Below are 72,089 nucleotides of genomic sequence, written 5' to 3' on the forward strand. Positions count from 1 at the left end.
AAAATAAGTAAAATAGCTAAGAGACCAGAAGCCAAAGAGGGTGGGGAGCCTGTAAGTTATTCTAAGAAATGTTCACTTTTTTAAAATTTTAAAATCTAATTTAACTAAGAATTAAAACTAACACATAGGAAATTTTAGAAGAAATAATAGAAATGAAAAAAGTACTAAAATAGGAATACTAAATTATTATATTAATCATAAACAAATGATTTTTTAAAACACTGTGAAGAATAGAAAACTAAAAAATAAAAAATAAAAAAACAATATATTTACCACAGTAAAAAGAAAGTCAAAAACAATATAGGTAAATAATTTAGCTATCTCAAAAGTTGCTCAAATATTGAAAGAATTTAAAAAACAATCAAATGCAAGTGATAGACTTGGACATGTAAAAATTTGTAATCTCCACATTACTGACACCTCATAAAATTTATAAAAAACTAAGTTTCAACATTTGTAAAATGAGCTGGAGAAGAAAGTGACAAACTGTTCTAGTATCTCTACCAAGAAAACCTCAGAAGGGGTTACAAAGAATTAGATATGACCCAAAACTTCTGAACAACAACAACAACAAATCTTAATATGATATAAGAACTTATTTGAGAAAACATTTCAGAGTTATTCCCCAAAAATGACCATATTCAAACAGAAAGATTCTATAGCATTCTAACATGGAAATTTAAATAATAAATTTCCTAGATATATTATAGTTGAACTGCCACACCTTAATGACAAAGATAAAGCCACATGAGCTTTAAGAAGACAGACATGAAAGATCAGTAGATCAAAAATGGAATTACAGCTGATTTCCTAAGGAAGCACAAGAATTATTAAAGAAATTCAAAAATAGCATTTGTAAAATTAACAATAATATTTCATAAAATTTCATAATTTTTGATTAGCTTTTGCCTTTTTGTTTCCTTATCTCTTAGCCAATGCTTGGCACATAGTTGCTTAATAAATGTTTATTAATTGATTAATAATAATAAGCATCTAACAATTACATAGTTTTAATGTTTTCAAAGCACTTTGTTATTCATTTATTTTATACTTCTAATAATTCTAAGTGATAAATGCTATTACTATACTCATTTTACAGATGAAGAAATTAAAGCTAGAGGCACTTAGATGACTCTTTCAGAGTAAAACAATTAGAAATTATTTGAGTCTGGATTTGAACTCAGGTATTTCCTAACTTTAAGTCTAGGAGCCTATTCATTGTACCACCAAGTATGATTCTGCAAAGCATGTGTACACAAAACTTCAAAAGGATACATATTCAAATATTTTTTAAATAATCAAGTTAAAAATAATCTAAATACTTTCCAGCTCTCCAATCAAAATATGTTAGCTGCTAATTACATGTGAAAACTTTCATCTATTATAAAGGCTAACTACTTTCAGATAAATGACAAAAAAACAAGATTATTGGGGAAGTATAAATGCAAAAGCAAAGCATCTATGTTTAATTAAAGGGGAAAATCCAAATCTAATGTCTTTTGTATGACTCTTCTTGTCCCTATGAACCACATAGCATGTCAGATGCTTCTTTACTCTGTTACCTTTCAAAAACTCTCTGGGTTCATGTTCATTTTTTTTCCCATGACTCAATCCATCAATCATCTCATCCTCTGTCCTTTTCTCTTTTTCTTCAGCATTCCCAATATCAGGGTCTTTCCCCAATGAGTCTCCTTTTCTCATTATGTGGCCAAAATATCCTTTTGCTTCACTATTTGATTTTCAAGGGAATCAATTCAAAGAAAGCCTGATGAATTTCTTTAAGAATTGACTGTTTTGATCTCCTTGCTATCCTAAGAATTCTCAAAAGTCTTCTCCAGCACCATAGTTCAAAAATATCAATTCCAAGACAAATAGCTTTCCTTATAGCTGAGGGAACCTTAAAGAAATCTATCTAGTTAATAGTCTAAGAAAGAGGAATTCTGTTGGGTGATCTAGCTAAATCTGAGGAAAACCACACATTATTGCAATAAAAATGAAAAAATTATTGTTAATAATTTTAATAATCCATTATCAGAATATAAAATAACAGAAAGATAGGGAAGAAATTGCATAGCTAAATACAATTAAACAAATGAAATCTAATAACAATATGGCAACAACACAATGGGAAAAACAAATCATACATTTTTCAAGCATATAATAATTTGTAAATGAATATACATTAGGTTAACTAGAGTATAAAAGAAAATATAGGGAGAAAGCTTTTATATATTACATTTATAAATAAATTAAATTAATCATTAGTAAAAATGATGCTATGAATAAAAGTTTCATGTCACTGCAGAAACTAAAAAGCCAATTGTATTAATTTAACCTGGGTGAAAAAGAAAATAATGATATGTAAAAAACTTTTTAATCATATGAAATCAATGATAATAACAACTCAGATAGCAAAATGTATGGAATGCAGAGAAAAACCAGAACTCAGAAGCAAGGCTGTAGAAATAACAGACTATATCAGTACAACAATAAAATTAAAAATCCCAATTAGTGATGATTGTCCACAAAAACAAAATATCCTTTTAAGTACAGAAGTAGATGGATATATTTGATACAAAAGTTCAGCAATCAAAACGTGGTCACAAAGTTCAGGAATCAATTCAGAACCTATGTTCAGAAATATTGTCAATAATAAACACTTTTGGGAGACAACTAGAAAGCACAGTGAATAGAGTGCTGAATTTGGAATCAAGAAGACATGAGGTCTCATACTGCCTTAAGACACTTCTTATACATTGCACACAGTAACAAGATTATGTGATGATAAATTCTGATGGACCTCTTTTCAACAATGAGGTGATTCAGGCAATTCCAATAAACTTGTGATAGAGCCATCTGCATCCAGAGGGAGGACTGTGAGGACTGAGTGTGGATCACAACATAGTATTTTTACCTTTTTATTGTTTGCTTGCTTTTTTTTCTTTCTATTTTTTTCTTTTTGATCTTTTTTTCCCCTTCTTGTACAGCATGATAAATTTGAACTATGTATAGAAAATTACATGTTTAACATATATTAGATTACTTGCCATCTGGGGAAGGTATGGGAATAAAGGAAGGAGAAAAATTTGCAACACAAGATTTTTCGAGAGTAAATGTTGAAAATTGTCTTTGCAAATATTTTGAAAATAAAAAGCTATTATTTTTAAAAGACACTTCTTATATGATCTTCACCAAATCTCTTAACCTTTGTCTCAGTTTCATCATATGTAAAATGAGGATTGAAAATGGGACCTACTCCTCAGGGTAGTTGTAAGCATGAAATGAAATAATATTTTTAAATACTTTGTAAAATTTTAAGTGTTATATAAATATTAGACATTAGTAGCAGCAGCAATAATACTGAGTTATATGAAAAACAGGAGTTATTTCTCAGAAACTCATCACCATTTGTGTTTTCATTAATCCACTTACCAGATTATTAAATGATTACTACATGCTATGGGCCCTATAAAGAAAGCAAAGATGAATAATATGCACCCCTACTTATAAATTCCTTACAGTCAGGTTAAGAAGAAGATAGATTCATAAAGGGTTATAATGAAACAAAATGACTGGATTTTAAGATATAGCAAATAAAGTGCTTTTGGAGTTCAATAAAAAAGATTGCATTATGGGAAGGAGAATCATAGAAGACTTTATGGATGAGTTGGAGTAGAAAGGATGTGTAATAGATAAATATCTTAGGGCTGTATTCTAGACATATGGAAATTCATAAGCAAAAACACAAATATGAGGATAAGATATAAGTAATAAGTTTCCTTTAGTTTTTATATAGGTATGTGAAGGATCATGGGATCTCAACAGACCCAGTGAAAGAGGATCTGGAAAGAACATATCTAATTCAATTTAACAAACATGAACTAATTGCTTACTACATATTGAAAAAAATATAAGATCTGGAATAGATATAAAGATAATAACTGTTGCCCATATATATGTTAGGGTCTAGTGGACAAATACAAAAAAATACACAAATTATCTATGTTAGGAAATAATTTATGAAATAGACATTGGAGAGATAGAAAGTAGTATAAGAATAAGCTACTTACCAATACGGACCATCCAGAGAGCAAGGAGAAAAAGCCCAGCTCCCAGAATAAAGAAAACCACTTTCATGGCCTGCTTGACCACTTCTTACTGCACCTTCAGAATCAAGTTGGCTTTCCTTGAAGTAATGAGTATAAATAACATTCTATGCAACAAATATATAGATATAGATAATAATGACAGCATCAATTTTGGGGCCAATGGAAACCTTAATTCCCTTTTCAGAAATTATCAGAAGCTTTATCTGCCATTGGTGCAGCCAAACAATCAGTAGGGTTGATAACCCTAAAGAGCACCATAAATGAGCAAGGAGGCTCTGTTATTGTGGGTTTCCTCCAGACACTGATACCCATTGCCTAGAATCTAAAGAGGTACATTCTCTCTAAGTATGTTTTTCTACAAACATGCCTTTCTATGAACATTATCAGCAATGTATAATATCAAAAATTCCCCAAGAAAATAAAAATTTACAATTCCACAGAGCAGGTACTATGGTCGTAATTTCTAGCTACTAGTCATGACAGAAATAAACGACTCGTCAGTTCCTCTTTCTTGATTCTTTTTTAAAAGATTTCACAAGATTGCTTCCTTAATTCCCCTATCCCTTGCTAATAAAGTCATAGAATCATTGATTATTAGTGAGAAGGACCTAGAAAATTATATTCTGGCTCTGATATTTACTGTCTCCCTGTATATATGTTTACCTTTTTGTATATGTGTTTCTTCATTTTTAATGAATAGGTTTCATTCAATGATCTCTATGGTTCATTCTCATACTATGTTCTGTGATCCCTTAGAGTACAAATGATCACCTATCCTAATACCTCAACAAAATAGGAATCCCATCTGCAATACCATATGTAGGTTAAAAAAGTGGGAGATGTTGGAATCCTTATAAAGTGTTGTCATTAGAATTGATAAAGACAATAATTATCTAATTTAGCATGGTTCAGTATGATTGATCTGATCCTACAAGGAGATGCTATGGGCCAGAACTTGAAACAAAGTACTAAGTGGAATTGAGGAGACAATGTTTAAGTCTAGTTTAGAATTGATTTAATCCTACAACAAATAATGGTTTCCCAGTGATACAATGATTGGTGTGTACTCAGTGTACAGCATATAAGGAAGAAGCTCTCAGGGCCAGGGACAGAAGCCCACTCTTGGAAGTGGAGACAGAGTCATTCCATATTCCACCTTTGTGCTGACTGGAGACATTCGGAGGGAACTAGGGGCTGAAGCTCAAGACTTTGAAGGACACAATAAAGGACTGGATTTTAACTCCTGGCTGTGTTTGGAGTGATTATTACTTGGAGCTGAAACTAAGGCTACTTCCAGAAAACCTCCCCTAAGAAACCTGCTCCCAGAGAGAACCATTATGTTTTAGAAAAAGAGAACATCACAACCGTAAATGACACGTTTACTTGATTTAGGGACCATTTTTCCTATTGACCATCCCATACAATTTTCTTGTTCATATCTCAACAGAACATATTAAATACAATCAATAACAAGCATGTAAGTTGTAATTTGTTTTCAAAATATATGCAGGGGAAAAAACAGTTTAGCACCAAAATGTTTTAACTTCAGAACACTGAATAATTGGAAGCATCTAAAAGAACAGCATAATAATTCATAAGTGAAAATCATAAGTAGCTCAATAGAAGCAAAAAAGTCAATAAAAGATTGAAAGAAACAAAAAAAAATCTACTTAAAATGGATTTGTCCAAAAATCAAATGGACTGTCCTTAAGAGGTAGCGAACACCATATCACTATAGTCTTCAAATAGATGATGACCACTTCTCAGAAAATTTTAAAGTGGATTCATTATTTTCTTATGTACTGGCTAAATGATTTCTCAGTTCCTTTCTGTCTCTGAGATTCTATAATTAATGGTTTCATATTTCCATCTGGATACTTGGTACCATGTAAACATTGAACCAGGTACAGTTGCATACATCTGTGACTTAGTGACTAGGAAGGTTGAGGCTGATGGATTTTTTAAGCTGGGGAGTTTTGAAATGCAGCAGGCTAAATAAACTAGTTGGATGTCTGCACTATGTTTAGATTAAAATAATGGATATGGATCTATCAAAATGCTTATGAAGGAGTGAGTCAACACAAGTCAAAAACAGCAAATGTGCCAGGCTGATCAGGAGATGAACCCACAAGTGACCATTGTATATGATACTTCCAAACAGAGTAAGAAAAAGACATACCACCTTTAAAAAAAAGATAGATAAAATACCAATAAGACAATAGCCCCTTGAGATTTTCATCAATTCACCCATAATTATCACTGCCTGACTAATATATTGTTGGTGGGTCTATAGATTAATCCAAATATTCTAGAAAGCAATTTGGAGTTATTGTATTTTTTAAAGTGATGATAATGTCCATATTTTTGACACAGAAGTACCACTGCTCAACTCATATCCTAAGGAACATGAGACAAAAAAAGAAAGGCCTCATCAATGCCAAAATATCCATCTCAGTGATTTTTGTGATATAAAAGAATTGTAAACAGTGTAGATTGAACATTACCTGGAAGATTAGCTAAACAAATTATAAGACAGTAGTTGAATGTAATATAATGTAGTTCAGTCCTTTCAATCATGTCTGACTATTCATGACCTCATAGATCACTACCCATGGGGTTTTTCTTGGCAAAGATACTAAAGTGGTTTGCCATTTCTTTCTCCAGTCACAAATAGTGGTTAAGTGACTTGCCCAAGATCACACAGCTAGAAAGTTTCTGAGATTGGATTTCTTGATTCTAAGCTCAGCACTTTATCAACTGTACTACTCAGCTCTCCCAATGCAACATTACTGAATGATAGAAAATGATCAATTTGAAGAATTCAGAGAACATGGGAAAAGTGTCATGGGGAAAATACATATGAACTAGTAAAGAGTAAATAAATCATATCTCTTCTCAGCAATGCAATGATCCAAGACAAGCACAAAGGACTCATGAAGAAAAATACTATTCACATCCAAAGAACAGATGGACTCTGACTATAGAATGAAGCATATTTTCCTCACTTAGTTTTTTGGGTGTTTTTTTTTCCTTTTGATCTTTTTCTTCTAAACAACTGTGACTAATATAGAAATATCTTTCACATGATAGAACATGAATAATCTATAGCAAATTGCCTACCATTTTTATAACAAGGGAAGAGAGAGAAGGGAGAAAAATTTGGAACTCAAAATCTTGTAAAAATGAATGCTAAATATGAAAGAGTGTTCCAAATCATTATTGATCAGAGAAATGCAAATTAAGACAACTCTGAGATACCACTACACACCTGTCAGATTGGCTAAGATGACAGGAAAAAATAATGATGAATGTTGGAGGGGATGCGGGAAAACTGGGATACTGATGCATTGTTGGTGGAGTTGTGAACGAATCCAACCATTCTGGAGAGCAATCTGGAATTATGCCCAAAAAATTATCAAATTGTGCATACCCTTTGATCCAGCAGTGTTTCTATTGGGCTTATATCTCAAAGAAATACTAAAGAAGGGAAAGGGACCTGTATGTGTCAAAATGTTTGTAGCAGCCCTGTTTGTAGTGGCTAGAAACTGGAAAATGAATGGATGCCCATCAATTGGAGAATGGCTGGGTAAATTGTGGTATATGAATGTTATGGAATATTATTGTTCTGTAAGAAATGACCAGCAGGATGAATACAGAAAGGACTGGCGAGACTTACATGAACTGATGCTAAGTTCTGAAATGAGCAGAACCAGGAGATCATTATACACTTCGACAACGATATTGTATGAGAACATATTTTGATGAAGTGGATTTCTTTGACAAAGAGACCTAACTGAGTTTCAATTGATAAATGACGGACAAAAGCAGCTACACCCAAAGAAAGAACACTGGGAGAGTGTGAACTATCTGCATTTTTGTTTTTCTTCCCGGGTTATTTATACCTTCTGAATCCAATTCTCCCTATGCAACAAGAGAACTGTTTGGTTCTGCAAACATATATTGTATCTAGGATATACTGCAACATATCCAACATATAAAGGACTGCTTGCCATCTAGGGGAGGGGGTGGAGGGAGGGAGGGGAAAAAAATTGGAACAGAAACGAGTGCAAAGGATAATGTTGTAAAAAAAAAAAATTACCCTGGCATGGATTCTGTCAATATAAAGTAATTATTAAATAAAATTTTTTAAAAAATTAAAAAAAAATAAATGCTACAATTGTCTTGAAATGTAATTGAGAAAAATAAAAAGCTATTTTTAAAAAGTAAATCAAATCAGGAAAACAACATATACCATGACTATAACAGAAGACCGAAATTTTTAAATGCCACGAATGACCAAAAACTGGCCTCAAAATAGGGTTGGGAAAATAAAGTTCCTTTTCCTTCTTTACAAAATTGAGAGTATATGGTTACAAAAAACTGCCTCAAGTGTTATGAATGAATCTATTGAGTAGTTTTTTTTTCTTCTCTTTAAATTTAATTTTTGCTATAATAGATGGCTTCTTCGGTAAGGAAGCACAGATATACTCAGAAATAAAAGAAATAATATCAGATATTATTAAAATGAATTTTAAAGTATCTTTGCTCAGAATATGTGAGTACTCAAATTAACAGTAAATTTCAGGAAATTTCTGAGCTTTCAATGTCCATAGTATGTAATAGTGCATAGTAAATGATCCTAGAACATGAGAGAAAAAATAATAATATGTACCTTCAACTTTATTAAGTTCTTTCACAGTATCTCACTTGATCTTTGCAAGAGCCATATAAGTAGAATGAATCAAGTATATTATATTTTATTTCTTAATATTATCTAATCTTTTATTTTTATACCACCAACTTTTACAGTGAATTCTCCTCTAACATCCTTTCAAAAAAAATTTTGAGTAATAAAAGAGAAAAAAAAGTAGTCAACAATACTATCCAACCAAATGCAAAATTATATGTAGTATCGCATCTAATTCCCCTCATCTTTGCAAAGAGGTGTCTATAGCATCCTAAGAAAAGGTTATTCATTTCTATTGGAACATCTACTTTTTACAGTATCATGGGGAAAAGTGAGTATGCTTCTTTGTCAGCTTCTCAGTACTTTTGGTTTTTTGTTTCCCTTTTTAAACTCTCTGAAAGTCATATATATTAAAAGCTAACCTGCAACAGTGCTTGTTGACTAATTATTTGGCTTTCTAAGATAGCAACATTTTTTTCTTTATTCCATTAATATTGAAACTATTCTGCCTGTATTTGAGAGGTAATGCTTCTTCTTTCAGTTAATGGGTTATTCAATTATGATGTAATTCAGCCCAATAAAATACCAAGATGAGAAGTAGTTAACTGTATAATCTCAGAAACACGTCCCATAATATGTTTAGAAGAATTGCATATGTTTACCCTATATGGGATTGCTTGCTATCCTGTGGAAGGGAACAGGAAGAGAGGGGAAAGGGAGCAAAATTTGAATCACAAGGTTTTGCAAAGGGGAATGTTGAAAACTATCTTCATATGTATTTGGAAAAATAAAATACTATTAAGTAAACAAAAGAAAAGAAACATCTTCCATTAACCTCCTAGAATATCTTTAAAATAGGCATGTGAATGAGATTTTGTTTCTATAAGGGTTTTAGATGTTCTCATTTGTCCCATTATCTTTTTCATTGAAATCAAGCTTTCTTCTTTTCATGTTTACATCCCATTAAAGATAAGAGCAAGCCATCATTTCAGTTGCTATTTATTAAAAAGCTGCTACATGCAAGATACTGTGCAAGAGTATGGAGATGCAAAGGCAAAAATATTCTCTGTCCTAAAGAATCTTTACATTCTACTGGCTACTCAGGGCATTGGATGGCATATTTACCGTACTTTTAAAAATATTATTCATCTCAGTCATTATCCAGAAACACGGGAGGGTGAATGGAACACAAGACTGGAAGTCAGGAATACCTGGGTTCAAACCCCATCCCAGACAATCACTAGTAGTATGACTATTAACATGTTATTTAATTTCTCTGAGTTTCAACAATAAATTGAAAGAATTGGACCTGTTGTGTGTGGAACACTATTTTAGGAGTTAAAATGTCTTCAAGAGAAGTCAGGACAATTGCCAATCCTTTCTAATCCCCATTATAGCAATAATCACTTAGATAATTCAGGCATCGTTTGATAACAAAACCAAGGACAAGTCATAAAAGAAAAGAAAAAATTAGAGCTGGTAAAGACACTTTAGTGAAATTAAAAACGTAAACAATGTTGATGTTTCCCAAGTACCAGATTCAAGAATGGATGAGAATATATTTCTAGTTTCATAAGATATTTTATTTAAAATTCTTTTGGTATAACACCATCCCTAAGATATCCAATTCAGCATCATCATATCCAGGAGGTAAAGATGGGTCACTTTCTTCCACAAGAAGCTCATTGATGTCCATAAGATGAGGTGCCAATCCTGAAATTTTAGGAGGAAATTGATTATGATATTTTTCATAATGAGAATAGCTAAGAAGATAAAACTGCCTCTATTCCTCTAGGAAGTCAATAATTTCCCTTAGTTCCAATTAAATACTGGTACGACAATAGTGAAAACAAAAACTATTTTCAAATAAGAACAGGAAAAGCTTTTCAGAAGTTACCGTACAAGAAAAAGACTAGATTTGCAGCAGAAAATTCACCTGCATGTTAATATCCCACTTTTTGGTCATCTCCAAGTTCCAGACCAAATATCTTAAAAATATTTCTAAGCTAAAAAAAAAAAAAAACTTTTGATCACAATGGTGTTTTGCAAATATATGCATATGTGTCTATGTATATGCAGTAAAGGCTTATGCATATTGTACATATTTCCTTTTTTCTCCCACTCAATCTCTCTGCTCTGTGTTGTTTATTATTTGTCTCTTCAGTGGTGGAGCCAGAAGAAACACTTCTTGATGAGGCTACTCCACCATTTGGGAACATGCCTCCTGAATTCCAGGACAGCTTGCTGACCTTTCTAAACTTCTTTCTGCTGATGCTCAAATTCTTACTTCTCACCAGTCTGGTCCTTACTCAATGTTTATTTCATTACATTTGTCAAGGATTGTCTCTTTGCCTTCATCATTAGTTTTGCCCTGAAATTTCTCATTCTATATATATTGTAACCTTCAAGTAGAAAGTACAAGAATCAAGTAAATTCTGGGAAATCACAACAGCCTGAATGGTACCATGGACAACTATTCCAACGGGATTTACACTATTGTTGAGCTCCTTGTTATGAAAGAAATTTTGTAGAAGTTTCTAGATATTGGGGATGAATGGAACCAGTGAGGCAATGTTATAAAAACTATGATTTATCAAGTCTGGCATCTTTTAAGACCTTTTCCGCTGCTTCCAATGTACCATGGAAAAGGTCATTCAGGTCTTCAATGAAGGCATGGATGATAAAGGGAAAATTCTGTCCCTTCCTAATAGATGTAAGTATCAATATAGTCCTGGGTACTAGAAAACAGGGTGTGAATTTACATGTTCAATCAAGACAACTTTCTTGTTCTCATTGATATCCTTCTTGTCTTTTTGCTTAAACTCAGAAATGAAATGATTGCCCATGAACTGTGCATACCCTTTGATCCAGCAGTGTTACTACTGGGCTTATATCCCAAAGAGATCTTAAAGGAGGGAAAGGAACCCACATGTGCAAAGATGTTTGTGGTGACAAGAAACTGGAAACTAAGTGGATGCACATCAGTTGGAGAATGGCTGAATAAGTTATGGTATATGAATGTTATGGACTATTATTATTCTATCAGAAACGATCAGCAGGATGATTTCATGAACTCATGTTAAGTAAAATGAGCAGAACCAGCTCATGGTACACAGCAACAAGACTATATGATGATCAATGAGATGATTCAGACCATTTCCAATGGTCTTGTGAGGAAGAGAGTCATCTGTACCCACTTTGGGGATTGAGTGTGATTCACAACATAGTCTTTTCAGTCTTTTTGGTGTTGTTTGCCTGCATCTTGTTTTCTTTCTCATTTTTTTCTGGTTTGATTTGATTTTTTTCTTGTGCAGCAAGATGATTGTATAATTATGTATTATATATTGGATTTAACATATACTACAATTATATTTAACAAATATTGGACTATGCAGGGGAGGGAGCATGGGAAGGGGGTTTTGGAACACAAAGTTTTGCAAGGATTAATATTGAAGAATCATCTATGCATATGTTTTGAAAAATTAAAAAATTAATCAATTTTTAAAATGATTGACCATGAAGTTGTCAGAGTCCTCCCCACCCAAGTGGGTGTCCCCAGCTGCGATCTTGACTTCAAAGTTGCCATCTTCAATGAAAAGAACAACTATCTCCAAGTCAAACATCAGCACATTTCTCTCAATAGCAACATTTTTGTCCAAGTCACAAGCAATAGTAGCAGCAACTGGCTCACTGATAACTTGTAACACATTAAGAGCAACTATTCCAGCATATTTACTAGCCAAATGTCACAATACCAATAAGGTGGTATTGTGGCAATAGCATTTGCAGGAATCTTCTTAAGGGAAGATTCACTAATTTCTTCCATCTTTTCAAGGACCATAGATTCTTCTGGATTCTTCTGGATAGAAATTTTTGGTCTCTACTTTGTTCTACACTTGGAACTTGGGCCTAACTGCATCATTCACCACCATGAAAAACCATTATTCCATGTCTGACCACAAAACTGCATCCTCAAATCTGCAATCATTCAGACACATGACATCAAAGACTACATTAGTGAGGTTCATTGAAATGTGTTTCTTTGTAGCATGCCCAATTAAATATTCTGTTTCATGAAGGAGACAAAGTTTGGAGCGGTCCTATTTCTTTGATCATTATCAATAACTTCCACTATCCTAGGTGGAAAGACTCCCACACAAGATCAATGTCACCTGCAGGTTGCTACAATATTGTGGACACTGCTGATTGGTGTAAAATAAGTAGGGTTGTTGCTGCACTGAGCAAAATCCCATGCTACCTTGTTTTAAAGAGATATGTATTATATATGTGTCATCTGGCACCAGATTGTTTCCTTTCCTATAGAAAACTCAATGTCAAAAACTATAAATTTAAAAAGTAAAATGAATGAACAATATCATATGAGTCCAAAATAATCAATTACAAAATGTTGAATTGGAAATTAGAAAGGGGACTTTTATATAATAAAGAGAAGAGGATGTTAATATGAATACGTATATTGTCATAAAGAAACCTTTCAAATTTGTCCTTTACTAAAAGGTTGGTAGTGATAGGGCATTCTTAAGATAGCAGACAGGGGAAGTTTTAACTGTTTAAAAAAGTGAATCCATGGTTTCCCCACTGCCTATATATCTAAACAAATGTCAAAACTTCCATTATATATATGTGTGTGTGTATGCAGATATATATGCAGATATATATATATATATATATATATGCATTGTGTATGTATATGTATTATATATGTATGTGTGTATGCATATATATGCAGATATATATATGTATTATGTATATATGTATTATGTGTGTATGTGTGCATATGTATATGTGCATATATATGTACATATATATATGTGTGTATATATATATATATATACACAAAAAAAGGAAAATAAAAATAATAGTTGAAATATGAAGACCTGAGGAAGTGATAACTTTTTCTTCCTCTTCTTCTTCCTTCTCTCCATCATCTTCTTTCTTGGTCAAATGTTTCTCATTTTCTTCAATATCATCATACTCTTCTGACAGACTAATATCTTTCTCTTTTACCTCTTCATATTTCTCCCCCATTGCAAGGTCCTCATAGATGCCCTCAGTAAGAGAATTCTGACTTGTTTTGAAAACTGGAAAGAGAAGATATGAAAGAAATATATTAAAGGCCTCATGATTTGAGGATAAGTATCTAAAATAGGTTGATCATATCTATTGAATTTTTAAAGATAATTTTCATAACTACTCTGTTCTAAGTTCACTTACTTTGTCCAAACAAAAAGTTATTTCTCATGTCAATATAGATTCTTTTTCTTCATATCAACCCTATCTCTGTTGTTCAGTACAGGAATGAATCAAAAATGTCTCATGATATACTATGGCCCTATTTTACAAGAGGAGAGTTGGTATAATCATTTTGATATAAAACTCATAACGAAGCTTTACATTAATGTCATTTGCTATTTATAATGACAAAGGATCCTAGCTAGTGAAATTGTCACCTCATGTAACTGAATACTTAATATTAATGGTGTTCACAACACAGAAACAGAGTGCTAGTGACTTGAATTCTTTACTGCCATGAGGAAGACAGTAGACAGGAAGTAAATAAGGCCATCTGCACTTAGCCAAAGTCACACTCACTTATGGCAACTGCCCAAAATAGAAAGACAATGAGTAAAGAGGGTAGAGAAATAAACATTTACATAGAAACTTTAAAATAACTTCTCAGTAGCCATTGTCCAGCTAAGTGGTACAGTAAATAGAGTGCCAGACCTGATGTCAGAAAGACACCTTTTCCTGAGTTCAACTTTGGCCTCAGACACTTACTAGATGTGTGACCTTGAGTAAGTACTTAACCCTGTTTATCTCAGTTTCCTCAGCTGTAAAATGAGCTGGAGAAGGAACTGGCCAACCATTCTGGTAGATTTACCAAGAAAACACCAAATGGGAGGATGAAGAGTCAAACATCACTGAAGTGAATGAACAACAAAAAATAAAACCATCATTAGACTCTCCTTTGATTTCCCTCAGACTCTTACTGCAGATTATTCATTGTTGCATGAAAAGATGTATAGTTGAATAAGATCTTGTGATCCAAGATATTCTCCACTGTATTTTATTAAGACTCTTCCCTGATTAACCTGCTGTGTGAGTTTTTGTGTCTCCCTTTGAGATCTATCAAAGATTATCTTGTTTTTGCTGCCTCAGAGAGTAGAGACTTCTGGTTTGCTCATTTATGTCTGCATTTAAACAGTAAGAAAGAAACAGGGGACTACCATGAGTCTTTTATATGATAAATTTAGCAGACTCTGGTGAGAATCGCCCTCAAAATTGACCATCAAAACTTTTGGCGTTTCTAGCTCTAAAGCTCCCTCTGTCAGCACTCCCCAGGAACTACCCCTAAGGAAAGGACAGTACCCCAACAGAAGGTTCTAATCATTGAGAACATTCAGAACACCAGAAATATGTATTTCATGATATCTACAGATTGTGGTAGATGTGCTATCCCCTCCTCAAATTGTGGAGAGTAACATCGTGAAGAGTATGACATCATATGCAGAATAAAGGCATAAATTCTTCAGAGAGATCACTTTTGCTGTTCAAAATACATTCAATCAGTGTCTCAGTCTGTGAGCTGCTGACTTCTGGGAGTTATTTCAAGAGAGCTGGAAATCCAGAAGCACACCAAGCATTGGCTTTTTCATCTGTACTTAACTCCAGTAATATATACATCAAGACTGAATGCAATAAATAAGTAAATGTTTTCAATAGCTGAATGTTTTTCACATATATGCATTCCTTTTTCAAATATATGAACATATTATTGAAATTAAAGACATAAATTATTTACTTATCCATAAAATATTATGTATATTTAATCCATAATATATTGTGTATAATCATAGACCTCTCTCAAATGTGCATAGATTTTATAGGGCTTAGTAAGATACAAATTAAGTTAAGCAGTTGCTTAGTTCATGGCAGTCTCATCATCAAGAATTTTTTCAACCACTGAATGAGAGTACAATTATTATCATGTTTAAATATACTATATTTTCTTCTCATATTTGAAACAGTTGACAAGTTATCAAAGGATTGTGGGCTTTAGGGCTGGGAAGAGTCTATATCACTGAATTAAACTCCTTTTATATACATAGAAAGACATGTATACATATACATATATAAAAGTAATTATTACTACATTGAAATGCAGTGGCCCCTATATATTTTTTTCCATTAAAGTCTTATTTTATTTCTATAAAGAAGGACTGAGAGTTATATTTAAATATATTTTGAATGTCTCTTGGTTAGTTGATCCCTAAATAAGAAAATTTCATACAGAATTGATTTTTTCCTTTATATTCATCTTGGGTTTTGTTAGTAATATTTATAAAAGCATTTGGTTTTGTACATTTGGCTTTTTATCTTGGTACTTCAGTGAAGCTTTTATTTTTTGTTATTATTAAATGTTTGCAATTATCTAAGTAAGCCATAATATTAGTTGCAAATAGAGATAATTTTGCTCCACTTTACCTATGTTTATGCACCATTTTTTTTTCCTAGAGCCAGGAAGACTTGAGTACAAATCTGGTCTTAGATACTTAATATCTGTGTGATTGTGGGCAAGTTATAGATCCTCTGTGTCAGTTTGTTCATCTGTAAAATTGGGATAATTATAACCTTTATTCCCAGAGTTATTATAGAGATTAAATGAGATAAAATATTTACCACAATATCTGGCACAAGGTAAGTGCTAAATAAGTGTTATTATCATTATAATTTTAAAGTACTTTGCTTATCTAAAGATACTATATATATATATATATATATATACACACACACACATACATATATTTGTTTTAGCCATTGAAAATAATAATAAATGTTTATTGATCGACTGATGCTAACTATTCGATGTAGCTGCAATTCTGCTGATCTGAGATGTATATTTAGTGTCTCCTCAGATTGTGTTCATTTAAATCTTGTTCCAACTGCCCATTGCAGTACCTAGTAAAGTTCTTAGCATATATTAAGCATAGAATAAGTACTTGTAGAACTAAATTGAACATAGTACCACACTAAAAATGGCATTGAATTACCAAAAATCTATGGCACATAGAGGACAAAGAGGATCTTTTCAAGATAAGAGAAGGTCATGCTCAACCACCCTAATAGACACAGTGAGAAACTAAGCCAAAATGGCTACTCATCCAAAAAAAAGTCACGAGAGAAGGCAGTAAATGTATACCATGTCCAGGACACTTATCAAGACACACACTGATATCCACTTATACTCAAATAATAAGCAATCCTTCTAGCCTTATTTTAAACAAATATGGTCAAGGCAAAGAAGGCTTAATAGAGGAACAAAAGAGTTAATTTATCTCCCAAATACCTATCATTGTGCAAGAAATAGAAACTATACATTCACAGACTTCTAATGCAATCATATTATTCACACGAGAAATTATCATGGGCTAACAAGGGGTAGTGAGGTCATTTTAAATGTTTCACATTCTTGATTAAAGACTTCAAGCAGTAATCCTGATATAGCAGAAGACTATTCTCACACAATATTAAAAAAAATCAGTATCCCAAATATTCCAGATGTTTTTCCATTAGAAGTTTTTTTTTTAAACTAATTGATACCCTCTAATATTATCTATGCCCTCTAATCACTTACCCTGGCAGAAGATTTTCTTGTTCCACATCTGAGCCCCGAGGAATATTAAAACAAAGCAGAGAAGTGTTCCAAGGATAAAACAAATGATCTTTAATGTATTATCTCCTTCTTGGGCTGGTGATAGGAAACCTTAAAAGGAGTAGATTCCAAAAAATCCATGAGGTAAATTTGTCTTTCCTCCTCACCCTGATAGACCTATAAATCCTGAACTCTTTTCCCACTTTCAATGAGGAAGTTAATGTTAGAAGGCTTGCTTCCTCCAGATGATTTAAGATGTTCTTGTCCTACTGGACAATTCAAAATAGTTCTCTTAGCAATACTAGATCAAATTATATGATATTCACATTTTAAAGTCATTTATGATTTTTAAAATGTCCCTCTTACCCCCCCCCACACACACACACATCACAGCCACCAATAGCAACAACCCTAAGAAGATGTGCAAATATTCTTATCTTCATTGTAAAGATGAGGTACAGGTGTTGGAGAGTTGGAGTAGGAAGTAGAATCCAGTCTTCTGGTTCATGCTCCAACATCTGCTTTAGGAACAGAACAAATAGGGAATCTAGAACTATAAAGGGGAGCAGACTCACCTCTTCCAGGCAATAGTATTGTCTTCTCTTTCCTACCTGCAAAGAGAGAGAGAAATTAAATCAAAGAAAAAAAAAAGAGTGTGGAATCATATAGAGAGCTGTTGTAGTCTCCTAAATCATGTAAACTTTGTCATTAATCATACAAGTCAAGTATTTTAACTTGCACTTTTTGTTTTAGAGTTCATTCCACAGAACCTGATTAGTGATGTCCACAGTTCCCGTGGAACAGTCTTTCTCCACCCAGCCCACACTCTGTTCGGGGCCCACCACTCACCAGAGCAATTCACAGCTGCATCTTCCTTGTGACCACAATCACTGTGTCCCCAGGGCTCTGCGAGACAGTCCCACAGAGACAGTTCAGTGCCCTTACACTTCACTTCATCCAACCAAACAGTCCCTTTCCCTGGTCCAAAAGCTGCTTCTCCTGGAGCAGATATAGCCGGGCCACAGCCCAGCTGCCGACACACAACCTCAGCATCTTCCAGGTCCCAGGAATCATCACACACTGTTCCCCAAGAGCCGGCATGCCAGACTTCTACTCGGCCAGAGCAGCTGTTCTCTCCATCTGTGACACGCAGCCTGTTTGTCCCTGAAATTGCAGCCACTAGGATTTACTGAGAGAGACAAATAGATAGGCAGACAGACCTGTCCTCTCCTTACTTACTGACACATGATAAAAGTGATGGAATAGATAGATACCTGTGCAGTCTTGGGTAGATGAACAGTTGAGCCTCTCCCCTGGACTCTCTGAAGTCTTCTTTGTCCATCCTATAGGCATCAAGAATTGGGAAATATCAGAAGAAATGATATTGCAGTATTGAAAGAATGAGCTGTTCCTGCTATGGTGGAGAATAAAATTTCTTAACTAAAATATCAAAAGTAGATTAGTATCATAGCAAACATGGGCAAAAAAAAGGTAATGCAATTTGTATTATGTATTCTGAGAACCACAGACACAGAAATATATCACCTGCAACCAAAATAAAAGGTAAATATCCTTATTGTATGTGTCGTGGTCAAACCATATTTGAAGTACTGTTCTAGTCTCCACATTTTAGAAAGAGCATTAAGAAGCTGGAGCCTGTGAGAGGTGATCAGTATACTGAGGGGACTGAAAAGCATTCTATGTGGAGATCAAAGAGATAAGGAAGAAATAATAGATGATGTCAAACATTTAAAGGCTATATTATGGCAGAGAAAACAATTTTATATTGTTTAACTTCAGAAGGTAACAGTAAGAGAATGGGTAAAAGTTTCTGAGAAGCAGGGTTTGACTCAATTGCATAAGAAAACTTTTTTTTTAACAGTTAGGATTACCCAACACTTAAGTGGGCTACAGTGGTGGATTTCGAATTTACTAGCCCTAGAGGCCTTCAAGCACAGATAAGGTGACCACTTGTCAGGAATTTGGGGAAAGGGATTCCTATTTAGGAATTGGAAAGTCAGTTCTCAGGTCCCTTTCGATTATGATTTTATGATCTATGTATGGCAGGTCAGTTTCAGCAACTTTACAGATCTACAAAGGAAATTAGAAACTGAATGGCAACCTAAGCTGCCAGCATTAGAATATAAGGATTAAGATATCAGAACCTTCGCACGTGATCCAAGCTTCATCTCCTCGGGAACATGAGTGTGGATGCCAGGATGCTGATGGGCACTGCCACAAAGAGTTAGTGTACAAGCCACGGCATTCAATTTTATCCAGCCAGTTCACTTCTGAGCCTCTGTAGGGCACTGGTTTATTCTCCAGCCAGCCCTCTTTTCCACACTTCAATTGCTTGCATATAATTTCCAGGGAGAGTTCCTTCAGGGAATTGCTACACACTCTTCCCCATGTTCCATTGTAAAAAACTTCTAACCACCCAGCACAATTATGAGTCTCACTGATCAGCCTCAAAGCAGTAAAGTCTAGAAGAAAAACATAAATCAGTCCTGTATTGTTTTGTGCCATTATAAATTCATAGAATCACATAATTAGGAAACCAGAAAGAGTTTTATTAAGAAATCCATCATCTTAAAAAAAAAAAAAAGTAGGAACAAAAGTCCAAGATCCCATCACTCACTAATGGTAATGCTAAGACCAGAATCCAAGTCTCCTGATCCCTCCAGACTGCCCAGAGCAGCAGGATTGGAGTCAGGAAGATTCCTTTCATGGGTTCAAAACTTGCCTCAGACACTTCCTAGTTGTGTGACCCTAAGCAAACCATGCAACCTTATTTGCCTCGGTTTCCTTATCTATAAAATGAGCTGGAGAAGTATATGATAAACTGCTCCAGTATCTCCTCAAAGAAAACTCCAAATAGGGTGATAAAGAGTCAGACAGCACCGAAATGACTGAACAATGCTTACCTTATTAAGGTTCAAGCTCAATGAAGAAATAAACTATAAAAGTTGCTTAGAGCCCTGATGTCAGTCTCCAAGGGAGAATTTCACAGATGACAGAGAAATACAGAGATGTCATGCTGATATTTTATGATTATCATAAAATAGCCCAGATGATAGATTACAAGCTGAAAGAAGGATTGCACTATATGGAACCCAACTATCTCCTTTTACAAGTGAAGAAGCTGAGACTTAAGAAAGTTTAGTGACTTACCCAGGATGATACAGCTGGTCAACAATAGGCAGGATTCAAACCCTGAGCTTACTGATATCACATTGAGCACTCTATCCAGTATACCATACTGCGTCTTCCCACCAAGGTCCAAGCAAAAATCCTGGCACTCTCCTACTACTTCAGTGCTTTTCTATTTCCCACCCTTAGTATTCTTAGGCATTCCTAGAATTCTTGGGAAAAATCAGTTCACTGCTCTGGGCCAAAGTACGCTCATGTATAAAATAAATAAGTTGAGGATTTGATAATCACTAATTTTGCTTCCAACTCCATCATCTTTTGAAAAGATCCAGTGGGGGCAGTTAGGTGGTGCAGTGGATAGAGCACTAGCCCTTAAGTCAGGAGGACCTGAGCTCGAATCTGACCTCAGATACTTAACACTTCCTAGCTGTGTGACCCTGGGCAATTGCCTCAGTAAAAAAAAAAAAATAAAGAAAGAAAGAAAGAAAGAAAGAAAGAAAGAAAGAAAGAAAGAAAGAAAGAAAGAAAGAAAGAAAGAAAGAAAGAAAGAAAGAAAGAAAGAAAGAAAGAAAGAAAGAAATTCAGTGACATTTTGCAATGTCTCTAAAAGTTATCTCTGGCATTCCTTTCCATATTTGCAACTCAATAAAAATTAATCTGGAAAATATAGTAGATGTTTCCTGGGCATTCTAGAGAACTCTCTAATTCTTACTTCTTTGAAATATTTCAATTTCCCCAATTCTTTGTGATTTGAAAAATGGAAGAGATGATGGTGAAGGGTGCAGAATTTGGGATCTGGAATCATAGGAACAGAGATGAAATCCTAGCCCTGTCACTGGCTTTGTAACCTCAGAAAGGTCATAACCTCTCTGTTTCAGCTGCCTCACCTGCAAAATGCCAAGTTTAGAACAAATCTGTACAAGTTCCATCTGATTCCAAATCATAATGCTAAAAATTGCTAGGATAAAATTTTAAAGATAAATCCCTCCCCTTCCACCATTCCCATCATTCCCTTCCTTCCTCAAGTATCTCTGTATGGATGAAATATGGTGTGTGTGTTTCAACTTGTCCACTCAGGACTTTATGCTTCAGTAAGCTTATGTCTCTATTTGTAACTCTCAAAAGAGTTTATTGGGTTTTGATACAATGAAATGTCCTACCAAGATTTTTCTCTTCTATGTGGTCTTTGGAAAATCCCTTAAATCCATTGGACTTCAGTATTCATATACTGAATTCATATACATATACTGAATACATAAACTGGGACTTGGACTAGATCAGGTGATCTCAACCCTTTTTGTGTCATAGGCCCATTTTTGGAATGTTAGAAGTCCCTAAACATCTCAAGAGTAATATTTTAAAATATATAATATTTCCTAGGAAGCCATTTACACTAGAATGTAATTAAGAAAGTATTTTTAAACAAATTGCCAGATTTCAAGTGAGAAAATTTTAAATTGAATAAACTCTGATCCCTTCCAGCCAATAATGTGCTTAAATTCACTTGAGAACTGATTGGTGAATGTTCAATGTGAGCACTCACACTCAGAAATCAGCAACTACAAATTAGAGTTTTATTTATTGTTTATTATCTACATTTTTAAAAGTGATGGGAAAATATCAATAACAAAAACTAAACTTAAAAGTGTATCATGTATGCATTTTCAAATTTTGGGTTTTTTGAGATCCAGCAGTTAAATATTTATTGACACACCCCTGATTCAAGACCCTAATCCTTTAATCCAATGGCTTCCATTTGGGATTCAGGCTGTGGTTTGGAAATGAAAGGTTGATTAGCAGAGTTTTCAAGTGAATATCACTTTGTGTAATTTTCTTTGAATATCTTTGAAGCTTGAATTATACATTAGGATTACTAAGATAAATAATTGCATCAAATGTGGGCTACTGAGCCACCAATCACAAGTTAAATCCCTGCCTAAAAGTGTCTGAAATGGATTACACTAAAGATTAGTGGAAAGCAGGAATTTCATCTAGTAATATATTTTTCCACAGTGCCCATATAGGAAAAACTTGCAGAATACTGTGAGTGATTTGTGAAGTAGCCATTTGCAGCAGTGAATCTGTGCTAAAACTTCTGTCCATAAGATATTTTACCTAGACCTGGGATGACCCTTAGAAGTCAATAAATCCAATTCCATCATTTTTAGACACGAAAAAACTAAAGTAGAAACAAGTTAAATGAATTGCCCAAAATCTCTCATCTACTAAGTGGGCAATTCTAGGATTTGAACTCAGGTGCTATGAATCCAAATTCAATAATCTTTCCCTTGCCTTACTCTTGGGAGTATGCTGGAAATATTCTTCTGAATATGAGCAGGTCAGAGTCAGAACCCTATGGTACGGGGTAATGAGAAGTCCTAAGGCGATAAGATCCCTAAGAGCTTTACATCAATGTCTCCATCCCTTGAGGAAAGACTACAGGAAAAGAGAAATGTGAAAGCATATTAAAAACATTTTTCAGTGTCCCCAGGAATAGTGAGAAAGAAATATTTCATTCATCTAAAGCCTCTTTGCAGGCAAATTTCTTAGGAAGATAAATAGTATGTCTAATACAAATGTTCTATCCTAAGTAAACCTGATTGATGATGGAAAACTCAATTTGAAGTAAGGTATGTTTAAGTAGTCATGTTTAAATCCTAAATTTCCCATGCTTGAGCCCCACTCCAGAGAAGTGCCCTCTACTTGTGATAATCATAACAAGGAGACCTTTTGAGTCCCTTAAAGGAGTATCTAAGAAAGAACGGGTCAGTTGAAGATTAAGTGAGCATTATCAGAGCCAAAGGCCTGACCTGAGCAGAGAACGCCAGCATCCTCCTTGTGTCTGCAGTCATGCTGGCCCCAGCCTCGGGACGGGCACTGCCAGAGTTCAGACTCATTGCCAGAGCAGCTCAGCTCATCCAGCCAGATGGGCCCAGCCCCTGCTCCATAGTGAGCAGATCCCATGGCACTGAGGGCCACACCACAGTCCAGCTGGCTGCAGACCACATTGGCGTCAGAAAGATCCCAGGAATCATCACACACTGTGCCCCAGGTGCCATTGTGGTAGATCTCCACTCGCCCTGCACAGCGGCCAGTGCCATTCACCAGGCGGATCCTTCTGCTCCCTAAGGGACAAGATCCATCATTAGGATGAAAATGAGAGACCAGGAAGGATGCTGAAGGTCTGGGTAACTTCTCACCTGAGCAGATGACACCAACATCTTGAGTGATCCCCACTGGAGCCAGGGCAGATGTGGAGATGTTACACTGGTTCAGCTGGGTCTCATTGCCTATACACTTCATGCTGCTTGAAACCACAGGGCCCACCTCTGGGCCTGAGGTAAGGGAGGTATAGACTGTCTCCACCTTTCCACATTGGAGCTGCCTACACAACACTTGAGCAGCATTAATGTCCCAATCATGACTCTGGACCGGGCCCCAAACTCCATGCAGAAAAATCTCCACTTTCCCATCACAACGGCTCTGTCCGTCCCTCAAACGGAGAGAATCTAAATCCAGGGAGAGGGGCGAAAAATGAAGCAAATATTTAAAAGAATTTCAGTTTGTTGTTTGGGTTTTAGTGGGATGGAGAAACATTCCTGGGAAATAAGAAATAAATTGACCTGTTTTGAATAAAAATACTGAGTTATTAGCATATTGCTTAGGATCATGAGAATTTTGGAATAGATGAGAACAAAACAGAGTGGAAACAATAAAGAAGAGATAAAGATTACATTGAAGGATAAGCTCCTTTGGATATTTTTTCCTTTTTTGGGTAACTCATATAGTCAGATGCAAATGAGGGAGTCTTAACTTCAATATTAATGAATTTGATTAGACAAAGACTATGATAACCAAATGCAGCTCAGTGTAATGGAAAGAGCTCCGGGCTAAGGAAATGGAGACAGAGGCAAGAAGTGGCATTCAGTCAAGAAGCTGCTTCAACAAGAAGCAGAACACATCACTCCCATAACTTACTCCAGTGAAACCCTGAAACTGACATCAGGCCAAATAATAATCAAGAAGAAGTGAAAAACTACTGTGATTTTTCCCACTCTAGAACTGCATAAAAGATCAATTGGTTGTCCACAGGAAATTGGAAAGAAGACTGCCAAAAAGTCCACTGCAGCACGAGATAACCTACAAACCCAAACAGAGACTGTCTAGGTGCCTATGTCATCTCCAAGGTTCTGTGTCCAGAAGCAAAAAGAGTAGAAGATTCCCCCAGAAAAAGTCCCACATTGAAGAATGTGGAAGTCTCAGGAAAAAGCATTAAGCAAAACCAACATAATACTACATGCCTCAGAGTCTGGACACTCAAGGTTAAGGGATTGGGAGATCTCTAATACTGCCTTAAGATGTCACATACAATGTTCTGAATTTCAAAAAACCAGAAAGACTCAATCCCGGTAGATGGAGTTCCGCATAAGAACCTAGAGAAAATTATCAGGGCCAATCCCTCATCTGAAAGTACACCAAAGGACAGAGTCTGATACCCTGGCACAAAGCCACACAATTCAGGAAACAAAGCTGGAGAGACAAATAAATCAAAGAAAATACAAACTAGTACCAGATGTAGAGATTTTCAAAAACAACAAAGCAACTACAAGCAGAAACTCAAAATAAATAACATTTTCCACAAAGACTGGATGATAACCAGAAGAATTAAGATGGAAAGAGAATAAATAACATAGTTTTTTAAAAGGAGGTAAACCATACTCAAATAGTGGACTGCTAAAAACTAAAATAGATCAAAGAGAAATCAATGACTTCATAAAGTAGCCAGAAATATTTGGACAAAAACAAAATGCTGAAAAAGAGAAGTTATAAAATATGTGATGTCACAACAACTAATATGAAAAATGTGATGATGCCAAGAAGAGGTCATTTAGGAATGCCTAGACTTCCTCAAAATCATGATTTCTTTTTAAGGTTGAACTATATTTCAAGAAATCTTTTATAAACACTGCCCAGTTTTGTTAGAACTGGTAGACAAAATAAAGATGTAAACAAGGAATTGATCATCTGCTGAAAGAAACTCACAAAGAAAAGATCATAGGAATGACATAGCCAAAATCCTGAACTCCTACCAAACACACACACACACACACACACACACACACACACACACACACACACTGTAAGTATATAGAAAGAAGTACCAAAGAACTATGGCCAGGATTATACAAGGCTTGACATCTATAAATGAAAGAAAGACTTGAAATACAATATTACAAAAGAGAGAGACTTATAATTAAGAATAAATTATCCTCTAAAGTATAATCCTATGGGAAGTAAATGGTGAATCTTTAATGGAAAAGAGAGTGTTCAAATAGTTTTGATGCAAAGACCAGAGCTGAGTAATAATTTTGAAATATAAGCATAGGAGCTGAAGAAAAATACCTAAAAAAGTAAGTATGTTTGAGTAATTTGAAACAAGCTATATAATGATACAATGCTAACATTCTAATAAAGAGAAAAGAAACAAATAATCAGAATCTTAGAGAATACCTTAGATTAATTCAGATAATTTGGAACTAGCTGAACAAATTGTGGAATATAAATGTAGCAAATATTTGTACAAATGTAGCAAAATAAAAAGGACAAAATAAAAGATTTTTATAGAATCCTATTTAATTTGAATTAGATTCCTAGGAGTGCTTGCATCTGGGTTGCAATACATTTTTCTTATCAATGTTTTAGATGAAATTTATTAAATATACATGATACAAAAGTGGGAGGAGGAATTAACAAATTGTAAGAGACACTGAGGATATTGAAAGGTCAGAATACTAGACCAAATACAATGAGATGAAATTTAATATGGTTAAAGTATTTTATTTCTAATTTTGTTGTGAAATTAATATAATTAATATAATGTGCCAATAGATTGTTGCACAGAAGTTGACAAAAACTGCTAGGAAAACTGGAAAAAAAGTTTGGCAGAAGCTAGATATAGATCAAAATTTCACATTGTATACCAGAAGTGAGGAATATCTGGTCCGCAGGCTGTATTCAGCCAGAAAAATCATTTACTAATAGGTGATGATGAGCTGAAAGATAGATAGAACAATCTCTTTCTGATAAAGTCCTATAAGTTGAGGAGATTTTGGGGGGGCCACAAATGATGTCATAAATATTGAAATGGCCTTAGCAGAAAATATGTTTCCCACCCAAGCTATATAGCAAGATAAAATAAAAATAAAGGGTGCTACTGTAAGCAAAGTAAGAGATCATGAAACAGGTTTTTTTTTTTTTTCTGTCAGATATATGGTTAAGGGAAGAATTTAAGACTAAAAAAGTTATAGTGTTACAAAATATAAAATAGATCATTTTGATTAGTAAAATTAAAAAACTTTTGCACAAATAAAACAATGTAAACAAAATTATAAGGAGAGCAGAAAACTGGGGGTAGGAGAGGTTTATAGCAAGTTATCTCTGATAAATGCCTCATTTCTCAAATATAAAGAGAGTGAGTCAAATTTATAAAAATTTAAGTCATTCCCTATTTGATAAATAGTCAAAGGATATGAACAAGTAGTTTTCAGACAAAGCAATCAAAACTCTCTATAATCATTTGGAGGAAAAAAAAACCTCTAAACCACTATTGTTCAAAGAACTGCAACTCTAAGGTTTGAGGACCATGCCTAAGTGAAGGGGCAGGCCAATTCTCTGAGAGCCTCCACAGCTGTGGATCATAACACTTGAAGAAGTTGCAAAGCAGCCTTCACTGACACAGGTGTTGCTTGTGGACTGAGAATGAAATAAATTGGAGGCAGAGGGAAGAGGAGGGAGGTCAGCCAATGCAACTGCCTCTCAATGGAGGGGTCAGAGAACAGCAACTGCCTCTCAGTCTCCTTGTGTCGTCGTCGTCGCCGTCGTCCTCATCATCATCATCATCAATCATCTCAAATGAAAAGATCCATTCTAGAGGTCTGAGTTAGACCTCCAGCAGCCACTGGCAGGTGGCTCCCATATCACAACACTAAGGTACTATCTCACACCTATCAAAGTGGCTTATAAGAAAAAAAAAAGATGGATATTGGAGGAGGTATGAGAAAACTGGGACAATAATTCACTGTTGGTATAATTATGAACTGATCCAACCATTCTGGAGAGCAATTTGGAACTATATTTAAAGGTCTATAAAACTGTGCATACACTTTGATCCAGCATAACTCTATTAAGTCGTCTGTATCCCAAAGATATAAAAAAAGAAAAGCACCCACCAACACAAATATAGCAATTATTTTGTATTAGCAAAGAAATGGAAATTGAAGGGATGTCTACCAGTTGAGGAATGACTGACATTGTGATATGATTGTGATGGAACATAATTGTTCTATAAGAAATGGCAAGTAGAATGACTTCAGAAAAACCTAGAAAGACTTACATGAACTGATATAAAGTGAAGGTTTTATACAGTAACAGCAATATTGTACAGTGAAGGTTTGTAAATGACTTAGCTATTCCCAGCCATACAATGATCCATTGTACAAAATTATTAATATGGAAATATTTTACATAACTGCACAGGTATAACGAATATTTGATTGTTTGCCATTTCGAGGAGGATGGGAGGAAGAGCAAAGATAGAATTTGGAACTCAAAATTTAAATAAAAATATTAAAAATTAGCAAGGAAAGACATGAGAATTTAAGTGAAGTAAAAACTTAAAATGACTCAACAACGTAATGGGACAAACTTTTTTTTAAAAGCCATGACCTTGGGCTACAGTCAGAGAGACCTAGCCTCCAGAAATAAAGCTATCATAATCCCACTGTACTTGGCCATTATCACTTATGTCTGGAGTGTTCAGTTCTGGGTGACACCTTTCAGAGAGCACCTTGATAAGTTGATGAGCCTAACGAGAAGGACAAACAGGATGGCAAAGATACTAAAATTTATACCATATAAGATTCAGTTGAAAAAATTAAATAAAGATTGTTAGTCTGCAGAAAAGAAGAATCAAGAGAGATATGATAGTTATTATCAATATTCAAAAAGATTGTCATATGGGGAAAGCTTTTGGATTCTTATTTTTAGTTAACAAACATTTATTAAGGATTCCCTATGTGCCAGGCACTATGCTGAAGTCTGAAAATATAAAGAAAAAAGGTAAAGAATCTCTTCCAACAAGGTCACATTCTAATAGGGAATTTTTTATGCATACATGTATGTATATGTATACATATGTCTATATTACCTCCTAGTAACACTGTATATTTTCTGCTGGTATCTAGTTGTTCTTTTTACAAGTTGTCTCCTCCTCCTTGAATGCCTGATGGCAAAGGTAGGAGCAATGGTGAAAGCATTATGGGTACAAATATAAAAGAGAAAGAAACTTCCTAACCATTAGAATTATCCCCAAAGGTGAGCTAGTGTGCTCTTCTTCCCATCCCCAAATGGCAAATGAAGGTTTATTGTAGCCAAGCTATAATGCTTCTTTCCTAAATTTTGGAGGAGATGACCAAACCAACTTTTAATCTCTTTAACAGAGAAATATTTGCCCACGGTCACAAAGATAATAAAGTAAAAAAAATCTCAACCTTGACTGCTAATCCAATACACTTTGGACCACACAATACTGTCTCTTCAGTTTCCTATAGAAGCCTATTTGTTGATCTCATTCCCTACAAAGCCTTGTCAATTTCTCCTTTCAGGAATTCCATTTATCTGTTTCTGTCTCTGCTTTGGTACTTACCTGAGCAGATGGTCCCAGCCGCATTCCCCAGGGTACACTTGGATGCCCCCAATGTGCTTGCAGGGCAGTTCCATAAATGAGCTTCTGTCCCTGTGCAGTGAAATTTATCAGGAAGGATCAAACCATCTCCTTCTCCAAAGTAGCCTCCTCCTGGAGCTGCTATGGCATGGCCACAATTGAGCTGATGGCAGAGGACAGTTGCATCTTGCAAATCCCAGTGGGTGGCACAGAGGGGGGCCCACCCTTTCTGTATCTGGAGTTCCACTCTCCCTGCACATCTATTACTGCCATTCACTAGCCTGTAGTCTGGGGAGACAAAAAGTTAGCTTTTCATGAAGGGATCCTGGTCAAACTACACCAAAGGACTCCATTTCCAGTATGATGAAATATCAATATCTATAAACCACAGAAAACTAGATCTACACTAAACAAAAATAGTACAGACATATTTCCTGTCATCTGGGTTTATAATCCAAAGACTTTACACCTTAAATATATAGGAAAGATTGTACCTATTAATCCAGTATTCCAGTCAAGACACTACAAGAGTAAAGAAATGATTATAGGAATCATCAGAGAATGATTTCTGGATTGGGGCAAATGGAACCAAATATGTTTTAAATTTTTTAATTGCTTTATTTCCAAAATACAGACGTGCCTTGATCTATGCAATAGGCATGATACTGTGAAGATAAGCATAAACTGGATTTTTGAAAACTAAAGTATATTTTAAATACATTATAGGAACAATTCTACTCAGAGGAATTTTATGGTAAATAATTCACAAAGCAAAGAATGTTCAGTAAAGCAAATAAATACCAATTTATTTGTATTGTAAATCTAAATTTCTATTTATCAAGATTTAAACATGTATCTGTATAGGTTTGGATGTTTGATGTAATACAGCTTGAGAAGTCAATATAGGAAATGATAGGGGAGAAAACTCTGTAGACTCAGAGATAGGAAAATCTGTGTAGGTATTTTTATGGCCTTAGAGGAATAGAATACCATTCCTAAACTTGTATCTCTAAGACATACAGTAGTTGGATCACTATGGATTCTACTCATTCTTCTTTTCTAATATGGATAGTGGGGAAAAGGGAAGAGAAGGGAAAGAAGAAGGAGGGAAAAGAGGAAGAGAAGGAAAAGGAAGAAGAACAAGAACAAGAAAACAGTAGGAGGAAGAGGAGGAAAAAAAGAAAGTGTAAGAGAAACAGAGACGGCCACAGAAATGTGATGATAAAGGAAATAATCCCATCTTTCCAGAGTTGTAGTAAGTGAACATGTAAGATATTCAAAGCCTTGATATTAGCAATCAGGCATGAGAAATAAAAGGAATTTACTCATCCTATCCTAAATATCAAGTAAGCCCTAGTGGATTTCTTGATGAATGGAAAGTTGTCCAAACAAAAGAATTGGACCTTTGTTGTGCCAAGCAGTCTGATTGTGAACTAGATTAATAAAGAATTTTAAAATATACTGTTTAGCCCTAGGTATATTTTAAATTATGCAGTAACACAGGTGGCAAAGTGCATAGAACAATAGAACTAGGGTTAAGAAGCTTTGAATTCAAATCCTAGCTTCAAAATACTTACCATCTGTGTGACACTGAGCAAGTTACTTAATACTGTCTGTTTCAAGTTCCTCATTTATAAAATAGAGGTAATGGTTGTGAGAACAAAATGAGATATTGTTATTCCTCTCCCATTGAAGTAGTTAGAAGTAGCACATCTGGAATCTGGAAAATCTGCATTAAAATTTTTGGCCCTCTCTTCATGGCAGAGAAGAAATCTAATTTTGTTTTTTGTTTTATGGCATGTTTACAGTACATTATTGCAAATTTTGTTAAGTATTTAGCCAAAGTTAAGTAAAAATACTCTTTGAAAAAGAAATTTTAAAATACAAAATTAATAATAAAATTACAGGTACATTGAAGGAAGAAGAGGAGAAGAATGCACAGAAGAACTACATCCACAGCAGTATAAGGTAGGAGTGTATGTACCTTCAGATTGGTGGTAATTCTTACGCTGAGCTAAAATACATCAAAACTTCAATGTGGAAAGGGATTAACTGTATTTGTAAATAGTTTTACAAAATGAAGCTCTATGCAACGTTACCTAAAAGAAGACAGAAAAGGCAAAAGAAAAAAATACCAACATATTTCTGTTCTAATATATGGATATGTACACACACATATTTATTTGTAAATTTTAAAAGCAAGAGATTCTGATTTGCTTCTATTCTTTAATCCATGGATCAATTGAACAAGGAGACAGAAAATTTTGACAAATCTCTTTATAAATGCTAGTATTTATTATTTATTTAAATAATTATTTATTAGCTAGCATTTCTTATTACTTCTAATGCTATTGCCTAGAGCTATTGGTAAGAAAGAAATTGGTGTTCTTAATAAAATCTTGGAAATGGATATACAAACACTCTGCTCAGATCTGTACTCAAAAGAAAAAGATGAAATTGCACTTAAATCTATGAATCTCTCTCCTTAGAATATGAACCTTAGAAAGCTAGGGAATGTCTTTACCTATTTTTACATCCCAAGGACCTAGTAAAATACCAAGATGAGAAACAACTTAATAAATGCTTTTTTTTTTATTAATTTGATTGTTTTGATTCTTTGAACTTACTTGCAAAGCCATTTCATTCACCCAACAATTATATCCAATGAATATTTCTGAAATTTCTAAAATGTGAGAAGTGTACTTAATTAGTTTCTGTTCAGTGGACACCCACTCCACAGAAGGCATTGCAAATATACTAGGGGAGTTTGGATCTAAGATTCCATCAGAAGGAACAGTTCAGCTTCCTTCAGAAAGTGTGGTGTTCTTGTTCTTCTTTAAAATAATGGTTCTCTCTGGAAGCGGGTTTCTCGGGGAGGTTTTCTGGAGGCAGCCTTAGATCCAGTTGAAAGTAATAATCACCTCAAAATGCAGCCAGGTGATAAAATGCAAATGTTTATTTTCTCCTTCCAAAATAGCCCGGTTACTTTTTAATACTGGCCTATCTCTCTCCTTGGTTCTAAGTGCTCTTGCAGCTTTATCCTTTGCTTCTGCCTCTGCTTTCTTCAGCCTCCAGCCAGCACAAAGGTGAATCTGTCTTGGCTCTGAGAGAGGGCTTCTGGCTGAACTCACTTGACTCTCCCTTCTCAATATAATTCAGCTGAACTCCCAGAGAGAGCCTCTATCTGCTTCTTATATATGATCTCCTCTGAAAGAGTAGGATTATGGATTTCTCCAGAGTGCTCTCTGGCCCTAAGAGCTTCAAGGGAGGTGTGAATTCCGATATCTCATACTAAACCCTGAAATCTCCCAAACATATGAACTCCAATGAGTACTTAAATACATTAGTGAGCTAGAGGATTTGCTAAGTACCATGCTAAATTAGCACTTTGTAAGGATTCCAACAAGAAAGTACGTACATCTTCACCTTATGTATAGTCATCATCTCCCAACACTCTGAAAAGTTAAGGTAGAGATTCTTAAACTTTTTCCACTCAGAAATTTTTCTCTGGAGAATTTTTTTATGACCCCAAATATATAGGTACATAAAATAAATGTACAAATCAAATATTTACTAACAATGTCATAATTTCATGAACCCCATATTCAATTGCAAGACCCTCCCATATGGGGTAATAACCCAGAGTTTAAGAATCTGGGGGTTAAGTGATTAATTCGTGATCATTCTACATTATGTCAGAGTCAAAACTTGAAATCGTCTTCTGATTCTAAGGCAACTTCTCACTTGCTTAATTAGTTATTTTATGCTTAGTTATTAGACTTTGCAAGCTATTGTACGAGAATGTGAGAAATTAATTTTTCCCTCTTGTATTTAGTAACTAATTATTGAATCATGATCAAAGTTTTTTCCCCTTTTCTATTTGCTCATCCAGAAACCAACCTGTGTGGAAAATATCCCTTAAAGATTTATCCGGGATAAGATCCAGTGAGACATCAAATAAAATTCTAAGTTTGGGTTAATTCCTACTCATTGTGTTTGCTCATTCAGGCCTGGGGGAGTATTGATTAAAGGATTGTCAAGTAAGTGATATGGAAATTGATATCTCTTTAATCAAGATTTGGGGGACTCAAGTCAAGTACCCCAAGACCTTCATTATCTGCTACCCTTCAGGAACTACTCTTTGAAAGGCATATAAACTGTGAGCCCATCTCCATGAGGAGTCTGGTCTAAGAGAGACAGCCAAATAATCATCCTTTTATTAACCAACTTTAATGAAAGACTTCAGTACTTTTTCCCCTCAGTATCTGTTCAAACTTTCTCTGTTTTCAAGGAAAATGAACTAATATATTTTTCATTTGCCTTAATAATAGTTATGTAGTTCTTCAAAAGATGAAGGCAAAGACAAAAGAACATGGCTATTATGGATCTGATTCTAATTAACAAAAGCAAATTAGCTATGTTCAGTGAATTCAAGTTGCCAAGTTTAGATGAACTTGGTGGTGCTCTAATTAATTGTTGGGAAGTTTCACAAAATGATTAAATTACCCCAAAACTATCTTTTTGGAGCCTTTTTAATCACCACAGTTCAAACAGCAGGAGGCAGCATCAATCCTCAGTACTTAAAGCAAAGCCCTACACAGAAGTCATGTTGCATAATGAATAATAACATTTCTATAGTGCTTATATGATTAGTTTTTATAGTTAGCATTCAGCTAGCATTGAAGGGTTGCAGGATACTTTCTGTTATCTCATTTGATCTTCACAATAATTCCTAGAGGTAAGTGTTTATTATCATTTTCCCTTTACAAATAAGGGAACTGAGGTTCTGACAAGTAATTGACTTCCCTAAAGCTGCATAGATAGGAAATGTATGAAGCAGGATTTGAATTGGGATCTTTGAGACTTCAAGCACCACACACTGCTCGCTATACCACCCAATGCCAATTAACCGGCATACTAAAGAAGTTGGTGAAGGTGACAAAGGGCACAGAAAAGTCAATAACAATACAGATACAAAGAGCGGTGCAGGAACACACGGTGTAAAAAGCGGGAGTGTCATCTCACCTGAGCACCTGATCCCAGCATCCTGACTGTGTAGGCACAGCTCCTTCTGTGGCGACCCCCGAGGGCAGTGAAACAGCAGAGACTCGTTCCCTACACACTGGAAAACTTCCCTCCACACTGGGCCGGAGCCCGCTCCGAAGCGCGCTCCTCCGGGGATGGAAGCGGCTACTCCACACCTTAATTCCCGGCAGACCACGTGGGCTGTCTGAAGGTCAAGATCCGAATCACAGACTGTGCCCCACGTCAGGCCTCGTCTCACCTCCAGGCGCCCAGCACAGGGATGTTCACCTCCAACGAGACGGACTTCTGTGTGCTCTGGATAGAGAAGCAGCTCATTAATAAGGAAAGCAACCTGCCTCGCACTTATTTCTAAGTGTTTTTCCTTCCTCAGCCATACTTTATTTAGGAGGTGATGTAATCAATTATTGAGTGCAGGTTCTGGAGTCAGGAAGAGGATTATAAATCTAGCTTCATACATCATTTGAATGTGAGATCGTGGGAAAGTCATTTAACCTTATTTGCCTTGGTTTCCTCAATTGTAAGATGAAGATAACAGGTGGCAGAGTTGTTGGGAGGAGTAAATGAGATATTTGTTTAAAAGAGGGAAAAAAGCTCTTAGCACAGCCTGGAACATAGGAACTACTATAGAAATCCTTGTTTTCCTCCCTCTTTCCGTTCAATTTAGCAAACATCTGTGTTCCTGATATGTGCAAACATCTATTATGTACCTGATATGTGGGAATACAGAGATTTTTTTTTCTAAGAGTGTCATTCAGCATTATATACTCTAAAAAGACAATAAAGCTTGTACTCAACATATAAAAGAAAATAGAATGCTAGATGGAGAAAGATGAGATGCAAAGTGCCCCAGGGAAATGTGAGGATGGCAGAATTTCTTTAACTTTTTACTGTTCCTTCTTCCAAATGTATCAATTAACAAACGAACAATTTAGAAAAAGGTGACAAAAATATTGTGTTGACAGAAACTTCTATTGTTGAAATTATTGTTGAAATTATGGGGACTACTTGAAAAAAAAAATAATGATCTCAACCCCGTAGGAGGTAATGATCATCTTCTAATACTTGAAGAAGAGGGAAGGGGGAAGGGATTTATTTAGTATTTGGTCCCAGGCAGCAGAATGAGAAGCAGGGAGTGGAAGATGAAGAAAATGTTCCTCAGCTGGATGGAAAGAGAAACATCCCAACAATTAATTAGAGTAAGACCAAGTTTAACTGATCTTGGTAACTTGAACCCACTGAACATAGCTAATTTGCTTTTGTTGATTAGAATCAAATCCATAAAAATCATTTCCTTTTGTCATTGTCTCCATCTTTTGAAGAACTAAATAACTAGCATTAAGACAAATGAAGAAGTTGATACCATAAAATATTTGGGAATCTACCAAAGGAAAGTCAGGAATTATATGAGCAAAATTATAAAAAAGTCTCCACACAAATAAAGTCAGACTTAAATAATTGGAAAAATATTAAGTGCTCTTGGATCGGCCGAGCAAACATAATAAAGATGACAATACTCCCTAAACTAATCTATTTATTTAGTGCTATACCAATCAGACTTCCAAGAAAATATTTTATTGATCTAGAAAAAATAACAACAAAATTCATATGGAACAATAAAAAGTCGAGAATCTCAAGGGAATTAATGAAAAAAAAAATCAAATGAAGGTGGCCTAGCTGTATCTGATCTAAAATTATATTATAAAGCAGCAGTCACCAAAACCATTTGGTATTGGCTAAGAAATAGATTAGTGGATCAGTGGAAAAGGCTAGGTTCACAAGACAGAATAGTCAACTATAGCAATCTAGTGTTTGACAAACCCAAAGCTCCTAACTTCTGGGAAAAGAATTCATTATTTGATAAAAACTGCTGGGATAATTGGAAATTAGTATGGCAGAAATTAGGCATGGACCCACACTTAACACCATATACCAAGATAAGATCAAAATGGGTCTATGACTTAGGCATAAAGAACGAGATTATAAATAAATTAGAGGAACATAGAATAGTTTATCTCTCAGACTTGTGGAGGAGAAAGAAATTTGTGACCAAAGATGAACTAGAGACCATTACTGATCACAAAATAGAAAATTTTGATTACATCAAATTAAAAGGCCTTTGTACAAATAAAACTAATGCAAACAAGATTAGAAGGGAAGCAACAAACTGGGAAAACATTTTCACGTTAAAGGTTCTGATAAAGGCCTCATTTCCAAAATATATAGAGAACTGACTCAAATTTATAAGAAATCAAGCCATTCTCCAATGGATAAATGGTCAAAGGATATGAACAGACAATTTTCAGAGGATGAAATTGAAACTATTACCACTCACATGAAAGAGTGTTCCAAATCATTATTGATCAGAGAAATGCAAATTAAGACAACTCTGAGATACCACTACACACCTGTCAGATTGGCTAAGATGACAGGAAAAAATAATGATGAATGTTGGAGGGGATGTGGGAAAACTGGGACACTAATGCATTGTTGGTGGAGTTGTGAATGAATCCAACCATTCTGGAGAGCAATCTGGAATTATGCCCAAAAAATTATCAAATTGTGCATACCCTTTGATCCAGCAGTGTTTCTATTGGGCTTATATCCCAAAGAAATACTAAAGAAGGGAAAGGGACCTGTATGTGCCAAAATGTTTGTAGCAGCCCTGTTTGTAGTGGCTAGAAACTGGAAAATGAATGGATGCCCATCAATTGGAGAATGGCTGGGTAAATTGTGGTATATGAATGTTATGGAATATTATTGTTCTGTAAGAAATGACCAGCAGGATGAATACAGAGAGGACTGGCGAGACTTACATGAACTTATGCTAAGTGAAATGAGCAGAACCAGGAGATCATTATACACTTCCACAACGATATTGTATGAGGACATATTTTGATGGAAGGGGATTTCTTTGACAAAGAGACCTGAGTTTCAATTGATAAATGACGGACAAAAGCAGCTACACCCAAAGAAAGAACACTGGGAAACGAATGTGAACTATATGCATTTTTGTTTTTCTTCCCGGGTTATTTATACCTTCTGAATCCAATTCTCCCTATGCAACAAGAGAACTGTTCAGTTCTGCAAACATATATTGTATCTAGGATATACTGCAACATATCCAACATATAAAGGACTGCTTGCCATCTAGGGGAGGGGGTGGAGGGAGGGAGGGAGGGAAAAAAAATCGGAACAGAAACGAGTGTCAATATAAAGTAATTATTAAATAAAAATTAAATTTAAAAAAAAAAGAAAAGAAAAAAAAGATTAAAAAAAAAGACAAATGAAGAAATGTATATTTCATCTGCCTTGAGAAGAAAGTTTGAACATATTGAGAAAAAAAAATGAAGTCTTTCATCAGTGTGTGAAAATCATGCTTCCAGTGGGCCAAATTGCAATCTGAATATGCATCTATTTTCATTTTTTCTGTCCAGTGGTCTGCAGTGCACTTTGTGACTTTCCTATATTCTCTCCACTGATCCTCACCCAAATATATCATCATGTTTCCCTTGATTAGGTTCATATATTTCCTAACAAAACTGTCATCTTGACCTTTGTTTTACCAGTGAACTTGACTCTGGAAGAGAAAATGAGGCTCCCTCATTTAAAGCTAATTCACAGACAAGTCAAGATATCTTTCTCATGATATTATTGGTCCTCTTTGCAAATAAAAAACAAACATTTCCTAACATGAATATATGATTTTAATATAAAAGGTTATTCTATTATTCCTTGTCTTTTGATCTTTTATTCTTAAATGACATACTCTACTAGAACCATATTCCATAATGATGGGAGAAGAAAAAAAATCACTGAGAATAACAGGTTGAATTTACCTGCACAAATGACTTCATCATCCAGCTGGAGGGAGCAGCCACTCCGGAACTTATTGTTCAACCTACAGTTTCGAATTGTTGGCTCTGTCCCTTTACAAGTCATGTATTTCTGACTATCACCCAAACCTTTTCTGGGAGCTTGGACAGCCGGGCCACATCTCAGCTCCTGGCAAAACACAGTTGCCTCTTCCATATGGAGGCCACACAATCTGTCTATGCCCTTCTCATTTCTTATCTCAGGAAGCCCAGCACAGGGACTGTTTCCCTTCAGTAGTCTGATTTCCCGAAAAGTTCCATCTGTAAAAGTACCAGTCCAAATAAGAGAAAGCAGACAACACAGAGCAACAATTTAGTTCAAAATCATGATCTTATATAAATATTTTGGGATTCTGCATTTACCTGCTTTGATCAACCAAAGAGGAACCCAATTGTTACAGAACATCTCATGCTAACATCTTAGCTAACATCTTTAGCATATATCTAAATGGTTACAATTGGAATGTTATATATAAACTCTGAAGAGAATCTAATCAAGCGGTCCAATAATATGTCACTTTTAAGCAATGAGTGATGCTGGTTCATCCCAAATTGCACTGTGAAAATTGACTACTGTGGTTTCTATTTTTGTGTTTTTGTGGGAGGGAGGAAATGAAGGGCTTCATGGTAAAAATTTAATTAAAAGGGTTTCAAAGGTCATCACCTGACTCATTTATTTGTTCATTACTGTCTTCATTTATTTATCCATTCAAAAAATATTTGTTCGGTACAAGTACCTCATTCCTATCACATGACCTCTACTGGTTCAATCTTATGGTTTCTGAACCTACTATTTTCATTCCCATTCTTACTCCTACTTTAATCTGGGGATCAAGGGAAGGGATGATTGAGTCTGATTGATGAACAAGTGCATCTTAGAGCTTTCAGTTTCATTTTCTTTAGGATGAGTACTCATCGGATTTTCCCATGTGCCACAATTAAGTGGCAACAATATCTCAGTAATAGATATATAAATAGATTATAAACAGTTAGAAAGATAGATAACTCAAAAACAATTAATTTAATTCTTCACTCAAGGAGGTTTTCCTAAAAAAAATGAATAACATGACTTACTTGAACAAAGAACTACGACAACCCATTCGTAGGAACAATTTTTCTGACTCCATTCCCCAAGATCACATTCCCAGAAAGTTGACTCATTGCCTTTACAGGATACTCCATGGAGCCATGGCTGAAGACTCTCTCCAGGCAAGGGAACATATTTGGGAGCACCAATTGCTCTTCCACAGCCCAGCTGCCGACAGATCACAGAAGCCTCTGCCAATGTCCAGACTTCATTACACACAAAACCCCAGGATTCTTGGTGTTTAACCAACACTACTCCATCACAGGGATTTGGTCTGAATGCCAGTTTCAGTTCCATCACAGCTTCTCCTTTTTGAAATAAACATACATTAAGTAGGATGGAGTATCCATACCATGAAAAATTTGATATAAAATCATTTTTTTCTGTAATCTCCTCTTTGATGTTACAAATTATAATATTTCTGTTAAAATAGAATCATGTCCTTAAGAAAGCATCACTCTTCACAGGGTTGGGGGGGGGAGGATGAAAAAACAAAGAAAGAGAATTGAACCTATTATCAAAAGACCAGAATTCTGTCACTTATCAACTGTCTAACTTAAGAGTCACAGCTTCTCCAAACCTGTTAGCAAATCTGTAAACATGAATTCCTAGCTGGTGCAAAGTTGGGGTTAGAGGTGGTAGGAGTCAGTCACTTTCTATTCTTCCTTCTTTAAGCCAAATAGAAAAAAAAAATGAAAAGCAAAAAAAATTACAAAGAAGAAAAATAATCAAAATTAAGATCACTAATGCAAAAAAATAAAAATACTATGGAGTGAGACAACTGAAGCATCACTTACAATGCAGAAAGAATGTAAGATATTCAAACACACTTTTAAATGGATGAAAGAGGCATTAAATAATTTTACCAATGTTTGATGATGTCCAAAGATACTGAGAATAAAAGTGCATATAGATTTTTTAAAGTCAGGTGTGGAAATGAAGCTAGAATTTAAAGATACTAGAAAGATCCAGAAAATGAATTAAGGGGGAAATGACCATTATGGAGAAATATTGGTTTTGGTCAAAAATTATTTCATGGCATACTTTGTGCAAGGCCATTTGGCTTCCACCCTCATGAAAATTATTGGGCCACATTTTATTTCTTTTACTTTGTGCAGAGTCTCTCAAATCTTTACAGTTTCTACATTATAAGCCTGATCAACTGGTTGTCATTCTAGTATGTTTTTTGAATAATAATGTTAGTGACAGGGTGAAATTTTACAAATTACTGCCATGATTTTTAGCAGAGTTGATTACTGAGCATGTGTCAGTGATCTTTGAAAAATCATTAAGAACAATATGCATCACAATACTTGAGATGGGCAAATGCTACTTTGTATTTCAAAAAAGGGAATAAAGTAAAAATTTTAGATGCTAGACCAATGAACTGGCAATTCAATTCAATTCCTGGCAAAGTTCTAGATTATATTACTAAAAGGATATTTCACAATCATTTCGAAAGGATATAGTAGTCATCAAAAGTCAATATGAGAATATAAAGAACAGACAGTTTTGAAATGAAAAGATTCAAGTTACCAACAATCATATGAAAAATGTTCTAAATGACCGATAATTGGAAAATTTTGAAATAAAGCAACTACAAGGTTCTATTTTAATCCAAAGATAATAAGAGAATGACAAATACTGTGAGGGGCTTATAGGAAAACAAGCACATTGTCAATGAAACTGTGAATTGATTCAACCATTGCAGAAAGCAATTTTAAATAGTTTCAGAAAGTTTTAAATTTTGGAAAGAATTAGGAAGACCTCTGTGAAATGAGGCAGAACAAAATGAGCAGTCTTAGGAAAACAATTTATATGATAACATTACAGAAACAAAAAACTTTTAAAGGTCATAGCAATGCAATGATAAAGCAGCAATCCAAAAGAATGACAATGAAAATGCTACTCATTTCTAGATCCAGAGTGGGGAGTTTTAAATACAGAAAGAGATCGATATATTCAGACATATATATTCAAAATGTGAGAATTTGTTTTGCAGGACCATAAACTTTGTATTGAAAGTTTGTTTGTTCAAGAGAACTGTTCGGTTCTGCAAACATATATTGTATCTAGGATATACTGCAACATATCCAACATATAAAGGACTGCTTGCCATCTAGGGGAGGGGATGGAGGAAGGGAGGGGAAAAAAATCGGAACAGAAACGAGTGCAAGGGATAATGTTGTAAAAAAAAAAAAATTACCCTGGCATGGATTCTGTCAATATAAAGTAATTATTAAATAAAAATTAAAAAAAAAAAGAAAAGAAAAAAAAAAGAGTTTGTTTGTTTAGTGGTAGAATAGAGAATGTAGCAGGAGAAACATTAACTTAAAAGTATCCATGTGTGTCTGAAATATGCATATTATATAACATATAACTATGAATTTATGTGTTAAGATTTTTTTACTCATTTAATACAAGTCTGGAGAAGACTATGAGCTTTTTTTCAAGATAATGTTTTTAAAATTACAAATATTTAAAAAAAACAAGTTCACAGACCCCAAGTTGAGAATACTTATAGCAAACAAAATGTCAATTAAACTGCTCATCCCACAATATTTCTTCCATGAATGTCAAATTTAGCCATATTTTTAATTAAAGCTTTTTTATTTTCAAAACATGCATGGATAGTTTTCAACATTCATTCTTGAAAAAACTTCTGTACCAATTTTTTTTCTGACATCCCCTACATGGTAATGTAAATCCAATATATGTCAAACGTGTGCAATTCTTCTATCATATTTCCACAATTATCATGTTGTACAAGAAAAATCAGACCAAAAGGGGAAAAATATGAAAAAAATGCAAGCAAACAACAAAAAAGTAAAAAGATTATATTATGATTCACAATCAATCCCCACAGTCTTCTGTGTGGTGCAGATAGCTTTCTCCATCACAAGAACATTGGAAAGGGCCTGAATCATCTCACTGATGAAAAAAGCCACATCTATCAGAACTGATCATAGTATAAACTTGTTGCTGTGTACAATGTTCTCTTGGATCTACTCATTTCACTTAGCATCACTTCATGTAAGTCTCTCCAGGCCTCTCTGAAATCATCCTACTGATCATTTCTTATAGAATAATAATATTCCATAACATTCATGTACTATAACTTATTCAGCCATTCTCCAACTGTTGGGTATCCACTCACTTTCCAGTTACTAGCCACTACAAAAAGAGCTGCTTTTTGCACATGTGGATCCTTTTTCTTTTTTATGATTTCCTTGGCTTACAGATCCTATAGAGGCACTGCTGGATCAAAGGGTATGCACTATTTGTTAGTCCTTTGGACACAGTTCTATACTATTCTCCAGAATAGTTGGATAAGTTACAACTCTGCCAACAATGTATTGGTGTCCCCTTTCCCCAAATGCTCTCCAACTTTCATCATTACTTATCCTGTCATTTTAGCCAATTTGAGAGGTGTGTAGTGGTATCTCAGAATTGTCTTAATTTGCATTTCTCCAATAGTAGTGATTTAGAGCATTTTCTTCTTATGACTAGAAATGGTTTTAATTTTTTCATCTGAAAATTTTCTATTCAAATCATTTATCAATTGAAGAGTAGCTTGTATTCTTATAAATTTGAGTCAATTCTCTATATAGTTTAGAAATGAGGCCTTTATCAGAATGCTTAGATGTAAAAGTATTTTCCCAGTTTTCTACTTCCCTTATAAACTTTCTGCATCGATTTTCTTTGCACAAAAATGTTTTCACTTATTATAATCAAAATTATCTATTTTCATACAATATTTTTAAAAGACATAAAAATAGAAGTAATTTACTTTCGTGATATTTTGATTAGTAATTGGAAGTGAGGCATAATGCACAGTAATATATGCTCACTATAATTGTAAAACCTCACCACTATCAAAGAGCAAGTCTAACTCAGAGTACTAAAGAAAATGTGTACCATGTGTATGGTGAAGGTAAGGTCTGCCTTAGCTCCATCCAGACTTTAGCAAAATCCAGACCCTAGGTCCAGGCCAGACTAGGAAAGAGATTGAAGGAGACCAAGTTAGATTCCTGCATATGAGGACAGAACAAAATGATGAAAATCATCAAACCTCAGGCTCCAGGATATTGTGGTCATCCTTCTAAAAGAGAGCAAAAAACCACATGAGAACTCCCCTAATATTCTGTCAAATTTAGCATACTTCTTTCCTAGAGCTGAAAATACCCATTAGATAGCAAGAGAAAGAGATAAGCTAGAAATGTCATCTATTCAAAAAACTGCTACCCTGTTTGATTTGTCTTTCTACCCTTTTATACTGTGACCCCATTGCCCCCTCCTCCTCCCTCTACTATGAAGTCATCTTCTGCCTTCTTGACTTATTCTGCTATTCCTGTGACTTGGTTTGTTCATCTTTTGACCTCATCTTCTCTGCCTGTAACTCAATCTCTTCCTGTCCTCCTCTTATATTTTCTTCCTGTCCTTTCAGCTCCCAGATTCATTCATTTACTTATTTAGATTTCTTTGGACTAGATGAAAGAGGAGATTCTTTACTTCAGTTGCTAGCTAGCCTTAATCACTAAATGAGTGCAACCTAAGTCAAATAAAGACCTTAGCTTAAAAAGGCCAAGGTCTCCCATTGCATCCAGGGTCATCTCCAGTTGTCCTGATCTATATCTTGCCCCAGAGATAGCTCTGGAGGGAAAGTGAGGCAGGTGACCTCGCACCCTCACTTAAATCTAATTCTTGTCACATCATGGCATCACCTCCTTGGTGTCGTGGTATGAACTTATTCCTTCCAATTAGATGGAGAAATATCAGGCATTACTATGTGTCCTGCCATTGCCTCCTAAATCAAACCTTTTCATCTGATTTGTATTTGCATTCTGCGATGTACTGTCATAATGATCTGACCTGGGAATCCATGGGTCTTTCCATCTGTCCTACAATTACCAAGTAAAGTCTCTTTTCATGTGTTTTCTCTTCTAATCATGTGAAATCCTTGAATGTAAGAATCATGATTAAAGTGAGTATATGTTGCCCTGCTTCCTCACTTGCTGTGAATAATCAGATCATCAAAGAAAATTGCTTCTGTTTTTATATTTTTCAATTAATAATACATAAATTTGACATGTTCATGGAAGAAATCCTGTTGGAAGAGAGAACTTTAGTTAGTACTTAACCTGCATGTGTTCCTAAGCTGGAATCTCTGAGTTTGCGTGTAAGAACTATTCTCACTTTTTCTATTTAGATTCCCAGAGATTAGTGTAGAGACCTTTCCTGGTGCACTCAACAATCTTTCCTCTAATTACTGTTTATAATTAAACAATTAAATAACAATACTCCTGAAAGTTAAATAAATATACAAGGTACCCTGAATATATATAGAAATAATCTTGTTTGACAAACCCTTGATTATTAATTACAAGTGAATCATAAAATGGAAAGATCTGTACTTGCTATAGACATTTACCACTGTCACAGAAAAGATCTAATACAGAGTCTAAGTCAAAGAGGAATTCCATATAGATGACAGGGTCTTCCAGAAATTCCTGTTTAAGAATCACATTGAGCATCAAGCTCACATAAAATGCTTAATCACTCAAAAATTTAATTCCATCATCCACACAAGAAAAACAAAGCAACGAATCAAACTCCCAAGAAATTATTTTACAGATCTAGAAAAAATAATAACAAAGTTCATCCGGAAGAATAAAAGGTCAAGAATTTCAAGGGAATTAATGAAAAATGCAAATAAAGGTGGCCTACATGTGCCAGAACTAAAACTATATTATAAAGCAGTGGTCATCAAAATCATTTGATACTGGCTAAGAAACAGAATAGTTGGTCAGTGGAATAGGTTTACAGGACAATAGTCAATGACTATAGTAATCTAGTGTTTGACAAACTCAAAGACCTCAACTTTGGGGATAAGAACTCCCAATTTGACAAAAAACTGCTGGGAAGAATGGAAACTAGTATGGTAAAAACTAGGCACTGACCCACATCTAATACCACATACCAAGGTAAGGTCAAAATGGGTTCATGATCTAGACATAAAGAGTGATATTATAAGCAAATTAAAAGAACATAGGATAGTTTACCTCTCAGATATGTGGAGGAGGAAGGAATTTGTGATCAAAGAAGAACTGGGGATCATTATTGATCACAAAATAGATAACTTTGATTATATCAAGTTAAAAAATTTGTAAAAACAAAACTAATGCAGACAAGATTAGAAGGAAAGCAATAAACTGGGAAAAGATTTTTTACTTTCAAGGGTTCTGAAAATAGATGTGCTGCATTTCCAAATATGAGGATGAAACCAAAACAATACTTAGAGGTAACTTTATACCAGAGAATCCTATATGATTTTTTAAAATAATAACTTGATTTTTTCATTTTAAAAATTAAGAAAGGAATAAAGAAATGAGAAAAATAGAAAACAGGTGGAAATAATAATCATAATAGCAAACATTTATATATCACTTTAATATTTAATATTATTTCACCATAACCCTGGGTGCTAAGGCTATTGTTATTTCCATTTTTCAAATGAGGCAGACAAAATCCTAAATGACTTTCTTAGAGTCACACAGCCTAATTATTCATTCTATCCATTGTGCTACCTGTTTCTATCTCAGATAATATCTGAGACTACTATGGCTTAAGAAAATAATTGAAGTGATGAACAAAAGAAATATCTAGTAAGCAATTCTAGTCAAAATTAAATAAATTCCATGTTACTAAGTTTGGGGATGAAAAGTTATGAACAAAAAAGCAAAAGTCATTTTTAAGTCATCAAAAGTTTTGATCTATTTAAAATAAATAAATTTTAGAGTCTGAAAGAAATGATTGATCATTTACAGTTTATACTACAAAACTAAGAAGTAGAAAAGCTAAATAGACTAGTCACAGAAGGAGAAATACCAGACCATTTAAGATCAATACTATGAAAATGTGCCAGGATCAGAAATATCAATAAAGGAATTCTATTCATTTCAATCAATTGCTCAAAAAGCACTTATTAAGTCCTTATTTGGGGCAGCTAAGTGGTCCAATAGATAGAGTGCTCTGCCTGGAGTCAGGAGGACCCGAGTTCAAATCTAGCCTCAAAGATTTATGTGATCTTGAGCGAGTCATTTAACTCTGTTTGCCTCTTTTTCCTCATCTATAAAATGAACCAAAGAAGGAAATATCAAGCAACTCCAGTATCTTTGCCAGTTAAATTCCAAAATGGGTCTTAAAGAGTTGAATATGATTGAAAATGACTGAATAACAAGCCCTTATTCTCTCAATTTACTAAGCAATGGGATAAAAAAATGACCTGCCAAAAGTCACATAAATGAGAAGTGACATACCTTGTATTTGAACTCAAGTCCTCTGAGGCAAAATGTAGCATACTTTCTATTGTGTTATGCTAGAAGAGCAATAATATTTATCCAAAAGAGACAAGGAATAATGTTTGACAACCCAATTCTTTTTGAGGTGAATATGATCTTAGTTTTTACACCATACAAAAATATCAAATCCAATGCTTATAAATAATATATAATTGTACTCAAATTCTCTTAAAATGGCAATTATGACAAAGAATAATGTAAGAGGCAGCCAAACTAAAAAACATTTATTAAGTGCACATAACATCCTAAGTACTGTGTAAGCACTAGAGTAGAGTTTATTTAAAATCAGAAAAAGGAACAATATAAAAAACATCAAGCAAAAGAAAGACAATCCACATGAAAACATTAGATGCAACAAAATTCTTGATAAAATATGGTATTCATTTATGTTGCTAAAAATAGGAAAAGAAAAACTCTCCTTAATTTGGTAAGAATTGTACATTAAAATCATGAATTAATATTTCTGAAAAGTGACAAATATTAGAAAAATTTTACTAAAGTTAAATTTAAAGTAAGGTTATCCAGTATTGCCACTCATATTGGAAATGGTCAAAGTGATACCAGTATAGGAATGAGAAGAAATTAAAGCAGTTAAAAAAAAAAACATAAGCGGACAATTAAGATGAAATACACACACTAAAATAACATGATCCTATATGTAAGCAATTTGATATGATTAAAATTCTCTGATTTCCACCAAGAAATTCATGGAAAATGTCTGGAGTATTACTATTTGCAAAAGCAACAAAATTTATCAAATATTTTGGCATTAGCTAATCAAAATATATGCAAAATTTCTAAACAAACAAACAAACAAATAATCATGGCAAAAACAAAAAAGAATTTAAGAAATGGAGGGAATAAGTCAAGCAAATATAGTGGGGAAATGTTAACACTCATCAAGTTAATTGATAAATTTAACAGAATAGTAATTAAAATACCAATGAACTATTTCATTCAAATCATCACTAAATTCAAAAGAAAAAGCGGGGTGGGGGGAAAGACTATCAAGAAGAGAGCTTTGAAGAATATAATTGAAGTATTACTCTCTTGATCAGATTTTCAAATGTTATCATAAAACAGCACATTTTTTTTATTTTTTTAGGTTGTCAAGATTTTTATTCAGTTGGTCTAAGTGAAAAAAAAACAACCCATAAACTTTAGAGTTGAATCATCTCATTTTTCATTACACAAATAACTTTTCTGTGTTCTGTCCATTATTTAAACCTCATAACATTTAAAATGCCAACTGCCAATTAGAGCCTTTCCTAAATTTAAATATACCTATATAATACTATATTTTAAATTACTTGAATAATTTATTCACTGTTTTTCCTGATGTGGAAATTGAGAAAACATTTTATTTTTTTAATTAAAGCTTTTTATTTTCTAGATAGATAGATAATTTTCACCCTTACAAAACCTTATGTTCTAATATTTTCCCTCCTTTTCTCCACCCTCCCCTAGATGGCAAATGATCCAATATATGTTAAACATATGCAATTCTTCTATACATATTTCCACAAATATATGCTGCACCAGAAAAATCAGATCAAAAAGGGAAAAAAATGAGAAAGAAAATAAAATGCAATCAAACAACAACAAAAAGAATGAAAATACTATATTATGGCCCACATTCAGTTCCTACTGTCCTTTCTCTGGGTGCAAATGGCTTTCTTCATCACAAGACCATTGGAACTAAATAGCACATTAAAAAAATTATACAGGACAAAAATGGAGAACTATACAATGAAATAGAAAACATACCAATAGACCTTAAGGTATGAGAGACTAGAATTTAATAAATTTATAATTACAAAACAATGAGAAATGGAATTAGAGGGGAAATGTGGATTTAAATCTGTATTTCACATTGTGAATTACAATAAATTCAAACTGAACCAGTGATCTAAATATAAAACAATAACACATAAAGAAGAAAACAAGAATGATATATTTGATTTAAATATAGAGAAAATGTTTATCATTGAACAAAGGAAAAAAATTATTGATTATGAAATAGCTAAATTTGCTTTTAGAAAGACCTGGAATTTTCCATGACAAAAAAAATATTTAAAATCAGGAGAAAATAGATTGGGAAAAATATTTGCTGGTCTGGATCAGGCATCTGGTAAAATATTTAAAGATCTGACATCACTCTCTAATTCCTTTATAAAGGAAAAAATGGTCAAGATCAAGATCAAAGATCTGGAAGCAAAAAAATGGTATAAATATATATCTATTTAAATGAAGTACAAATTGTTAATACATATTTTTAAAAATGTTTAAATTCTCAATAATCAGGAAAAATTAAGACAATTGTAAGATGTTGCTTTATACATCACTTCTCAAAAAATGAAGGATTTTGTTGGTATAGATCTTCCTTTTAGTGAAAAAGAACATAGCTTTTCAATATTGAGTCAATCTTCATAAGTTAGTGTTATGGAAAAAAATGCAAAAGCCTGTAGGAAAATTGGTAATGACTCTCTCAGAATTTAGCTATCCTGAGCTTCAGATAATCCTCAAATGCCAATATTTCCTACTGTCTGGCCCACATTAAGGGTCTCTGTAGTTTGGTAGGATTTACCAAAGGGAAATAACACTCTAGTAAGATGTTACATGTCACAAATTTAACCAAAAGAGAATTAAAAAAAAAAGATAAAATTCAAAGTAGGTGGGACCGTGGAAGTATAAATAGTTTATAATTTTGTTGGTGGGACTATAGGCTAATAATAATTCTTTAGAGCACAATCTGGTAATGTACAATTAGAATCAGAAAGCCTACAGTCAAAAGATGTGAGTTCAGATCCTACTGTAGCACTACTGTAAGACCTTGGACAAATCATTTAACTCCTCTGAGCCTTGGTTTCTTTATCTGTAAAGTGCAGCTATACTAAATGACATCTAAGGCTACATTTCAGCTAAGAGTTTATTTTTAATGATGAAAAAGAAAAAAAATAGCTTCTATGTCCAAGAGTAAGCAAGAAATTGAATAAGTTGTGATACATTAAGGAAAAGAAATGTTTTGTTCTCACTATAAAAGTGACAAGGAAAATACAAAGACACATGGAAAAATACATATGAAGCAATGAAAACAAGATGAGCAGACTCTTTATGTGAAGAGACTTCAAGATCAAAGCTCCGGAAGCATGAAAATGAAAAGTGTGTTTAGAGATTGCTTTAAATAAACCCTAAATGTCTGCAAGATACCCTTGGGATCTCAATAAGAAAGTTGGAAAAAGAACTGAAACCAATGAATTCCATTCAATTCAATAAACATGAATTATGTATTTACCACTAGATAACATTAGGTAAGGATGTGGGAAATCTGAGAATAATATACAATAAATAATACACATTGCCTACTCTCATTGAGTCTCCCATAAATAATTATAAAACTAAAATCCACAATAAGGGTATTCAAGAGATATAACAATATGATCCATGAAGAAGACACTTACCAACAGGAACAATCCAGAGAGCAAGGAGGAGAGACCTAAGTCCCGCCATATAAAGAACCAATTTCATGGCCTACCTGGCCTCCTCTGCCTACTTTTACAGACTCCAACAGACTTCACCTGAGGTGATGAATGAATATTATATTCTAAGAAATAAATACATAGATACAAATACTAACAACATCTTCAACTTGGAGGCCATTGGAAAGCCCAGTTCCCATTTCAGAAATTATCAGATGCTTCACCTGTCATTAGGACAGTCAAACAGCCAATGGGGTTATCAGCCCCAAATAGCACCATATACGAGTGAAGAGGCCCTGTTATTGTGGGTTTCCTCTAGACACTGATAACCCTCTGCCTGGGAGCTAAAAAGCTACACATAGATTCTTTTTTTATAAATTCACTCCACAAATCCTTCTCAACAAATATATCTATCAAAGAAACATTATCTGTGACATGTTTTATAAAATGATAGTAAAAATCACATGGGAAAATAAAGGCAATCAGTTGAATCAGATCTCTTTCCAGGGTAGTAATTTTTTTTTCCATTTCATTAATCATGACATAATAAAATTAATTATCTAATCCCTCACTCTCGATTCTACTAAGATCCCATTCTTTGTTCCCTCCCTTATTTACAGATTCAAAAAATTGTTAGTTAAAACTATTAACTGTATATTGACTCTAATATTTACTACCTAAGCCCTACTCAAAGAGTTAATCTTATCAGAAAAGGTTTTAGATATGTGGTCATTCATCTTTACTTTCTTTCAGAAACTGTTATATACATGTATCTATGCATATATATATGAAGTCAATATCATTTCTTTTTCATATCTAACCAGAAAACTGCAATCTATTCAATATCAGACAATGGTACAAACTATATCTACCTGTCAACATATTCAAAAAGAAAAGGAAGCATTAGTTGCCCAAAAATCTTAGTTACAGAAAATATTAGTAGAAAAAAATACCAAATTTGGAACCAAAGAAACTATTTAAACTCAAGCTCTGCCAATGAATACCCAAGTAACATTCATTAAGATCTTACCTTACCCAGTAGGGTTTTCATATTTTGTTCATTTATTTATAACTACTTGTATCTAAAATGTATTTATGACTATCATTCTGCAAGAAAATGTGCATTTTAGAGAAATTCAATCTTGAAACATTCACTCAATATTTGTTGTATGTAAGTATCATCCTAGGTGCTATGAAAGGTATGAGAAAAAGCTACTGCTTTATGACTTTCATTATAAGTGATATTACTGTGTATGATGTTATATATTATATATAATAAAATTACAAAAAATAAATATTTAAAATTTAAAATAAAACAATATATTGGATGAGAAGGGGAAAAAAGTAGGCCAAGAAGTCCTAGCAGTATAAAGAATAACTATATATATAATAATAATTATTATTATTATTATTATTATATAATATATACATATATAATAATTACTGAACAAGCTATCCAAAAGCAGCTATAATATTTTTCCTGCCTTTGATTATCACAGAGCTTTTGATTCAGTTCCTCTCTTGTGATTCATTCATATAATACAAATACATAAATATATCCAAGTAGAATGAGAATAATATTGCACTAAAACAAAAATTTCAAAAATAATTCATATAAAGTATGATTTTTTCAGGGAGATGGTTTAAGCCTATTGTGATTCTGCCTAGCCTTAAATCCACTATGATCTCATCTAAGTAAAAGTAAGCATGACTTCTAAAGGAAAAAGAAAATTAAATTAATATATCTTATTAATCACTTAATATGTCCTCAAAACTATATGGATCCAATATTGGGGAAAACAACATTAAAAGCTTTTTATCATATGGAATTTGTTACCAATGAGCCTTACATGTCATTTGGACTTGGCCATAAGACTTCTAACCATACCAAGAAAAAGATGGAAGGTTAATGCTTTGAACTTGAATGCAAAGTCACATTGAACCCATGGATGAAGACAATATTTATAAATAATTTTATTTCTTCCAAGTAAGACATATCAAATCTAAAAACAATAAGGAAAAGGTAGTCCATGAATATGAGACTTCAGCATCCTGAAATCAAAGCTGAATAGGAAAATATATTTAAAATAACTAATACTCAAAGAATAATCAACTTCATATATACTATCCAAATATGCTATAATGGATATAGAAATTATCCTAAAGAAAATCTACAAAGTATTACCAAAACATAAAACCCACTTTTCTTAGGCAGCTAGAGCCCACTATTCCAAGGCAACTACAATAAGATGAATATTTTGTCACCAAAAAAAAAAAAAAAAAAAGAAGGGGATTGGTAGATGTTTTTAGGAAACAAGAAAAACATCAAAAACCTAAAGAAATTTTTTTTGAAATAAACAGATACCACTTTATGAAGAAATCATGAAAACTGATTAATGAGCATACATAATCAGAGAGTCAAAGAACATTAAACATCTATTATATGCCGTTTGTTGTACTATTAACTAACCTCCTGATGAGCCCTCCAAAAAATAGCTAATATCCAAGAAAAAAGTCAAGTGAGCTCAGTCAATATTAGGTCAGTAAAACAACACCAAAAAGTGACTGTTGTACATATTTGTTGATGGAAACTGATAAATTTAAAACAGTCCAATAATTTTATTCAGCTAAAAAAGTATTCTATCTATCTGTGCAGAAATGTATGTAGAATAGTTGTTGAATCAACTATAATAAAAAGGAATGCCAAAAGAATAGCAATTTGCCCTGAGGCCAATTCTTTCTGATTCCTATTAAAGAAGATAATAATGAAACAATAACAATGACAACAACAATAACCTCTTCTGAATCCAACCCATTATAGGACTTGGGGAACAAGGATGTCAATTACATGAATGTCAGACAGACATTCATAGCATACATTGACCTATTAAAGTAGGTCTTCTGAGCCCCCAACATCTGTAGTATTCATGAAAGCACAAAAGAAATCTTGAAAGACAATTGAGCTCTGGACACACTTCTTAGTTTATTGCCTTTATTCATTTAACTGTTAAATTCATCTAACTAATGAATCTAAATAGATGAAATGACATAAGGTCACAAGATGGTCCTACTAGAAATCATCATGATAATAAGCATAATGTGAAAGACAACAAAGTGATACTTTTTCTTGTTCCAGTGCCCAAAAAAGATAAGCTACATCCAAACAAATGAGAGATATCAATACTTGACTTTGTTTTGGTGAATATGACATTGACCATTATGTTGAACTAGCTACAAGTACATATGAAACTTACTGAAGATATGAATACTTTCATTATGTAGCATTATTTTATATTATTATTATATTATAACAATATAATTTATATTATATTATTACATTATATTATATATTATAACAAAAGAAATAGCTCTTCCCAATTATATAAAAGCTTCATACAGATTTTTATCAACTATATCTTCAGCTCAAAGTTTCACATTTCCTACGTATATAGGCAATTACAGAAGTAACTTCATTTCTAAACCTACATTAGATAGAATAAGAGCAGGAACTAAGAAGTTTCTTAAATCTGAAGAAGTAAAAGCTGAAGAACCTGAAGGCATAGAAATATCTACTTGACACTAATTCTAGAAATGATATCTAATGATGAAACAGAAGGCAAAAACAATACCTAAGTTTCAAATGGTTTCAGAAGGGAAATTAGTATATTTGAAATGCAATGTTAAAGAGCTCTTTTCTAGTTTGATGACATAAATACAACTAATATTTGAACCATACCTAAAAAAGGAATGTTTTTAAACATTGCTATCTACTATCACCATCATGAAATAAATGCATTTTTATGCATATTTGGCAAGGAATATAAAATCACTTTAGAACCTGCATGTGACAGAATATGCTGCAGCCATTGCCATGTCAGGATTACTTCTAAGGATGAGTCAAACACTATCATCAAGGAAGCAACTTGAAAAAATATTGAAGATATGCAAAAAGGCAATAGGAAATGACATTAATATTTAACTGCTAAAGTAGAACACTTGAATATCATATTACCTGATTAAAGACCAGAAAAAGACAAGGGAAATGTAGGATTCAACCCAGAAAATAAGGGATATTATAAATCATTGATATTCTTCGTCAATCATTCAAAAGGAAAGATGAAAGTTTAAAGTAATAAGAGGAATCAAAACAGAACAAAGAAAAAAATAGACAAGAAAGAAAACCTGTGAATGAGAATATAGAAAATTTCTGGCCATCTAGATGGTTAAAATAAATCCAACACAATAAAAGCATAAATAGGATCAAACATGAAACAGAAAATTTACATGTTGTCAACATAATGAACTTTAGAAGTTAGATCAAGGGAAGTGACTTAAATTCTAACTTCTCTGGGAAAACAAAAATTGAAAATAAAAGAGCTAGGTAACATATTCTTTAATAATTGGCTCAGATGTTTCATATCAATGCATGAATTGCTTTAAAAAGCACTTTACCTGCTTCTCATATCACTAAAATTTGATCCCATCTTCCTTAACTGAAAATGAGAACAGCAGTGATCTTTGAAAAATAGACCAACTGTATGTGTATATTACAATACAATCTGTGTTACTCAATTGGTATTACTCAAAAATCTATAGACATAAACAACATATTGGGTAAGGTTTAAAATGAATGTACCAAAAAGATGCAGAGTAATTCAATGTTGATTTTATGATTATTGAATAATAATCCTGAAAACATTGTAACATTTGTATTTTCTTTATTGAGTAGCATAAAGAATTTGACTCAGTTCTATACTTATGGCTTGATCATCTGCTGTAAATATATACAGTCACTCTATATTTTCTGGACTAAATATTTTTTGTTTTCCTGTACTTTAAGTATACACAATAAACCAAAGAGCAAATCTATTTTAAATGGCATCCAGAGAAAAAACTGGTATTGTCTGAATTGTCTGAATATAGACTATATCAGATTGTTTGCCTAAAATTTTAGGGAGAGGTGAAGGAAGGAAGAGAATTTGGAAATCAAAACTTTAAAACTAAAAGAAAAAATTTAAAAACCAAAACTTAAAAGAAAAATGTTTAAAATTGTTTTAACTTGTAATTGAGAAAAAATCAAATATAATTTTTAAAATAACTATTTGTTATGTGTAATGGTTCTCTGGGAAGGGGGAAGGGAGGTAATTTGGGGGAAAGTATGGTGATATGAAAACAACATGTATCAATAAAAAATTTTTTTTAAAAAATGAGATTCTGCAGAATAGGTGTCCGCTTACAATTACATCATTAACTGTATGACCTTGACTGTTACATCACTTCTCAAGACTTCAAGTCTTTCTTCTGTAAATTGAAGGAATTAGGCTAAATGTTTTCTAAATTTTCTTTCCAGACTCTAGGAGAAGAAAATAATCTCTATGGGTCTCAGTTTTTTCATCTAAAAACTTATAGGACTGGAGAGGAAACAGTTTGGTGTAAGTCCGTGGTTGCTTAACCTAAGATCTGTGCGATTTATTTTTTTTTACTGTGTTGATAAATACATTTCTATGTAATTGGCTTCCTTTAGAGTCCTATATATTTTATTTTAGGCACTAAAAAACCTTATTATGAGGAGGATTCTATTGCCTTCACCAAACTTAATCAAATCACTTTTTCCATTAAAAAGATTAAGAACCCCTGGCTAGAAGTTGTTATTGAGTCATTTGAGTTACTTCCAACTTTTTCTGATCCCATTTGGAGTTTTCCTGGCAAAGATATTGTAGTAGTTTGCTATTTCCTTTTATAGCTCGTTTTACATATGCGGAAACTGAGGCAAACAGGATCACACAGCTAGTGAGTATCTAAGGCTAGATTTGATCTCATTAAGATGTTTTACTAAATACAAGTCTAATGCACTGTCTACTGTGCCACATGGCTGCTCATTCTGGCTACCAGGAAGAAGACTAAATTTGAATTTAAAAGATCTATATTTTAGGCTGTCTTCCACTTACTATTATTTTTGCCTTTAAACAAAACTAGGGAGCACTGTATTCTACACTGACCAGATCGCATCAAGAACAGTTCTGAGAATCATATTTTAGGAAAAATATGTATACTAAATGTCTGTGGATGGTTAAATGCTTGGAGATCATGACACAAAAGCATCCATTGAAGGAAATAGAGATATTTAGGTAGCAAAAAATGATTATTTGGGATAGAAATAAAAAATAATATTTGGGGCAGGTGAGATGGGACAGGAAAATGATATCTTCTCGCAAGGATTTGGAGGGCTATCTATTTAGGATAGATAGAAAGAGAGATTAGATTTTTATTCTTAGTCCCACATAACAAAACTGAAAACAATGGGAGAAATTAGAAGAGAGGCAGGTTTAAGTTTAAAGTAAGGAAAAGCTTATTGAGAGCTATCCAAAAGTGGAATAGGTTAGGGTATATCCCCTAGGAGGTTGTAAATTTTCCCATAACTATAGTTCTTCAAAGAAAGCTCAATGGCCACTTGTTAGCAGTATAATGTAGAGAATTCTTGTTCAGATAGAGATTGTACTAAATGTCTTTTGAGGTTCTTTTCATTCCTGAATATCATAGAAATCTAGTTTTATGATGTGATCTCTATAGAAAATGTCTTAGATTCCTTCTAGTTCTAAAATTCAATGAGTCTACTCATCACAGTTGAGGAATGGGGAGAAGGAAAGAGCCTTTAGCATAGTTCCCCAAAGAGGAAACTTAGTAAAGCTAAAAGTAGGTCATAGTATTTATATATGTGTGTATATATACCATATGCCCACTTCCCTTTAAAAAAAAACAGATAATTGGAAAGTCTCCTAAAGAGAGGGCAAAGTACTATTGAGAGGAAAGAGGTAGGGCAGGGAAACAGCCTTCTGCTTTCTCAGCAAGAATGATGGGGATTGGAGGCCCCAAGCAGAGGAACCACACAGGTTGTGGTTTCCCCATCTGCTTCGGAGTTTTGAAAATGTAATTGCTGTCATCACAGCTGCAGGGAGATAGTTGGGACTTTCAAGACCTAGAGATAAACATAAGAATTCTGACCAGTTCATTAAATTTAGTAGCATTACTTTCCTCAACTTTGGTCTGTGGAAATTGAAGAATATTATAGAGAAGTAATCATATCTGAGTGAATTTAGTTTATTCATCTCAATTTAATTCATCTCCATTTGCTACTCTTCCTCATTGTATCCAGCCAAACTGGATGATTCAATCCTCCCTGAATAAAATTTATATTCTCTCAGTTCCACAACTGCCTATGCTGTTCCTTATACCAGGCATGTCCTTCAGACACTTCCAGATGTTGAATTCTTGCCCACGCATCATCTCATAGAATGATACCATTGAAGGGAAATTTAAAAGTTATCTAATTCAACTCCCTTGTGTCTCAAATGAGTTAATGATGAGGTTAAGTGACTTGTCTGTGGTCACATAGCTACTTACTGGCAAAACTGGGACTTTAACCTCATTTTCCTGACTCCAAAACCAATGTTTTTTTGACTAGGTAACCTCAAAGTCCAATTCAAATGCCACATCCTATTGGAAGCCTTGTTGAATCTTCCCAGTCCTAAGTTAGTAATGATCTTTGACACCTTGGGCAGTCTCATATAGCACTTGGCATCTTCTTATGTATTAAGCATGCATTATTTTGTCCTTAAGTTATATCATTGTATATCATTATGAGATATGTATATATGCATATATATATATATATATATAAAGAAAGAGAGTAGAAGAAAAAGAAGAAGCAGAAGCAGAAACAAAAGAAGCAGAAGAAGCAGAAGCAGAAGAAGCAGAAGCAGAAGAAGAAACAGAAGCAGGAGCAGAAAAAGAAGGAGGAGGAAAAGCAGGGGGAGAAGGAGGAAGAGGAGGAAGAGGAGGAGGAGGAGGAAAAGGAGGAGGAGGAGAAGAGGAAGAGGAAGAGGAAAAGAAGAGAAGGAGGAAGAGGAGGGGGAGGAGGAGGAAGAAGAAGAGGAGGAAGAGGAGGAAGAAGGAGGAGGAGGAAGAAAAGGAAGAAGAGGAGGTGGAAGAGGAGAAAGAAGAAAAGGAGGAGGAGGAGAAGGAAGAAGAGGAGGAGGAGGAGGAAGAGGAGGAAGAGGAGAAGCAGGAACAGGAGGAGGGGGGAGGAGGAGGAGAAGAGGAAGAGGAGGAAGAGGAGGAAGAAGGAGGAGGAGGAAGAAAAGGAAGAAGAGGAGGTGGAAGAGGAGAAAGAAGAAAAGGAGGAGGAGGAGAAGGAAGAAGAGGAGGAGGAGGAGGAAGAGGAGGAAGAGGAGAAGCAGGAACAGGAGGAGGGGGGGAGGAGGAGGAAGAAGAGCAGGAACAGGAGGAGGAGGAGGAGGAAGAGGAGGAGAAGGAAAAAGAAGGATGAGGAGGAAGAAAAGAGGAGGAGGAAGAAGAGGGAAGGAGGGAAGGAGAATTATAATATCTTGATAGATCATAAGCTTCATGAGGGATAGAACCATGACTTACACAAAAGCCTGAATAGATGCTGTAAAGGTAAAACATCCTTGTGGGGAATGGTTAACTGTAGGCTCTATCTGATCCAGTACTTGTCAGAGCCTGAAAGTGACTCAAAAAGAGTTTGACTCTAACATAAGATTCACAAGTGAATAACTCAAGGTGAAAAGTTTAGGGAAGCAACATTCCAGAGATTGTGGTGGTCCAAGGAAACTAGAAAGTCTAGGATACAATAATAGGAAGAATGAAAAAGGTACAAAATGGTCAGAAACCAGAAGGGACAGTTCTATTGGAAGTTGAAATCTTAAAAACTAAATTCTACTAAGCAAGCCTGGTCCTAGGAGAGATGTTGTTAACCATCTTCCCTCTTTCATATTTCAGTAAATGAAAGCATTTATTAAGCATCTATTATGTGCAAGGCACTATGCCAGGCACTAGGGATACAAAGATACTCTACTCTAAAGGAGCATTCATTTTACTAGGGACAAAGTCTTTTCTGATTCTTCCCTTCCCAAACCCAACAGAGGTTATTGTCCATTTTATTTTTAAAAATTACTTTGTAGTGTGTGTGTGTGTGTGTGTGTGTGTGTGTGTGTGTGTGTGTGAAATGTAAGCTCCTTGGGGGCAGGAACTATAATATTATTTTCCAATAAATAGTAGGTACTTGCTAAATGCATGGTGCTTGGTTCTGCAAGCAAGGAAATTCAAGATGAGTTGAAGAGAGAGGAAAAAACCCTCAGAAGTTTGTTGTTCTTTAGTTGTTTTCAGTCTGACTCTTTGTGACCCTTTTTGGGATTCTCTTGGCAATGATATTGGAATGATCTGTCATTTACTTCCTCACCTCATTTTACAGATGAGGAAACAGAGGTAAACAGTATTAAATGACTTGTCCATGATCATACATCTAGTGTCCAAAGTCAGATTTGAAGGTCTTCCTGACTTTCCAAGATCAGTCTTCCTGACCCCAGGTCCAGCATTTCATCCACTGCACTACCTACCCCTCAAGCAAAAGAGGAATCAGAATTTTCCCTAAGAGGTACTGCTTTTCTTTTTCAATAAAAAATGAACATAACATTGGATCCAAAGAGTCATAGGGGAAGTATTTATTGATGGGTAAAGGAGTTAAAATTGCAGTCACAAGTGGGCTTCCAAAAAAGAGGCTATTCCTATCATATCTCAAGAATATCTGTTCACCTATGTCCTACCTCTATTACATTCCTCACTTCTCTTCCAGAAACCTACATTTCTACTGGGACATGATACAAATTCTATCATTCATTCTATTCAGAACACCCAAACTAATGGAGGTTATTTTCAAAGGTCATTTTTTTCATATGGATTGCTTTTATACATTGAGATTCTGTTTGTCATCTTCTATTTTGATCCATTAGACAATATAGGAATTGTAAATTCCTAAACAGAGGTATGAAGGTCTCTAGAGTTTTCCTCATTTCCTCCTAAACCCACACCTGAATTCTTCCCATTTGGCACCTTTGGGAAGGCAAGAAATAGAAGTAATGAAGACTGCCCTCCATAAATTAGCCTTCAAGACTAAGGCAAAGGGAAGAATCTCTATTTTCCTCCCCAGATTAATGGAGAGGGATTTTGTAACTAAGGACTTCCCTCGTTCAACTATGTATTCTTTTTCAAATATATTTTCTCAGCAAACTTGATCTTTTTCTTCATTTTTTAAATCAATTTGAGTAATGAATAAATAAGAGTTTCAATAATTTTTTTCAATATTTTGAGGATTCAATCTCTCTGTCTGTATCTAATTCTTTCAACCTCTTTATCTCTATCTCTCAGTGAAATGATTAGAAAGAAACAGCAAAACTGTCTACTGATCACAAGACTTCTCTTTCTGCATTGCTCATGTAAGTAACTGAAATGCCCAAATTGTCTCTTACTGCTGAAAATAGCCATGTTTTAGGAAAACATCTACTGATAGTTTCTTGGTTTAAAGTGACTTAGAATATTCTGAACCTCTTAGAACACACACTTAACAAAAAAGAGACATCTCTTTTTGATTCCATTAGATGATGTCTAAATCCTATCTCCTCCCTTTTAGAGAACCATTTAATATTCAAGAGAGCTTCTGCTCTATGAACCAAGTATCCTATCTCTCTATGGAGTAACCTTTATAACTTATAACCTAATCTTTCCTCACCCCATCTCTTATTTGGGGAGGTTAATGACTCCATTCCTATTTCCTTATAATTTTCAATTTTTGTTCCAATGTATTGGGGAGGAAAAGCAGATGTAAGTAGATACTTAATTGGATAGATATGGTAATATACTCATCAATGGATATGATCAACAGTAATATCCTCAGCTATATGGCTCATATGTTATTAGTATTGATGTCTAAATGAGCCATTAAAAGTAATTAATTTATCTCAAATACTAGAGATGGAGGAGGCCATAAAAGCTATAATAGTGATATTAGTGATATTAAATAGCATCTCTATAGTAATAAGTTATAGATATAACCATAATAATAATTAATAACATTTAAGTAGTACTTAAAGTAAGCACATTTAAGCACTCTGTCTAATTTGTTTTTCATAATAATCCCATGAGCTATGCTAGAACTATTATTATTTCCATTTCATACATAGGAAAGTGAAACACAGAGTCTAAATAACTAATTCAGGGGTAGGTATTCCATGCAGGTTGGACAAAGTTTTGAAAGACTCTGTTTCCATAATAATTTGAGGAACAAAAGTGCATTAAAAAAAGAAAAAACCTCTATCTCTTCCTTAATCACTATGGAACTTAGGATAAAGTGAAATTTCACTTCTATGAGCTTGTTTCCTTATGTATAAAATAGAGGGAATAACAACTACAATAGTGTAATTAAAGCAAAGGAGATATTGCTTCTGAAGTGCTTTCTAAATATGAAGCACTATGTAAATGCATTCCTTTTTTGCTATTATTTTATTTTTATTAGTGTCATTAATAATTATAATGACACTTTATGGTGATTGAGTGTTTCTCATAATGGTTCTCAAAGCTCTTCATTGAGATTCTTGTCTTTTCCCCAGCTTAGAGCCACTGAAGAGTCATGTACCTCTCTGAGTATCTAAGAAGGTGCCTTCCTCTCACCCTCTTGCAGTGGTAAGCCTAACAAAGGCACAAAACCACCCAGGCTTTACTGCAGCCACCTCCCTAGCATGAATTGCAAGAAATGGAAATGGCATTTTAAGGGGTATAAGATGGAAAGAGGAAGTTAAGAGACAAAAGGAACAAGAGAATGCCATAAGAGAGCATTCCCGGGTGCTATTCCAGTCTCTCCCTTCCCAACTCTTTGCCAATACTTTTCTAGAACTAGAAAGTATGCATATCATTATTCAATCACTAGAACCATGATGCAGGGTGGAAAAGGTGTGAGCAACTTATTTTCAATGTAACTTTGTAAATGGTCCCCATTGGAAGTGACAATTGTGAAAAGAAGAATCAGAGCTATGCTTAGTATCTCCTTATCATGACAAATTTCTTGTGATTCAAGTATTGCAGATCCATTTCATAACTAGGGAAACTGAGAACTTGAAAGAAGACAAGACCAAAAAACTTTTGATAGTCCCATTCAGTCTTTTCAATAATGAAGTCCTTTCTCTCAGGTGGAGCAATATTTTTTTATTGTCCTCTGTATAGAAACAGGACCAGCTTTTTAATTCAAAGCATCTGAGTGCCACAGTAGATAGAGTGCTTTACTTGAGTCAGGAAGATTTAAATCTAAATCCTGTCTCTGACATTTTTTAGTCATGTGGCCAGGGACAAGTCACTTAACCTCTCTTGGTCTCACTTTCCTTATTTGTAAATAGGAAATAAGAAAAGAAATATACCTGACAGGGCTGTTGTGAATAGCAAATGAGATAACATGTACTTTCCTAAAGTATGTAAAATGTTTTGCAAACTTTAAAATACTATGGAAATCTAGCTCTTATTATTATTACCAATTATGGAGTAGCATTGGATTAAATTTCATAAGATACCTTATTGTTCTTATTTTCTTCCAATGGTCTGCCAGCTATCTTAGCAAAAACTTAGAAAATCTAATATTCTGAAGTTTGTTGCTGTGTTCAGTGGTTGAAATTTACTGTCTCATAGTGTATTTGATAGAGACAGAAACAGAGAAACAGAGATGGAGTGGAGGGATTCTTTTGTAAATGGGGATAATAATACCACCTGCCTTGCATAAGTGCTGTGAGAATGAAATGGCATAATTATTTGTAAATCACTTTGAAAACCTTAAAGTACATAAATGTAAGTCCTTATAATTATACTTACCAAGTTGCAGAAGGATACTTTGGCCAACTATTACAACTGTAGGTGTCAAAAGTGGAATGAGAAAGTCTCCTATCCCAGGAGGTCTTCTAGCAAAGGATAATGATAGAAGATGGAAAATGGTGTCTCAAAATGAATTATACTGTTTACTTTTGAAATCTCTTACTACTCCTAGACTGTATGATTGTGATTCCCTGGCTTAGTGAATGACCAAAATAGAAATAAGCATGATAGTTAATATTTACAAAGACACTTAGATATTTATAAAGTACTTTTGCATCTATTATTTCATTTGATCCTTAAAACAACCTTGTAAGAGGTGTCCATACTGTTATTATCCCATTTCCCAGTTATGTTATTACTGCATATACTAATTGCAGACACTGAGGCTCAAAGAAATTGAATGATTCACTCTTAGTTACATAGGTAGGAAGCATGAGAGACATTAAAACTCAGTTCTTGGTCATTCATTTATAAACCAATGTATCTATGAGCTTTTCAGAAGTCATATAGCAATAATGGAGAGTAACAGTTGGACAACCTGACTGTTGCATGAGACACTTTGATGCTAACATGCATAAAGGAAAGTTCCCAGCACATTAGGTGGAGTGATCCTTCATGTCTAACTTCTTATTACAACTGAATCCATTAGTCCTTTACATTAAAGTTGTCATAGGAAGTTCTCTGCATTTTAATATTTTTCTCATTGTTTCTATAACTTCCTTAAAACACTGAAATGTTACAGGTGAATAGAAACTGAAATATTTCACTTCCTAAAACTCATCTTCAAAATAATAACCACAAAGGGACCACTCTTATTCTTCTTATCTCTCCTTAACAAATGAATCTGTCAATATGCTCTTTGATCTTTGGCTTCAGACTGTTAGATGGTAGCAAAGTACTCTAGGATGACTGTTTAGCAGAGCAAAACATGGAACCCAGGTGTTCTGCAGAGAGGAGAGTCAGGTTCTATGTGTTTGGATTTCAAGATAATAGCATGCTGACATGCCTTTTAGTTTTTTGCTTCAATAAAATCATGTTTTAATAACAATTTGGGGGCATTCAAAAATAGGAACAAGATATTCAGCTCATATCCAAGTTTTCAGGCAGGCTGACTTTTAAATTCTTCCATGTCCATGAGTATCTAGCTTATTATGGACTGAATGAATGAATGAATTAATTAAAATATTTATTAAGCATTTACAGTGTTTCAAGCCTGGGAAGGCATAATGGTGATAAATCAAGCCACAGGGCAATAAATTGACACATCCTCTCTATCAATGATAGTGTGATTTAATTATTCTTCTCAAAGATCTGAGGAAAAGGGAAAAAAGAAGTGGTTAATGCAGAATAATAGCAAACTATGATTTACATAATGGATTAATGCAGAGTTAAAGTTCTTCAATTGAAGGCTAAAATACCACTTGTCAGAGTTGTCAGAGAAATATGATTACTTATGTTGTACTAGATGGATCTAACAGATCTCTTCCAAGTTTACAATTTGAAGGCTCTAGAATATCTGGGGTATTTTGTGACATATTCTTGTCATATATGCTATCAAAATCTAAAAAGCTATAACAGACAAAATAGTACACTAGTTATAATTCTGAGAATGGTGGAAGAGAGAAGTGAAGTTTTTAAGATCTGCACAAAGGTAAGTCCAGAAAGGTTCATTAACAGATTACCATATGAAATAAAGATGACAAAAGAGACTAATGGTAGATCTGAATCTGCTAAATATGAAAGTCTCAAAATTCCACTATCTTCTTTAATAGTCCCTTCGTGAAATTACCTTAAGGCATCAGGAATCTTAGTTGTTTCTGAGGGTTAATTTTCTGAGGAACTTCTACTTAGTTCTTCCAAAACACATCTGTATGCAGATGTAAGAAGCAGCCATTCAATGACCTTAAAACTTCTCTGAGTCTCTTGAGTGTGCTATTCTTGATCTTTTCTTCATTATTAAACACCATTCTTTTATCCATTCAATATTTATTGATATGAAAAGGGAGAGGAAAGTAAGAAAAGAAAGAAGAAGATTTGATCAAAATTAGTGAACAAAGAGAACAGAAATTAAAAGATTTTTTATTTGATTTGAAAACATTTATTAAACACCGACATTGTGCTAATCCCAGTTCAACATACAGGGGAAAACAAAAGCAAAATTAGATAAGATGCCTGACCTCATAGATCTTACGACGTAGTATAGAAATAAAATATAGATATAGACAACTCAAGTATATTGATTTGGATGAAAAAGGAAAGGAAAAGAACAAGCATTGATTAAATGCCGACTGTCTACCAGGCACTGAGCTAAGTGCTTTACAAATATGATCTCACTTATTCCTTACAATAACTGGCAAGTTAGATATATGTATTCTTTCTTATTGTCCCCCTTTTATAAGTAGGGAAACTGAGGTAGATAGAGATTACATAAATTGCCCAGGATCACACTGCTAATAAGTGTAATTGACTTTCTGACTCCAGCATTAATATTCTATGCACCATGTCACCTAGCTATCTCAAATAAATCAATAAGCATTTATTAAGTACCTACTTAATACCTGTGCCAGGTATTTTGTTAAATATTGGGGTTACAAAAAGAGGTAATTAAGTGATAAATGCATAAAATAAGTGAATCTGTGAGGATTAAGGGGATGATCCTCACTGATGGATGGTGAGGAAGTCAATGAAATCTTCCTGAAGAAAGTTAAATTTGAATTGGGCTTTGAAGAACAGATGGGAATTCAACAATAAAAGAAAATAAGAGTTGATATTTGTCATAAGGCACAGCATGGAAAAAAGCATTGAAATAAGTCCCAAGTCATATTTGGGGCTCTAAACCCCAACTTCTCTAAAGCATTTTGTACAGGAGAGGATAGGAAAAGTAATATATCTGGCTTGGAAGAGAAGTGCCAAATTGTAAAGGGCCTTGAATGCCAGGCAAGAATGCCTCAGGGAGATGGACCTGTATTCTCTAAAGGTCCATCAGTTATCCAGAAAACCAGAAGATGTCACAAGTCCTCCTCCCAAGGCATCTTTGTTCTGTCAAACTAGCCTCCTCTCTGGTCCACACCCAGCCTCTGGGCTTCTCCTCTCTTGGAAACTGAAGAGTTGGAATTGAGCCCTGATTCTGACATTTATAACCTTTGCCATGCTGCATAAATCCTTTCATGTCTCTGAACCTCAGTTTCCCCATCTGTCTGATGAGGAATGATGATATTCATGATACCTAATTCAAGGAATATGAGTAAAGTGATTTATAATTTTAAAGCCATATAGCAATGTGAGCTGTGATAGAATGAGAGGATTATAACTTTAGAGCAACAAGAAATTTAGGGTCCTGCTAAACCAAACCTCTGTTTCTAGATGAGGAAACTGAGATCCACCCAAGAAGGAAAAATGACTTGCCTAACGTCTCACGTGTAGTGTCAATAGAGGGATTTTAATCCATGGCCTCTGATTCTAGAGTTAGTGTTGTCATTGTTATTGTCTTATGATCAGTATTATTATTACTAACTCCCTTCTTCTCTTGACTTACTGAAATGCTTAACATATTTAAGTTCAGCTCAGATTCTGAGTAAAGCACAAACCTGACAATAGACTCCACATATCCTTTCAGGACCATTTTGGCCAAGCCCAGAGAGGTTCATCAACAGATGACCAACCACCAGCAACTTACAATGATTATCTACTAATTCATGAAGGAAATATAATAATTAGATAATATATCAGCTTATATATTGACTTATTGCAAGCAGGGCAAGTGATAGAGGCTAAAAAGAATAAATAAAAAATAAAACATCCCTTGCTCTCAAGAGTTTGCATTTTACTAGCAAAGAGGATGTGAACTATTGCTGTGCTATGGGTTTCGAAACCAGTTTTTTTTATTCCAAAGAATATCCAAACCAGATTATACATGGTGTCTATCTCGTGGCTTCAGGTGGGTCAGCAGATATGACTTTACTATTCTTTTTTGCCAGGTATTCCACTTGTCTAACCTTCATTTCTTTGTTCCTCTTTTAGACTGAAAACTTCATGACAGTCATGTTTACATGGGATAACTACACACAAGTAACTGAATTTATCCTCCTTGGCTTCCCAGGTTCTGTAGGACTCCACCTGTCCCTCTTTCTCTTGTTCCTGCTGGTCTACTCTTTGACTATCATTGAAAATATCATTATCATCACTCTGATCAAGGTCAACTCTTGTCTCCACAAGCCTATGTACCTCTTCCTCAGTAACCTGTCCTTCCTGGAGATGTGGTATATCTCTGTCACTGTGCCCAAAATGCTGCTTACCTTCCTGGAGCCTGAATTTGGGCGCATCTCCTTCATGGGCTGTATGGCCCAACTCTATTTCTTTCTAGCCCTGGCCTGCACTGAGTGTGCCCTTCTGGGGGTCATGGCATATGACCGCTATGTAGCAATCTGCAATCCACTGCGCTACCCAGTCATAATGGCTCCTGGTCTCTGTCTCCGGCTGGCTACCAGCTCCTGGCTCAGTGGTTTCATCATATCTCTTGGGAAGGTCTTTTTCATCTCACGCCTTGGCTACTGTGGGCCCAATGTAATGAACCATTTTTTCTGTGATGTCTCCCCATTATTGAACCTGGCTTGCACTGACATGTCCATGGCTGAGCTAATTGACTTTCTCCTGGCCCTGCTCATCCTGATTGTTCCCCTCCTAGTGACCATCTTCTCCTACATCTCCATCATCTCCACCGTCTTGAAGATCCCCTCCACCTCAGGACAGCAGAAGGCCTTCTCCACTTGTGCCTCCCACCTGGCTGTAGTAATCATCTTCTACTCAGCTTCACTCTTCATCTATGCCCGGCCCCGGGCCATCTACTCTTTTGATTATAATAAGTTAGTGTCAGTGGTTTATACTGTGCTCACCCCACTCCTCAACCCTATTATCTACTGCCTGAGGAACACAGAGGTAAAAGTTGCCCTGAAGAAGACAGTACAGAAGATATCACAGAAGATGGATGCTGTCTCCTAGGATTTAAAAGGGCTCAAGAGTTGTCATCCCACTTCTAGATGACCTGAATTTGAATCCCACTTCTGACTTTTCTATTAATTTTAATTATTTAATTTAATTATTAGTGTGATTTATTATTTTTTGAAATTAATAGTATTTTTCCAGTTACATGTAAAGATAGCTTTCAACATTTATTTTTGTAAGATTTTGAGTTTCAAATTTTTCTTTCCCCCTCCCTTCCTCCTGCCCTCACCAGAGCAAGTAATCTGATATAGTTTATACATGTACAATCATGTTAAACATTCCCACATTAGTAATGTTGTAAAAGAAAAATCGGGACAAAAGGTGAAAAAAACACAAGGAACAAAAAACAAAGAACTAAAAAAGTGAAAAGAGTATGCTTTGACCTGCATTCATATTCTATAGTTCTTTCTCTGGATATGGATGGCATTTTTCATTGGGCTTCTTTTGGAATTGTCTTGGATCATTGTACTGTTGAGAAGAGCTCAGGCCATCATAGTTGATTGTCACACAGTGCTGCTGTTGCTGTGAATAATGATCTTGTGCTTCCGTTTGCCTCACTCAACATCAGTTCATGTAAGTCTTTTTGGAATTTTCAAATGTTTGTTCATCATTTCTTATAGAACAAGAGTTTTACATAACATTCATATACATAATGTGTTCCTCCATTCTCCAATTGTTGGGCATCCCCTCAATTTCCAATTCTTTGCACTTTGACTGCTAAGGCCAAATTAATTCTTTGGAATTAAGGCTACTAAGCCACATGACTCTTTAACTTCTAACAGTCTCCCTTTCCCCATCTCTGAGTTGGAGATCATAATATCTGTAGGTCCTACCTCACAAGGTTGTTATGTTATGGTAGTTAGAGGTATGTTATGGTATTTAGAGTCCATCAGTTAAACAGCACTGAACTTAGCATAAAATTAACAAAAATGAATAGTTACTGATTATGAAGTTAGTTAGTTATTGATTCTGGAGATCAATTTGAACTATGTTCAAAGGGTTATAAAATTATGCATATCCTTTGATCCAGCAGTGTCTGTCTGTATCCCAAAGAGATGCAATGAAGGAAAAGTCTAAAGCACAAATAAAAAAACTTTTGTAGCAGCTCTTTTGTGACATTAAGAAACTGGAAATTAAGTGGGTACCCATAAGTTGGGGAATGGTTGGGTTATAAACTGTGGCATTTGAATGAAGTGAAATTCTATTGTCTATAAGAAAAGATGGGCAGAATGATTTCAGAAACTCTTGGAAAGACTTATAGGAACTAATGCTGAGTGAACTGAGTAGAACCAGGAAAACATTATACATTGTACATAATAACAGTAAGATTATGTGATGTTCAGTTACAACAGGCTTAGCTCTTCTCAAAGACAATTGGATCTAAGACGATCTCAATAGCCTTGAGATGGAAAATGCCATTCACATCCAGAGAGGAAATTACAGGAACTGAATAAAAATTGAAGCATTTTTAACCTTTTTTTGTTTGTTTTTTATTTCCCATGGTTTTTCCCTTTTGCTATGATTTTTTTTCTTCATGAGATAACTAATACAGAAATGTTTAAAGTAATTGTACATGTATAAATCTATATCAGATTGCTTTTTGTCTTAGGGAGGGGAGAGGTGTAAAAAGGGAGAAAAAATTAGGAGCTCAAAATCTTACAAAAATGAATGTTGCAAACTATTTTTACATGTAGTTGGAAAAATAAAATTTTATTGAAAAGAAAAAAAAAAAGAAAGAAATTAACTACAATCAAAACCTACCAGATGATTAGAATGAGCTACTTACTCTCCTGCTCCACCTTGCCTATTCCTATCATGTGATGGCCTGTCTAGATCCAATCTCAAACAAGTGTCTGTTTCTCCTTTCTCCCATTCTACTTTCCTCAGCTGAGAAAGTTCTTCAAAGTATTTGGGCCCAAATTTGTGAACAATTTATAGAAGAGGAAAGAAGATAGGTAAAAAGAAAAGAGAGGGAAAAGGGGGAGGGAGAGAGTGAAATGGGAATAGAGGGAGGAAGAGGTGATAAAGGAAAAGAAAAAAGAAAATGAAGAAGAGAGGGATAAAGAAAAAGTAAAGGAGAGGAAGGAAAAGGAAAAGGGGAAGAGAAGGATAGTACTGTGGAGAAAATGCTAGATTTGGAATTAGGAGGTCTTTGTTCAAATTATAGCTTTGGCATGGCCAACTCAACCACTCTGGATCTCAATTTTCTCATCTATAAAATAAGCAATTTGAACTAGCTGGACTTTTAAATGCTTTCCAGCTCTCAGGCTACATGATCCTAGTCCTAGTGGTATTTATAAATGCTTTACAGTTTTCAAAGGATCTTTCCTATTCATTCCTTTTTTTTTTTACCAACTGAATAAGCCTTTTTAAAGCTTGCCTATTGCCAGGATCAATGAGAGACACTGAAGGCAGAATAAAGATAAATTTGACAAGATCTCTGTCTTTACAGAACATACACTGTATGATTTGATTTTTGCTAACAATAAAATGAAGTACATTTTGTTATTCTTATTTTTTTTTTGCAGAAGAGAGAATTAAGATTAGAAAAAATGAATGACTTGCTGATGGTCACACAGATGGTAAGAGGATGCAAAAGCAGTACTCAAATTTTACACACATATGTGTGCACACACACATTTTTTATGTGTGAATGTATGATATAAATATACATACATATTATATACATATACATTTCCAAATCTAATGCCCATGACTGTGTGTATGTATTTGTGCAGATTGGATTTGGAGTTAGAGAACCTGGATCCAAATCTCAGCTCTTCTGCTTTCTCCTTGTGTGACCTAAGGCAAGTTACATCACTTTTCCCTATGTCTCAGTTTCCACAACTGTTAATTAAAAGTTGTACTAGATGACCCCAATGTTCTCTCCCATTACCATACTATGCTATTTGTATCACTATATGCAAAAGAAAAGAATTTTATTTTTCAAAAACACTTTCACAGTCCTTATCTCATTTGAGTCCCACAACAATACTGAGAAGCAAGAATTGGGAGCTGAGATTTTGTTGTTGCTGTTAGTGTTGTTTCACTCCTGAGTCTTCATCACTCCATTTCAGGTGTCTTTTGGCAAGGATACTGGACTGATTTGCCATTTTCTTCTCCAGCTCATTTTAGAGATGAAAAAACTGAGACCAACAGGGTTAAATAATTTGCCAAGGGTCAATGACAATTAGGTGTCTGAAGTCAGATTTGAACTCAGATCTTTCTGACTCCAGTACTCGTATTCTATCTACTAGTTGGCTGCCCATTGCTAAGGTTTAGAGGAATTGAACCAGCTTCCTCAAGGTCATAGGTTTAGTCCATCACACTACCCTGACTTAATAAGCTATATCGTATTTAATAAGTTACCAGGATGTGTAAGAACTTTCATGAGAAAAAATCTTTTACACTTGAACTGGTGTTGCTTGTGTTGTATTAATAAGTGAATCTGAATGTGTTCCTTAGCTGGAAACTTGGAGGTAATGTCAAGTAAGAGAATCAGATCATGAAAGGAAATAGTATTCTTAGATGGGGAAAGAAATAAAACCAATAAAATCCTCTTTTGTATTCTTCAGACCATTGAAAGGATGACATTAGGTTGACCCATTTAAAGAAAATCTTACCAAAAATTCTTTTTAAAAACAGGGGAAAATAGATGGAATTTGGAATTCAAACTTTAAAAAATGTTTTTAAAACTGCCTTAATATGTAATTGAGGAAAAATATAGATGGATGATAGATGGATGGATGGAAGGATGGATACCACTCTCAATGAGAGTCTTTAATACAGTATCCCAGGAATCTATCCTTGGGCTTCTGCTGTTCAATACTTTTTTTAACCAATGGCATAGATGATGTGTTTATTAAAAAGTGGCCCTGGCCTGCATCCAATAAACTATCTAACACTTTTCATAATAGATTTATGCCCATCTTCTCCTTTACACTTCTTCTACGAGCATGTGTAGGTCTGACTATTAAAATGGTTCCTTCTTCTCTATTGGCTCACTGTCAAAATCACCCTTCATTTAGCAAAATGCATGGGTCCTAATAATGCATCGGTCTGATCATACCATTCCACTGTTAAAAATATCCAATGACTTCCCAGTACCTCAAAATAAAATATCACTTTTTTATTCAAGCCCTCTGCATTTGGGGTCCTAACTAACTTTTCAGACCTGCTTACTTCTCTTTCATGCA

The 72,089-nt window shown here is 34.4% G+C and overlaps 2 protein-coding genes across 2 annotated transcripts; one reads left to right on the top strand and one right to left on the bottom strand.

The window, feature by feature from the left end:
- Positions 1–9,779: 9,779 nt before the first annotated feature.
- SCART1 (scavenger receptor family member expressed on T cells 1) lies at positions 9,780–50,236 on the bottom strand. Its single transcript, XM_051982358.1, has 14 exons — positions 50,170–50,236; positions 39,335–39,655; positions 38,225–38,521; positions 34,368–34,682; positions 29,325–29,630; positions 23,821–24,129; positions 23,431–23,745; positions 19,636–19,953; positions 18,745–18,813; positions 18,320–18,634; positions 18,046–18,081; positions 17,453–17,581; positions 13,695–13,898; positions 9,780–10,509 (listed from the first exon to the last, which is right to left on the bottom strand). Exons 1-14 carry the CDS (start codon positions 50,234–50,236, stop codon positions 10,379–10,381), a joined length of 3,132 nt encoding a protein of 1,043 aa, XP_051838318.1. The 3' UTR covers positions 9,780–10,378.
- Positions 50,237–66,933: 16,697 nt separating this feature from the next.
- On the top strand, positions 66,934–67,890 carry LOC127546988 (olfactory receptor 6B1-like). Its single transcript, XM_051973855.1, has one exon. The coding sequence runs from the start codon at positions 66,934–66,936 to the stop codon at positions 67,888–67,890; it is 957 nt and encodes a 318-aa protein (XP_051829815.1).
- The last annotated feature ends 4,199 nt before the right edge of the window (positions 67,891–72,089 follow it).

The sequence above is a fragment of the Antechinus flavipes genome, chromosome 2 (assembly GCF_016432865.1).
Source record: "Antechinus flavipes isolate AdamAnt ecotype Samford, QLD, Australia chromosome 2, AdamAnt_v2, whole genome shotgun sequence".
NCBI lineage: Eukaryota > Metazoa > Chordata > Mammalia > Dasyuromorphia > Dasyuridae > Antechinus > Antechinus flavipes.

What these genes read in the sequence shown, in the direction of transcription:
- LOC127546988 (XM_051973855.1), top strand. Translation starts at nt 66,934, where the DNA reads ATGTTTACATGGGATAACTACACACAAGTAACTGAATTTATCCTCCTT.
- SCART1 (XM_051982358.1), bottom strand. Translation starts at nt 50,236, where the DNA reads ATGAAATTGGTTCTTTATATGGCGGGACTTAGGTCTCTCCTCCTTGCT. An exon ending in AATACTATTGCCTGGAAGAG is followed by an intron (nt 17,582 to 18,045) that starts GTGAGTCTGCTC and finishes ACTCCTTTTAAG; the next exon opens with GTTTCCTATCACCAGCCCAA. An exon ending in AAAAGTTATCACTTCCTCAG is followed by an intron (nt 10,510 to 13,694) that starts GTCTTCATATTT and finishes CTAAAATTTCAG; the next exon opens with GATTGGCACCTCATCTTATG.